General features: G+C 38.1%; 1 protein-coding gene and 2 long non-coding RNA genes across 3 annotated transcripts; 2 read left to right on the top strand and 1 right to left on the bottom strand.

Moving 5' to 3' along the window:
* Nucleotides 1-2,421: 2,421 nt before the first annotated feature.
* On the top strand, nt 2,422-6,098 carry LOC141605848 (uncharacterized). The gene is made up of 3 exons (XR_012526506.1): nt 2,422-3,023; nt 5,643-5,804; nt 5,920-6,098. It is a non-coding gene; the product is annotated as an uncharacterized LOC141605848 (long non-coding RNA).
* Nucleotides 6,099-22,351: 16,253 nt separating this feature from the next.
* LOC141605855 (uncharacterized) lies at nt 22,352-34,400 on the top strand. Its single transcript, XR_012526511.1, has 2 exons — nt 22,352-23,224; nt 34,145-34,400. It is a non-coding gene; the product is annotated as an uncharacterized LOC141605855 (long non-coding RNA).
* Nucleotides 34,401-35,295: 895 nt separating this feature from the next.
* On the bottom strand, nt 35,296-41,062 carry LOC141605861 (uncharacterized). Its single transcript, XM_074424777.1, has 6 exons — nt 40,612-41,062; nt 38,516-39,001; nt 37,319-37,807; nt 36,795-36,927; nt 36,280-36,349; nt 35,296-35,717 (listed from the first exon to the last, which is right to left on the bottom strand). The coding sequence occupies exons 1-6, from the start codon at nt 40,880-40,882 to the stop codon at nt 35,580-35,582; spliced, it is 1,587 nt and encodes a 528-aa protein (XP_074280878.1). The 5' UTR covers nt 40,883-41,062; the 3' UTR covers nt 35,296-35,579.
* Nucleotides 41,063-72,089: the final 31,027 nt, after the last annotated feature.

The following is a 72,089-nucleotide window of genomic DNA, read 5'->3' on the forward strand; positions in this document are numbered from 1 at the left end:
TGAATCATAATACAATCATAAATTCAATTCAATTAACAGTAGACTGAGTAGGGAGACCTGTGAGATCCCTGAAAAAAATCTCCTTTTTGAAAAATAGGTAAATAATATGGAGTCGCCAGTAGGTTTTATAAAAAACATACAAAAATAAAGTTAACGGAAAAGGCCCCTTTTGATCCCTGGTATGGGGACTGATCCGTCACTCCGGTCTGAACCAAAGATTGCGGATTCGGGGGTAAAGGTACGATCAGGGAAGGTGTTAGGCACCCGGATCGCCCATCAAACTGACGGCCTCTACTATTTATTTATAATATTATATATTTGACGAAATTAGACAGAGAAAAGAAAGTTAGTAGCAAACTTTATACAATTATTTACAAGACAAATTAATAGGCTAGTTAAGACAATAAAATAGAGAAAATAAATAAAAGGACAATAAAAGAATTAGATAAAAAGAAAGAGTAAAGAAAAACTTCTTTGATGTCGGTACCTCAGGCCTATCTGGATGTTTGACTATTAATGAATTTCGACTTTGTCGTTAATTATTGGCTCTTATGCGCTTATATGGAACTGGGACAATTTATGTGAATGGTTTGATTTGAAACTGGGAATATATATTTGAGACGGATAATTTGTATGGGAATATGGAATTTGTGGGACTGATCTTGTATTAAATCACTCGGTATTATGTGAACCTCGTCTCTTCCGTGGAATTGTTTGTTCCGTCCCCCCCTGTCTTGAATGGACTAGGATGGTATTTATACTAATGGGATGTCGTGGTTTACTTAGATCAGGAATAAGAAAAGATAGACTTGTGGGACAAGTTACTCGTGCATATAGTCGATGAACGAATTTAGTTCTAATTGCTCCACCAATTTCTATCTCTTCATTCGTGGTGGACCTGTGATGGATCCTATATGAACTTGGGTAAAGTAGTATTACACGCATACATAAGGTCTCGCCGACAATAAAATAATCCCGGCTCCGTTGTACTACGTACGACATAACTTTTTGGGCTTTTACAAATTTGGTATAAGGTGGATCGTTGATCTAATCAACCCAATTAGTAACTAATTAAGAAATTTCTTAACCCATTGACGAATTCGAAATAAAAGGTTATAAGGTGATTCATGTAATTTTAAGTGGTTTTTCGAAAAATAAGCGTAAAGAAATTCTTTAATTTTAACATCGTCAATCTTCATTTAGTCATTAAATTTTAGCGCTCATCATCGCAGACTGCCGTAAAAGTAGTAGACAACTTTGAGATGTCTGACGAAGCCCCCACTTTGACCGAGTCCAATAAGACGAAGGTCAAAGTAATCCCGACTCGGAGACAGATAAAGGATAAGAAACATACCCGGCCTCTTATTTTACCTGTCTGACGTAGAATTGGATCTGGATATAGAGGATCATAAAACTTTGTTTTATGACCGGACTCGAAGTTCGGCATGACAAAACTTTGTTTCACGGCCCTAATCAGATCTCTGTGCAATTTAAACTTTGTTTAGCTTAAAGATGAGATCGTGAAATCGATTTCCCGAACTCGGTTGCGTATCGGGCCCGCCACCAAGGGATGTTTCTTAGTTTTGCGGGTGAACAAAACGTGAAATTGTTTAGCTTCGCAGTGAACGGTCGATCCGTTAGTTTCGCAGTGAACGAAATCGGATTGCTTTGCGGTGAACAAAGTGGATTATTCCGCAGTGAACGGAATGAGATTGCTTAGCTTCGCAGTGAACGAAATCGATTGCTTTGCGGGTGAACAAAGCCGGATTATTCCGCAGTGAACGGAATGAGATTGCTTAGCTTCGCAGTGAACGAAACCGGATTTGCTTAACTTCGCAGTGAACGAAGGCTCGATTAGAACACAAAATTTGATTTTATGAACTAGGACGCGTGTCAGAGCCCGCCGACCAAGGTATTTCAAAATTTTATTTTGAAAAAGGATTGCGTGTTAGAGCCCGCCGACTGAAGGAATTTCAAATTTTATTTGAAAAAGGATTGGAATGTAAAATTTTATTTTACAAACTAGGATGCGTGTTAGAGCCCGCCGACCGATAGATTTGAAAATTGCAAAATTTTATTTCGCAAAAAGGGCAAGTTCAAAAAATTTTATTTTAAGAACATAAAATGTATTAGGCTTAAAACCAAATGATTTGAAAATTGCAAAATTTTATTTCGCAAAAAGACAAGTTCAGAAAATTTGATTTTAAGAACTCAGATGCATGTTAGGGCCTGCCGACCAATAAGTTTGAAAATTTTGTTGTAAAAATTTATTTTATGAAATGGGCTGAAAAATTTGCAAAAGTTTTATTTCTCAAATATAGAAAAGCGTAGAGAAAATGTATAACCGTCAGTAGGCACAAGTTAGACAGGCCTAATTAAAAGACGGGTGGAAAGAAGCCAACAAATCTGCTGCTCCACATTAAAGTGGACCATTTTCTGACACTTATCATCACGTGTCTCAACTCTCAAGTGCCCTTCATTGATTTTTTTCTTCATTTCCTCCATTACTGCTCAATGAAATTCCAAATTGTCGAACCCGCGTTTCCGAATCGACCTGATGGTGTTGCTCAGAAAATAAAACCACAATCAATCACTGAGAATTAAAACCCCAATCAGTTATATTCCGAGATCCGCGCAAGCCACCGTAGCATCGTTACAGCTCCGGATTTGGGATGAGATCAGCGGTTTTGTGCCGCCATTTGAGCCCCGATTAGCAACCGGATGACCGATCAGCGGTTTTGTGCCGCCATTTGTCGATTGATTTTCAATTAATGCTCTTTAAATGATTATCTTCACATTTTCCATTAATTTCAAGCATACCGTCCTGATATGGGACATAATTGACAGTTGATGTGCCGTCATAGCCATCGTCTGAGCCCCCGGTTCGCGCCGAGTTGACTGATAAAGAGCATCGTCGAATCCTTTGAGCCGTCCTAGCCATCATTAACTGAGCATCAACAAACCTGCAGGTCGTGATTTTTGACCTGATTTCGCATTCTTGGTACAAAGCTCCACTTCAAATCGTAAGTTTTTCCGTCTTTTTATGAGACATTTACCTCAGATTCGTGCTCTTTTTCACGTGATTCTTACTTTTGATATCATCAATCAATCAAGTTGTGTGCTTGATAATATGATTGAACTGATAATTTTACTGGTCTTGCGAATCAAGTAGTGTGCTTGATAATAGGACTGAACTGATAGTGCGATTACGACATTAATACAAATAACTTGTGATGTATGACGCAAGTAGTATATGCTGATAATGCAAATAGGATGCTTATGAATTATGATGCTAATGATGCAAGACGCTAATGTACTTACGACAATGGAGACAAACATTAGCTAATTGACAATGCATTCCTTTCCTTAAACAGACCGTAGACACATGACACCCATTACTAGTCCTGTTAATTTTTTCAAAACGTGCTATTGAGCATGATCTGGACAAGGGACATAGTACTCGAGTTCAGATAGGAATTCAATATTTGTCCCTGCTCTTTTTTTCCTTAGAAATTCAGCTTATCGATTTCAGAACTATTGAAACTGGGTAACTATTCTATAACTCTCATGGATAAGAATTCATAGCTGGTAACTCCACCTTTGATATGGAAAAGTATTTCTATCAGCTCCTGATTTTCTGTAGGTCCTTCCATCATTTCGTATTTGGCCGTCTTCTAAATGCAGTCAAACCTATGTGCAATGAGTGTTCACTTATGCCCCTGGTCTTAGCTGACACTCTTCACTCTTTGTTTTGTGGTAGCCCCCCTGTTCAGGTATTTTCCTGTGTCAGTCACATAGCTAGCACACTTATTTTCCTCTCCTTTTTTCTTTTTTTTTTCTGACCTAGTATGGGTCATGATTGTGCCAATTTTTTTTTCTTATTTTTTGTTTTTTTTGCCTTGGATTTTGAGATTCACGTTGTAAAATGAGTTTTGCCCTCTTTACAGTAACAAGCTCGGCTAATTACCCAAAACTAATACTATAGAAATAAAATACTTTTGTGACCATATAAGTGTAGTGTACATCCACCGAATTCTTAGATGCTAAACGAGGGTGATAAATGGAATGGAGTAGAAGGGTCTATGGTGTTAGAAGACACTGGAGATCTGTGTGCCTCTCTCACTCACCTAAATGAATGAAAGGATCGTCCCAAGAGGTAAGGAGACAAAGTAACTGTGGATTGACTCGTCTGAGAGATTGCAAAGTGACTACTCTGCAATTTGATTGCAAATTTGACTGGAATTGTTTTATTTTTCTGGAACTTTTTTTTTTTTGTCTTTTTTTTGGTCTTTTTGACTGGAACTTCTTTTTTTTTTTTTTGTCTTTTGAATTTTTACTCTTTTTGACTGAAACTTTTTTTTGTCTTTTGAATTTTTGAGATTTTTGATACGGAAAAAAGAAATTGCAACTTTGGCTGGATTTCTTTTTGTTTTGTGAATTTTTGAGACTTTTGACATTGGAGTTGATTGTGAACTTGACTGGAATTTTTGTTTACTTGTGAATTTTTGAGTCTTTTGAGACGGTAGTTGTATCTATTTGAGATCATAATTTTTCTCTTTGAATATTTGAGAGTCTTGAAACTGGATTTGGATCTGTTTGAACTCATGTCGGTACTTAGACTCATGTCGTAAGTTCATTATAAGGGACTTGTGGTCACCTATCTCGTTTTAATGGCATGGAGTGTGCGCTCCCGTATTTCATTTGGTAAGTTTGGGCACAAGTGTATGAGTTTGTGCTCATCTGAGATATGAGAAATTGACAAATTTGGTAAATAGAGAGTTGTGCTCATTTAAGCTAGTAGTCGCATGAAGTATGGGAAATTAACGAATCAAGTAGAAAGATGGAATCTCCAAACCTATAGGTCACCTAGTTAGAGACACGGCGATCAAGGAATTATCACACCACAGAGATGGAAAAGATGGTCAAATGCACGCCCTCGTTTAGGCTGACTCTAAGAGGTCGACTGATCTACACTAAAAAGATACGATCTAAAGTATTTCAAGTCTATTCTACTAGTTAAGGGTAAAAAGTAGAACAAGTGACTAATAAAAATGACATATGCTCGTATTTATTTAATGTAACTCAAAAAGGACTAGGATGGTCCTAATTTAATCAAATTTTGATGGAAACTACATGTGAGTTTTGGTATTGTCTAGTCTTCCTGTACCCTTCTTTTGTTCCCAAGCTAGAGTGGCTATTAAAATTAGGGTCTCGTTTACTCCTCCCTATCCCAGATCATGACATCTTAGCTTTTAGAAAACGATTTTATTTCCTTTATAGGAGACAGGACTAGTATGGAGTACTATATTGAATGCTCATGAAAATTTTATTTGCCTAATGCTGAACGAGGTCTGACTGTAAGTAACGAGCAAAGCTTTTATTTTTACCGTGTCATTCTTTGTCATCAACTATTATATGCAAATGCTAAATGCTGAATGCGTGTCCACTGGCCTAGATATGAGACATAAGGTAATGCATGCTCTACATGAGACTTCGCCTAAGAATGAAACTTACTATGTTGAATGCATATGTCTAACTACCTAGGATGCAGATTCTATCTAATGGACTATACATGCTAGTATTATTTTTTACGCGAATCGATCGATGTGATCAACTATGATTTTTTTTTTCTTTTTCTTTAGTGTAGGACCGACGAGACGGATTGACAAACCGACGAACCGTGAAATCGACGGACCGACGCGCACGACGTCTTGAATGGCTAAATGCAAACAGATCTTAATGGATTTTAGTGCTATATGAGCCTGAATGCAAGGACCTATTTTTTTTGTTACATGAATGCAAAGGTCGAGCTAAATTAGGTGCTGGTATTACTCTTGACGCGTGACTGACTGAAGAACTAAACTAATATAATTTTTTTTTTTTTTTTTTTTTTTTTTTTTTTTTTTTTTGAGTGTGCAGGACCGACGAACAGAATGACGGATAGAAAGACGGACTGACCTGTGAACTAGCTAAATGCAAAACCTATGTAATGTCCTATGATGGTATAAGTTAAGGCTAATTAATGTACAAGTTAGTATCTAGATGCAGATGCTTGTTTGAATGACACTGATGAAGTACCATTTTTTTGACGCAACAAACAGACAGAGTGAGTTATATTAACTATACGACGCAATTATGACTCATGCAACGGCACGAAAGTTACAAGATTACAAACATGATCCTAATCAAAGGTTCTACGGGCTCTATGGTTAGGTTAATGGGTTAGAAATTGGGTACTCACAACATTAAAATACCCGAGGGTATCTCTCGCTTTTGTGCTCCCCCAGTCATATGGACCAGACGAGTTGCCAAAACGCGACGTCATGAGGTGGAAAATATGTGTAAGGCCTAGTGGGTCGAATGGACCTTCTAAGTATACAACATACTTTACCGAGGGTGAAATAGGGTAGCTTAAATGGCGTAATATTGGCTAACGGGGAGCCTACACCTCTTTTTTTTTTGCATTAGAAAATCAGAGAACGACATGATAACAAGAAAATGAAACAAAAAAACAGAGGAAAAGGGTTAGAACACATGCGTAAATAATAAATAATACAAGTATATATCAGAACTCAATAGCCAGGTTGTAATTTCATGCAACAATTTGATAATGCGAATTCCAAAGAGATCGGATTGCTTACGTTGAATTAAGTACCAGCCACGCACCTGCTTTTGTTTTCTGTTTTTTCTTAATCTTGAATTGCATCATTCATTACTTGGTTAGCGTACTACATACTATTAATTACTTAGCTAGAAAGCAACTTATATCATTCAGTTCAAAGTACGACTTATAGGGCGAGCAAGTTCGGCTTTCAACGAAAAGAAACTAAAAATTTCGTCAAATATATAATACTATAAATAAATTTCAAGTCTTACCCTCTTAATAAGTCCCCAGTGAAGTCGCCACTGTGAGATCCCTGAAAAAAATCTCCTTTTTGAAAAATAGGTAAATAATATGGAGTCGCCAGTAGGTTTTATAAAAAACATACAAAAATAAAGTTAACGGAAAAGGCCCCTTTTGATCCCTGGTATGGGGACTGATCCGTCACTCCGGTCTGAACCAAAGATTGCGGATTCGGGGGTAAAGGTACGATCAGGGAAGGTGTTAGGCACCCGGATCGCCCATCAAACTGACGGCCTCTACTATTTATTTATAATATTATATATTTGACGAAATTAGACAGAGAAAAGAAAGTTAGTAGCAAACTTTATACAATTATTTACAAGACAAATTAATAGGCTAGTTAAGACAATAAAATAGAGAAAATAAATAAAAGGACAATAAAAGAATTAGATAAAAAGAAAGAGTAAAGAAAAACTTCTTTGATGTCGGTACCTCAGGCCTATCTGGATGTTTGACTATTAATGAATTTCGACTTTGTCGTTAATTATTGGCTCTTATGCGCTTATATGGAACTGGGACAATTTATGTGAATGGTTTGATTTGAAACTGGGAATATATATTTGAGACGGATAATTTGTATGGGAATATGGAATTTGTGGGACTGATCTTGTATTAAATCACTCGGTATTATGTGAACCTCGTCTCTTCCGTGGAATTGTTTGTTCCGTCCCCCCCTGTCTTGAATGGACTAGGATGGTATTTATACTAATGGGATGTCGTGGTTTACTTAGATCAGGAATAAGAAAAGATAGACTTGTGGGACAAGTTACTCGTGCATGTAGTCGATGAACGAATTTAGTTCTAATTGCTCCACCAATTTCTATCTCTTCATTCGTGGTGGACCTGTGATGGATCCTATATGAACTTGGGTAAAGTAGTATTACACGCATACATAAGGTCTCGCCGACAATAAAATAATCCCGGCTCCGTTGTACTACGTACGACATAACTTTTTGGGCTTTTACAAATTTGGTATAAGGTGGATCGTTGATCTAATCAACCCAATTAGTAACTAATTAAGAAATTTCTTAACCCATTGACGAATTCGAAATAAAAGGTTATAAGGTGATTCATGTAATTTTAAGTGGTTTTTCGGAAAATAAGCGTAAAGAGCCTTTAATTTTAACATCGTCAATCTTCATTTAGTCATTAAATTTTAGCCTCATCATCGGGTACCCGTAAGGCTAGTAGACAACTTTGAGATGTCTACAAGACCCTACCTCATCGCACAACATGAAAGAGTTCCAACTACAGCCGCGTACGACTCCAATAAGCACCCTAACAATAATAACCATGTCCTATTACACGACTATACTCAAAGAATCAATCAAAAGGACACAAGGCAGCAACTTACCTAACCTTGCACATCGGCGACGACATAAACAACCACCACCTACGTCATCCTTGCTCCGCGAATCCCGACATTCCCATGGTAGGGGTTTAGGCTAACTTCTTTAGGGTATGAAACTATGGAGTGATAGAGGAGGGAGATGGTCTAGGGTTAGAGAAAGAGAAACTGTCGAGGAAATGAGAAAAATAGAAATGAATCTCGCGAACACGCATTTAATAATAACGCGTCGACAGCAGCCATACTCGGTCGAGTATAGGAATACTCGGCCGAGTAGACTCCACTCGGTCGAGTATTGGTGATACTCGGCCGAGTGGCCTCCGCTAGGTCGAGTGACTAACTTATACGCCCCCTATTACCAGTCTGATCCCTCCCCCAATCATCCCTAAGTCTGCTTGGTCAACAAGATCGGTCAACAGCGTTCCTACAATTCCCGAGTATTACAATCTTCCCCCCTTAAAAGAACTTCGTCCCCGAAGTTCAGCCCGTACAACACCAAGGTACCATGGCCTTAACCCCCTACCCAAAGTTATATAACTTCACACAGTCCGTCAATTATCATCAGTCATCTTACTCAACAACACGCCATCCTATTCAACAACAATCGCTCACCACCACTACCTTCCCAAACAATGCTACTCCTCACTTACGCATATACATACGGAGATTATTCAAAACGGCATTCAACTCTATACTTACACAAGTATGCAATTGAAACGCTTTACCAAAGTAAGAAAACCATACACCCTTGTAACTACTACGTTCCATACGTTTATATTAATTATACAATTGCAAAGTGACACACCATCGTAAAGTACAGAAGTACACAATCACCACATTCCGAACACGAATACCAATTATCATCAATTGAATTGACTCTTTATATTACTTGATACCCTTGCGCCCTAAAATTTTCATATTACTTGAATCCAATATAGATGTAGCATAAAGAAAACATAATTGCAATTCAGTAATCCCCGAATGTGAGCGTACCTAACATACATATGATTCCCAATGTCCCATAAAATTAAATACTTACCCATGAAGAAGATACATTTTTCATAAATACAATACTTGTCATCAAATATTTTTCATAAATACAATACTTGTCATCAAATTTAGTTGCGACATCATAGTATAACCTTTATATTACCCGAATACAACATAGCTATCGCTTCAAGAACATGAACATAAATTCCGAATGTTAACTACATACATGAAATTCCAAAATTATAGGTATAACTAAACACATATCGGTATAACTAAACACATATCAAAAGCATAGGTATAACTAAACACATATTTTTACATAATTAAATACTTAATTCCGCGACATTACTCTTCCCCTCTTAAAGGAACTTCGTCCCCGAAGTTCACCAGTAATCACTTTCCCAAACCCAACGCTAAAACGTACCACATAACGGTGACATTACTTATAAACTCATGTAGCTAAACTTGTTTTACAACATTACACTCTGTGACTTATAAAAACCATATACATATAGAATAATTGGAAAAGAATAGGTCTACACATAACCTCATTGAAACAATTATCATCGTATCCAAACATATACATACGTATAACACTTCTTACCATGAGCATGTGATATGAGTAAAGTATTCCCTTCCTATAATTAAATGTCTAAGGTATTTCCCCCCTTAAAATTTCATAACAAATTTCATAACAAATCTCATAACAAATTATGAAAATCTCATAACAATTTCCCAATATCCCTCTGAAATCACAATAATCGGCCGAGTATGAAAGACTACTCGGTCGAGTACGCTCTACTCGGTCGAGTATAGGAACACTCGGCCGAGTGAGCTCTACTCGGTCGAGTAGTAATCTATACTCGGTCGAGTGATGCCGACAGGGAGTGTTTTGTCGATATCACTTGGCTATCACTACAACCTGCAACAAATCTGCAACAATACTTCACAGGGGTTTAACACATGAATAATTCCTACCTGGAGTGACATGAAACGCGTCTCCATACGTTCACCAAGTAACGGCCTTATGGCCTAGTACAATCATCTAACGGAAAACACCAAATACTGAAAGCAACGTCTAAAGAAGAGGCAATAAATCCGACACGACAAACAAGTCCATCACCACTAAATAAGTCTAACATCTAAGGAATCAACTAAACAACATCCAAGATCAGCAATGAGGACCCTCCTCCATGTCATCACCACCACCAGCGCCAGAAGTACCTGCACCTGAACTCCCTGCACCTGGAAAACCTGCTGCTGCTGAGTAGTCCCCTCCCGGTGATCGCCGGAGTTGGCTCCCCACGGTCCCGCGAGGTAGCCAAACTCGGTCTCCTCTGGAGGTCTCCAGAAACTCGGGTCCACCCCATAACTGTGAAACACTCCCGTATCCACTCCCGGTCCTCTTCACCATACAGGCTGTGCCAAATCAGTCCCAATGCCCTGATTAAGGGTCATCTCATGAAGGTTGCGGAGCATCGAAGTAGAAGAGATCCGCTCAGCCAGTTCATGAGGCTGCATCCTAGGGTCATGCACTGTAGGGTACGGCGAGAACTGGTAGGGGTGGTAAGGGTAAGAGTCGGGGGCAGAGTAAGAGGGCTCAGACACGACCGGGTCTACCCTAGGCTGCCTAACTCCACGACGCTCCCTAGGTGGGGGAGGTGCCTCGCTTGTCCCTCATGTACGGTGACGGGCTCAGGTAAATCCAGGAGGATCCGTGGATCGATCGTGGGGACTGGGGGCTCAGGTCTAGGGATGCCACAAGGCTCCCACTCGGCCAAATGATCAACAACAGGGAGACGAGCTGGGTCCGGAAGCACCATCCACATAGTTCCCCTCACTCTCCAAGCATATGACCCATCATCCATCTTCCTCAACCATCGGTTCTGACGCCAGTACTGGGCGTCCATGGTGGGTACAACCTCAACATACTCATTCCCCTCAGGAGGTGGGGCCTCAAAGTCGGTCAGTCGCTGAGCTAGGCGGGTCACTAAGGCCCCGCAAGCAATAAATCGGGTCTCAGACTGAGCCATGCGCTCTAGACTAGAGCACACTATACCAGGAGCACTGTAGTAAAACGGTTTCCGACGGTGGAGGTTAAGGTAGGACACCAGAAGCATGACTTCGTGAGAGTTGAGTTTACTCACGTCCTCTCTCGAGTAAAGTAGACAGGTCAACATCCTTAGAAACATACGAAGGGAAATGTGCTGGATATCATTAATCAACATGGCACTGACGGTAAGGGCGGGTCTGCCAGTCAAATACGGAAGGTACTGAGGTGCGCCACTGTTCTTGGCCACGTCACTAAGGTAGTCATCATCCTCGGCCTCCAAACCCAAATGGTCAGCCAACTCATCCAGGGTAAGCTCATGATCCTCGTTCATGAGACGAAAAGAGATGGTCTTGCCCTTCCTATCATAAACAAAAGAGCTCAAAAATTCTAAGGTCAAGTGGGGGTATGATTTCTTTCTCAAGTGATACAACCCCTCCATGCCCAAAATCTTGAAAATGTGAACTATGTCCTCCTTAATTCCCAAAGTCTCAAGGATACTAGGGTTGACACATCGGGTGGGGCGAAAAGGACGGCGCATAAGAGCCACAAAAGCCTTACGGTGATCAAAGTTAGCAAAAATTACCGATGGATGTGCCTCCACCGGCGGTACAACTGGTCCACTGCTACCTTGCCCAACCTCGAGTTGGACATTCGCGCGGGGTCTCTTGTTGGGTAAACCTCTAGTTTTCACCATACTGCAAGAAAATTATCTTTAACAAAGGATCGACATTGGAAACTCTTAGCGCAAAAAACTAATTTGTTTCACTTGTGTACCGATTTAAGGACAATATTTTTAAAACAACTATCAAAAAATCACCAACTGATTACCATTCACAAAATTCCCAAGTTTTCAAACCGCTTCAAATCAGAAAATACTCATCCACAACAAGAAGAATTTCGTTTTTGCTAACCCTAAAATTTCAGAAATTGAACTTTACCTTACGAAATTAATCAACCAAATATACACAAATTCTATATGGGGTCAAATTCGAAAATTAATAAGTTTAAGACTGAATTTCAATTGTTTTTAACAGGAAATCGAAGTATGACATGCTAATACACAATGTCTTTGAAAACAATAAAGGAATTTGAGTTTAAATCTTACCTTAAACTGGTCTAGGGCAATTAAGAACAAGTGTGACACCAAGATTTCACCCAAGAGCTTGAGAAAGGATGAGTATGGAGTTTTAGAGAGAAGGAAAGGTGAAGATGGGAGGTGGAAATAAGAAAGAAATACACGAAATTAGGGTTTTTGTATAACCCGCAGACGGTCTGCTACAGCAACACTCGGTCGAGTGTTGGGAGTACTCGGCCGAGTGTTCACTACTCGGTCGAGTATTTAGGATATTCGGCCGAGTGAGCACTACTCGGTCGAGTACCTTTCTTACTCGGTCGAGTTCTAAAGACCAGAATCGATTATTATTCTGACAAAATGGGTACTCGGTTATGTAACTTGATACTCGGCCGAGTTTGGTCTACTCGGTCGAGTACTCGCATCTACTCGATTTAATTTTCGAAATAGAGAAGGAGTCGTAACGTTTCACTGTTCCTGCAAAACCAAATAATATCGTTCGGAGTTCCGGGATTCCGGCTCGTCACAGTTAAAACTGATTCCTATCACATAAACACATAACAACGCGTATATCTGTACATTCATCTCCAAACAATCGTCACTTCTACCTTCATTCCTCACTATGCCAAGAAACTATTTTACTGTACCCATATGGCACATGTCACAATCTAATTACGGTACCACCAGGTTTAGCTCTATATCTCAACATTTCTACTTCTGCTAATCACCAAAAGTACACATTATTCACATTTGTAACACAACAATTTCACACCTGACACATTAATCATAAAACAAATTGATTAATTTGTCACTGATCACATCTTGCAACTATTCCATATTCACTTCCCTTTTTCCACACATCTATCTAACACATACCACTCTAGTAATAGATACGCACACAATAGATGCACACAACACACAACACTTAGCAATCCACGACTCACACTAGCTACCCTTTTCCCGTGTCTGGCTTAAGTCCGATGGGGCCATGATTTTGAAATGAGGGCGCCTACTCACCCAAAATCTAGCATCGGCTGGGGCTCCCAACGTACATACACCAGGTTCATTTTAATTAACACCCTATGTTCATTAATTTCATTAGTTTAGGTTCCAAAATCGTCGGCTCTGATACCACTTTGTAACACCCCCGTACACCAGAACGCCCTACCAAGGACCATTCCAGTATATGACGGTGTCACCATCTCGGTTTCCCGAGGAGGTAGATCAAATTAGACAATACAAGAACACTATTATATCATTGGAATATCTATTACAATATCATGGTATACTAGTCTCCAAAATAAAGCTCAATTACAACGCTTGTGATTCTACAACTCTAGACCTGTAGCGTGATGACTCGATCCCTCCAATCCCAGCAGCAGTAATCAACAATACCTGCTAAACCAACTGCTCACCATCCCCGAATGGATCACCGCAGATACCACAAAACAACACGGGGTCAGTACTGACTAACCAAACATAAAACAAAACAATAAAGTAAATAGCTGATCATCACTATCCCGCACTCATCACCTCGGACCAACACTGACTACACACGAAGTGTGTAGCCCTGCCAGATTACCCATCGCAACAGGTAATCCTCGCCGCCAGTGGGTGGCCGCAACCCATCCCCACCTAGTCCAGCTCCTCAACGAGCGACTAACAGTCCCTGTCCCTTAATGTGCACATCCCCTCCCGTGGCGGGTTCCACGGAGGGCGAACTAGGGTGTGGAGCCACTCCCGCAAGTGACTCCACCACAAACTCAATCACAACATCGCAGCTGTCACATGACAACGTCATCATTACCACAACCACTATACTCCGATGATCAGCGGATAGCCATGAATCATAATACAATCATAAATTCAATTCAATTAACAATGAGACGAGTAGGAGACCCTACCTCATCGCACAAAGCATGAAAGAGTTCCAACTACAAACGCGTACGACTCCAATAAGCACCCTAACAATAATAACCATGTCCTATTACACGACTATACTCAAAGAATCAATCAAAAGGACACAAGGCAGCAACTTACCTAACCTTGCACATCGGCGACGACATAAACAACCACCACCCACGTCATCCTTGCTCCGCGAATCCCGACATTCCCATAGTAGGGGTTTAGGCTAACTTCTTTAGGGTATGAAACTATGGAGTGATAGAGGAGGGAGATGGTCTAGGGTTAGAGAAAGAGAAACTGTCGAGGAAATGAGAAAAATAGAAATGAATCTCGCGAACACGCATTTAATAATAACGCGTCGACAGCAGCCATACTCGGTCGAGTATAGGAATACTCGGCCGAGTAGACTCCACTCGGTCGAGTATTGGTGATACTCGGCCGAGTGGCCTCCGCTAGGTCGAGTGACTAACTTATACGCCCCCTATTACCAGTCTGATCCCTCCCCCAATCATCCCTAAGTCTGCTTGGTCAACAAGATCGGTCAACAGCGTTCCTACAATTCCCGAGTATTACAGGTCCTGGTAAGGCACTTGGAGTATGGGGGTGTTACACCATCCTCATATCAAATTGATTTGTTTTTTATGTTTTATTCTGGCAATCTTTACTTGCTTTTGAGCCTATTGTTAGGAGTTGATCTCAAGTTCTTTTTTTTGTTTTTAGAATTTTTTAAATTTGATTAATAGAATAAATAGCTATTGGTTCAGAAAAAATATTAACAATTAGACATTGCAACCCAAAGTACGTCGTATATATTGTCCATCATCACGTGGAATAGAATAATAAGTAACTGGTTCAAAATAAATTAGCTAAGAATAAAAATAGATAACTTTACCATAAGAAAAAGAAAATCTGATAAAAAAGAAATCTATCACAAGTGTCCAATTATATCGCATTTGTTTTCGATTAAGCGAATATAAATAAAGTTTTAGGCTCAAACTGAATTTTAAATCATGTCAGCCATGAGATTTAAACATGGGTACAAATAATATCGGAATTATTTAAGAAAACTATAGAATAAACGAGTATATAACATTTAAATGGAACAGAACTATTTTAAGATCACCACAAGTTGAGGCGGTTATGGTTTTGAAAACCTTTCCCGCGACAACTAGGGGCATGTAATTTTTCTACTAAACACGGGTATGAGAAGGTCTACATCCGTCCTGTCCCCTCCTCCGTATGACATCTTTGCTTTTAGGAGTCATTTTTTTTTTTGGTATGTGAGACTTGAGAGAGTATTTTAGTCGGATTATATTTTGGGAGCAAAATTCATTACTTTTAGGAATTGACTAAATGTACTTAATCCTCTTCGCAATGATCGTTTGTATTGCTTTTACACGGTCATCAATGGGGTAGTTTGACCATGATTTTAGACATATTAATGGTCAAAGTTATTAAAGTTTGACCCCTAAGAAGCAAGGTGGAAGATGTTTAAGAAAGGAAGGGAGTATCCAAGATAATTTTTTTTTTTAATATAACTCATAATGATTTGTTTAAGAAGCAAGGTGAGTCTTTGAACAAGTGTGGTATGCCGATTATGTTGTTGAGAATTGAGGAACATTAACTATGTAAGAGGATTATATAACGGGATCTGTCTTATTATCAATCGTCTTGGAATATTCGTAGTAGAAAGGAAGATAATTACAAGTTTCAAAGTCGGCAAAATGTACTTAACCCGAATATAGTAATGACTTTTTCAGATGCAAAGATTCCTTTTATTCTTAAGCGGGGATAATACACATTGAGCTGTTCTACGCCATGACAATAAACAAGAGTCTTGGATAGTCACTTAATCATGTTGGAATTTAAGTGCCGAAACCGGCATTTAGTAATGGTCAGCTTTACATAGAAGCGTTAAAAACAACGTCATCCGAGGGATTTAGGTTCTCATTGATGATAGAGACCAAATGTATTAAGGCTACACGAAGAACATTGTTTACAAAGAAGTTTTCACAAATTTAGAAAATTAGGTGTCGTATTAAATATTTTACATTAAACTTCAAAGGATAAGTAGTCTTAAGTATACATAGTCAAAGACTATTTCGGTAAAAAAATGATGGTGCGTAAAACAATAAGAATGATAACTCTATAGTTCAACTATATCTCTGAATGTTATACAAGTGATGTAGTTAATACCAAATGCTACAACGTTTTTGTTGCGTTTTTGTTATTGTAACTGATGATTAATCGATCCTCGTCTAAATCAACCGCCGAAATTTTGTTTGCTCCCATTTCCAGCATGATTTGACTTTTTGTTAAATTTAAAATTTTTCTTTTACTAGACCATGGTAACTTAAACCAACGCTTTCTACGTTGCCATAAAATACTAACTTGGTGACCCAACGATTTTAGTGATGTCATAAGCTACTAAACGATGTTGTCAAAGACAGGGGCGGCTATGGGCCGGTTCAGGCTGAGCCCAGGAACAGGGCCTCCAAAATTTGGGCCCAAAAAAGAAATTTTCTCGGTCAGTTAAAAAAAAAAAAAAAAAAAGGAAACTTAAATCTTCTCCAAATCTCCGTATAACTGACATCATAATAGCGTTTAAGTTATCAATTAGCAATCAATCAGGCGTAAACTTCTCCTTCCCCAGATTCTCATAATCCCATTAATCTCATATACCCAAAATAATTAAACATTCTGATTATATCTCTCTCAAATAGTCAAATTCACAATAATCACTTGTATTCTCCAAACTTTTCATTCAATCGGATTACCCATCTAACAAAAGTTCTAGCTATAATTTTTTTTTTTGAAACAAATTCATCAATTTCTAGTAAAAGAGTATAGAAGGACAAATCCCAGGTAAAAATTTCATTTTATTTTTTTCTAAAGGCTATTCAATCAGTCCCGCCATCATTACCACCACAGCCAACTCCATCATCTAAAGGCCATAATTTGTAATTGAGTATTGAATATATGTTTGGCCGTTTGTGACTCTGTGACAATCTGACCAAGTGAACCATGTCAATTGTCAAGTTGTTAATTTGTTATAGTTATACATAATTAAATTTCATTTAATTATTCTAAATTATGTATATAGTATTTTGTTCAAGTTTGGTTGATCAAATTTGTTGAAAAAGGTTGATTATGGAAGTTTGATTGAAATATTTGCCTCAAGAAAAGCTTGGAGGAAGGTACTTTTCAAGTAAAAATGAGCATATAACTAACAAGGACGAGAGAAACAATTGAAATTGATGTTTTTTTTGAATAAATGGATGATGTTATCAAATTATACTTCTATGCCTTTGTTTTTTTAGCAAATGAATAATCGACACTGTGTTTAATTATTGGCTATATAAAATTTCAAAAAAAAAAAATTTGAGGCCTCATTTTATTGCGGAGCACCGGGCCACTCTTATTATTAAGACGCCCCTGGTCAAAGATGAAACTACTAAGTGCCCTTTGGCCCTTGCATCCTATTTAATAGAATCACAAATATTTTTGATTGTTGTTTAGAGACTACGAATTCTGTTGAAGTTCATTTTGGATTTGATTTTGCGAAAAATATATAGGGAGAAAATACTCTTAATTATAAATAGTCAAGGTAAAATTAAATGTTATGTTGTAAGAGTTTTAACATTTTCTCTAAACATACTACATACATATAATCTTGACATCTGTTGTTTTACATGACATTGATATCATTTTTTTTAATTAAAAACAAGTTGTGTCTGTAACAATGAAGAAACTAACAATATACTATAACTATGTCACTTGATATTATACAATTGAATGACAACTTTTATGCTAAAAACACTAATAATTCATCGGTATTCAACTAAACCAACCACGATTTTTTTTTTCATCAATGATTCAACATAGTTGAACTTTTTTTTTTTATCAACTTTAGTATATGTTTTTACATATAATCCTATTGAGAGCTCCGTGCATCGCACGGGCTTTCCAACTAGTTTCACAATAAAATAGAATATGTACATATAGTACATCGTTCATGTCTAAGATTTTATGTATGCCGCATGACCAACAAATAAATCCCAATAACATAATATTTACATAAGAATAAAAGAGTGTTTGATTAATAAAATACATTTTTTTAGGAAAATAAAACCAATATGAAGTTTATATATATGATACTTTGGACTGATAGTTTTTAGAATTTGTTCATTAATACATGTTTGTTTTTCAATTGGTCAAGGAAAACAATAATATCTACTCTGCATAATCAACTCAATGATGTAACAACTCTCCTTCTTTCGAATAACAATCATAATTTAATCATTGCTGGATCAAATTGTAATTATGTAAAACATTTAGAGGTAGTTAAAATGTTATATTTCCTTGACCCCCACTTTCTCATTTGAAACAAAATCTTTCACGCAGACCCCTATTTTTCTTCCCTATTCATACACATGATCTAAAACAATCTCATCCCTTGAAAGATCGATCCTTGTCTCCGAAACTTATCTCAAATTTATCCAACCAAGTGAAAAACTAAACCCCTACTTCTAGAAAAATCCACCATCCAATGGAAACTAACCCTTGCCCTCGACAATGTTGTTTTTTTTAGGAAAATAAAATCAATATGAAGTTTATATATATGATACTTTGGACTGGGAGTTTTTAGATTTTATTCATTAATACTTGTTTGTTTTTCAATTGGTCAAGTAAAACAATAATATCTACTTTGCATAATCAACTCAATGATGCAACAAATCTCCTTCTTTAGAATAACAACCATAATTTAATCATTGTTGGGTCAAATGGTAGTTACGTAAAAACATTTACAGGTAGTTAAATATTATATCTCCCGGTCAAACTATGGACGTACCTTTGAATGTGAACCAAATTCCAACGCAATACTACATGGCTGGGGCTGCTTATGACACCTCCTATAACAATAGTCTTGCCCCCATCTTCTCATTTGAATCAAAATCCTTCACGCAGACCCCTATTTTTCTTCCCTATTCACACATATGATCTAAAACAATCTCATCCCTTGAAAGATCGATCCTTGTCTTCGAAACTTCTCTCAAATTTATCCAACCAAGTGAAAAACTAAACCCTTACTTCTAGAAAAATCCACAATCCAATGGAAACTAACCCTTGCTCTCGACAATATTGTTAGAAATAAGATTTTACTTTAATTTGAATTGATGAGGTCAAGATTAAGTTTATCAGTATGATCTTTTGAGCTTTCTTGTTATTGTTCATGTTACCTCTATGTTTTAATGCAAGCGATATTTTGCTGATAAATAACCTTATTGATTATCATTAACCTCGTTAAACTCATCACCCTCCACAAATGTACCCTCCCTCCACCCCACTAATTTACCCGCAAAATAAAATATCAGCCACTGCGATTAGTTCTTACTACTTGAAACAACCTTCAATCCATTACCGCTATCACTACCTTTCTACCACGTTTTACTTCTAAGAAGTCATAAATCACATTCACCTCCATGAAACACCAATCTTTACTCCAGATGATATGGATCCTCGTCTCCCTTATCGAAGACAATTTATTTCTCCTTCAACAAAGAAAAGTTTAAGAGGCAATCTTCCCTCTTATCTCTCTCCCTTTCCCTTCCTAGTCTTTTTCTCGTCCCCTCCCCTACCTCAATTCCAGATACTCAAACAAAGTGTTTGGGTACTATCAAAGTGTTTGGGTACTATGTTTGTAAACTGAATAAGTTTGAATATTATGTATATATATATACACGAACTTTGCTATTTATTTCATTTTGCATAAATAAATCTTACTACCTCCATCTCATTTTTATTGTCCTTTTTTCTTCAAATTTTATTATCTCATAATTATCATCCCCTTTCTAGATCTAGTAAGAAAAAACTTTAGTCAATCAACTCGTCGCAATCAACATCATTCCCACTCGAAACAACCTTTAGCCCACTACTTAATCCCTTTGGTTCACACATGAAACGGTCTAAAATGCAAAGCTTTCATCTCTCTCTTGAAAGTCCATCTAACTAACAGAAAACTAACCGCTCCTTTCTGAACTTCATCATTTTTACATCTCGTAAAGATTAAGTTGAACATGACAAAAAAAATGCAGAAACTTAGGTTTTGTTTGATAACGACAGATTGAACATTTTTTTTTTAGCATTTTGAGAGTTCTTACACTATTTAAATAACAAATGTGCTATTTTGAGTGTTGATCGTCGGCATATTGAAATATTAGATTGTGGTGTAATTTGTTGTTTTACATTATGACCTTTAATTAGTATATTATAAGAAAATAAAAATTGAGTTTTTTTTTTATCTCTGAGAAAATTAAAGATCAAACTTTATCTTTATCATATTTATAATTAATATTCTTCACTTAAAATATATAAATTTAAGCAAGTTCAAATAAGTTAGCTAAAAGTTATAAATCACAAATTGTACGAAGCAGAGATAATCATTATATATGACACATTAATAACCAATTTATATATATTTTCTATTTTAGTGCAGAGATAATCATTATATATGACACATTAATAACCAATTTATATATATTTAGCACCCATTTTATTTTTTAATTATGATTTTGTCTTAAATAAAGTTATTTTACTATCGATTATCTTAAAATAAACATTATACCCGATTGCCGAAAAAAAAAACATTATAATATCACTAATATAGTAATATATAATCGCTTTTATAAATATCTACGTGATTAATATTTGTATGGTATTGTTGTAACTAAGGTTTGCCGTTAATACAAACTCTTATAAGAACTTTCTAAGATAATATTTAAGCGATTCAAAAGATTTTGGGTTGATAACCCTAAGTTTCAAATATGACTCCTATTTATAATCATGTGATACCTCACCTCATGATAATCTTCTAATGTGGGACAATTCAACTATTTATATGTAGTATATTTACCACACCTACATTATTTTTCAATGTGGGACAAACAATATACTTAGAAATACACCATCTTTTTCGCACCTAATTCGACATCTAACCCAGTTTAATAATAATAATAAGCAAAACTATACTATTTATTAATATTCGTATAGTACATTTTTTTAACTTCTTATCATAATTAAAATATGTGCAAATAATATGATACTATATTCTAATGTTAGCATTTATTTGCCACGAATCTAATTATAGAATTTTTCAAAAAAAAAATTATGTTACTTTTTTGCTAAATGAGATGTATAAGTTTTTATATAAAAATTATAAATATCACTTGGACATAATATAAAAAATATATATATCATACCGTGGAGATAATGATATAAACTCTTAAGAGCTCTCCAAGAGAATGCTTAAGAGACTCAGAAGGTTTCGGGTTGGTATTTAGGTTCTAAGGATGCTTTCTATTTATAATCATATGATCACCCACCTTATGCTAAACTTTCGATGTGGGACAATTCTATAATTTATACGTATTATAAACACCACACTAACATTGTTTTTCAATGTGGGACATATAACATATTAAGAAGTACATCATCTTTAATATGTGCAAATCATATGAATTCTATACTCTAATGAAAGCATTTTTTTACCGCGAATCTAATTATATTATTTTCATAATTTTTATAACGGTATTTTTTTGCCAAATCAAATGTCAAAGTTTTTATATGAAAATTAGAAACTTCTCTTGAATATAAAATAGGAAATATAAATATTATAATAATTAAAAGATTCTTCACTTTATTTTTTATGTGGAAAATATTATTTATGAAACTTTCCTAATTTAATTTTTGATGATGTGGACGCTCTAGAATCGCTCGAAAAAACTCTCTTTTTTATATATACTAGGTTTAATGCCCGTGCGATGCACGGGCCTAGTGTTTGGTGCTTTTGTAGGAACGAAAAGACGCGATCCAAGCATATACTATCATGAACTTTCTGTTAAAGTAGCTACACGTCTCTTTGTCTTTGCATATGGCAGTTTGAGGGATTGTTTTTGTTACGTTGTTTCACATTCTCATTATTTAAATAGCCCGTTTATTGCTGAATTTGAAACATGTAACAATTTCACGTTTAATTTCATTAGACCTACTTAATTAAGATTTTTCGTATCAACTAAATGAGAGCGTTTACCTTATGTAAGTGACAAATAACTTGGCTCCTTCCGAAGAATATTTCAAACTACATTTTGTCCCAAACTTATCCGAATCTCACAAAAATGTCGGTGAGACGATCATTCGATAGCATTAAATTTTTTTAAAACCGACTTAATTACGATCTCGCACATAATGGGAGTAGGATGTTATTTGTTTTCTTTTCTCTTTGTTATGACTCAAACTAATTTGGCGAAAGACGGTCCCTCATAATAACCGGTATCCTGAGCATAAGGTTAATTTTCTTCAATTTTGACGTAATAGAACAAACTTTTAGTATTTTCCTAATCATTTCAATCCATCTTAAACAAACTTTATGTAATTGTTTCGTTTCTTAGAGTTAATTTGTTTGGTTGAATAAGTGTCATACCCCTCACCCACACAAACAATACACCACCGCACATCAACCTCAATCTAACACCACACCTGGTAAATCAACCACCATCAATCGCCTTCCCAACCTCAGATCCGCTTACTTTCTTCACCCTTATCACCCACTTTCAATCTGTAAATATTTAATCCCCATCTTACTACTGTTTTTGGAATCCAATTAATTCCTCATCTATATGTTACCCAATCCATGACTCATCTTTATGACTGATTTAATTTCACCTGTTAGCTCTTTTTATTTGCTTATCTGATTAACGGTATGACATGCAACTCCGGGAGGAGAAAAAGGAGAGGCTGCGGAGAGGGAGTAGTCCAGCGACGGTGGAACTGGCTGGTTAGTAGCGGGTGGAAATCCAAATATGTCGATAATACCGGGAGTCCGTCCGAGGAATTCGCTGATATCGGTGGGTAAGGCTATTGTTGAGGTTGCTTCCCTCGCACAACTCTACCGAGGTAAGGTCTTCCTCTTTCTAGGTATCTTATTTTCCGTTATAATTTTCTAATTTTGAATTGATTGTTCTATGATATGGTATAGTTTGTGAAGATTGTTTTTCCATGTTCTATAATAATGAATATAAAGTAGAGGGCTAGCCTTTTGTGTTTCTTTCCTGATGCTTTATCATAAACCCCATACAACTTTTATTCCTCCTTGAATGCAACAAATATATATCATCAATTAACTAAGCTGATCGAATTTAAAGGTTTTTCTTCCGTTTTTTTCGAGTATTTGTTAGTTATATGCGTTGATATAATGGAAGATATGCAAATACTTTGAACAGCTTCGCTGTAAATGCAAAGTGGGAAGATTATGCCTTATCTTTATTATTGTAATTGCACATAAAAATTCCTAAATAAATGAAAAACTTACCATTTTAGATATAAAAGGTAAATATCGTTAAGATTACTGTCTATAAAATTTACGTCAGTGGTAGTGGTGTTTAGAATCTGTAAACTTGAAGCTCTAATTATTACTTAGATGGTCAGATGTCTACACGACCGCACAAATAATAGATCTGCATAGCATTGATTATTCACGATAGTGATTGTAGATTGTTAAATACTTCTTTATAGGCGATGTTCCTCGTGTGACCTTTGAACTCTTGGGCTGAATCTGTTGGGGTTGGTGTCCTTAACAGTTAGTGCAAGGACTTATAAACCTCTAAAAGGATCAAAGGGTATACTTTGTATCATAATCAGTTGATCCACGTTTATCAATAACGGTTGGCTTGCTAGATAAGTTTGACGTTATTGTCATACGGATAAGCGGTGATCAACCTGGTCCCTAAAAGTCACACCTATAGGATACGTTTTGAGTGATGTGACGGTATGAAAATACAAATCGTAGATGCTAAAATTTGACTAACCGGTTAGTTAGTCGTTATTTGACTAATAATTAGTCAAAATGTGATGTTGAGATATTATATTTAATACGGATTAAATATCATGGGCTAAAGGCGAATTAACCAGTTAATTCGTAAAATTGAATATAAGCGTTTTATATTTAATTAAATGTGTATTGAATATAATTATACAATACTGTTTTGTCGGACATGTATTAATAATTCAACTAACCCGTATGATTAGTTGATGCCTTAATTTCCGATAACCGATAACAGTTTATATTGAAACCACGTCATATACACTTAGCGAATTATGGACCGGACCGCGAGTTTAAGTGAAGAGAAAATGAAAAGCCCATTTGGGCTCCTCTCACTCGGTTTGGCCGAGGCTCTCAATAGACAAAAGGGGAGTCTTCTCCTTTGGTCTAACCTAATTCATTTGCTAAAAATTATTAGGGTTTTTGGGAATTGTGCCTCCTGAATTCCGGATCTCTCATCCAACACAAACTCACAAAACCATCCCCTCGATATTGCAAGGCAATTAGGGGATTCTCTCTAGCACAAGGGCATTACTCGGACATCTTGGGTGCAACGATTAGGAGGGGATCTAACTTGATCTCTCATTGCCTTTTGCACTAGGACCGAAGGTTATTTCAATACCTTTATCGTTTTTTATGTTTTTCGTTTTATGACTATAAACTACATATAAATTTTACGTTATAATCCTTAATTCGAAGGGTAGTATACGGATATTAACCCACAAGTGGTATCAGAGCGAGGCCACGTAATTTTTTATATGTGTTTTTCATCAAACGATTGTTGAAACGATGAATTTTGGTTAAAATTTTGTCTCGGCACAAACTGTTTTTTTGGCTCGGCAAAAATTTTTTTTTGCTGCGTTTTTTTTGTTGGTTTTGTGCCTTGGGATCCGTGTCTTGTATACATGGATCGATAATTTTTTTTTGAAGCAATTCCACACGGCTGGAATTTTTTTCTTCACGGTTTTTCATTTTTTTTTGCACGGCTGTTCTGTTTTTCGTGCCATGTTTCGTTATTGTTATCGATTTTATCTTTGCATATTATTTTGTAATCGATATTCAATATAATGTGTTAAAGATCTATCAATTGCTATTTCATTTCTATACGGATTAGGTGATATCGCAATTGGTTTTGATCAAATCGATAATTGTTTGTATAAAATTTTGATAAAACCGTGTGGCATATTGGTCTCGACATTTCTACATGTCACGGCCTGTTTTGTGCATTGGGAACCGTGTCCAGTTTACACGGTTGTTTTGTGACGATTTTCTGTTTTGTTTTCGATTCGTTCTTTGCGAATTGTTGTTTTAAACGATAATTACAACAATATGTGAAGAACATGTCTATTGTAATTTTGTTTTAATCCGGATTAGAATAAATTGCAATTATGTTTTATCAAACCGTTTTGTTTTGATCTTTAGTTGCTCACGATAATGAGCCGTGTAAATTTTTTTTTGGGTTTTTTTGATGCTCTCGGTATTTTAAAGCATTTAAAAAAAAAAAAAAAAAAAAATTTTTTTGGGCACTGTCACTGTTCACGTTCAGCAGTACAGTAAAAGAAAAAAAAAAAAAAATTCTGTTTTTTTTCTTTTTCCTTTCGGCCCCTTTAATGCATAAATTTTTTTTATGCTCTCGCTTGATTAGTGAAACGGTTCACCCACGTAAAATAAAGTTACTTTAAAACGATTTATTGTAACGGATTATCTCGGATTAAAATTAACTTGACTAAAGCGGTTTTGTCATGTAATTTTAATCATCTTTGGTGGTTTGGATAAAAAAAATTAAACATAATTACGGAATTATGTCACGAATAATTTTAATTTAGTTGATGCATTTTATTTATCGTCTATTTTGAATGTTTTTGAATGCCTTTTAATTACGTATTTAATTATTTTGCAAACGGTTGTAACTTAGTGTGGCCTTAGTAGAACGTGTTACCGTAATGATGGAACACGGTCTTGGTTGTATTTTGAGATCTCGTATCTCCATTTTATTTCTTTTAATTACAGTTTTTATTTAGAATGTAAATAGGTTTATATTTGTAAATTTTAAATTGTAATTTTTGAGAAGACTAAAGTTGGAGACCGGATGCTCACTCCCGCTACATGGATCAAGATGGAACATCAAGACAAGCTTCACGGGTCCATCGGTGGATTCCAAAGTTGTTTTATGTTTTACTTTACTAGGATAGGCCACACTAGGAATTTTTATTTACGTATCGCATTCATTTTTTTATTTTTCGTAACGATAATATGCATCATATTCCGCCTAAAAACCAAACCACCTAATTATTGCATGAAAACTGACACATATAGAGGTCACGAGTTAGTTTTCATTGACATTCTCATGTCACACGATTTTAAGCCATCACCTAAATTGATTCATTCACGCAGACGCTAGTTATTCGTTCACTTAAAATGAATTATAATTAAGTTGATGGGATCTTCCTCGTATAAACAAAAATTGAGAACGGTCTTTATAGGTCAAACTCCAATGAGTCCCTTCTTCGTCGGTAGGCATACTATGACCCCTTCTACGTCGGGTAAATTGGAACTGATTGACCTATTTTATCTCAACACTATGGTCACTCGTACGATCCTGTGACTATGGTGGACTATAGATAGGATTTACGGAAATCTATCGACCAAGAGTTCTTCCGGAAGAATTAGCTAAACAGTTGGCTTATCAATTTACAGAAATTGAGTCTTGGGATCACTTGTATCATTCTTGAGGAAGATCAATTATGCAAGTGCATTGAGTCTACATGTTAAAATGTATTTTAATAGACTTAAATCACCTCGATGAGTTGCTTATTTCGTTTTGTTTTTCTTTTTCAGTGTAGATCACGATTTTTTAAACTGCTATAACGAAATGGCTGGTCCAACTAACGACCCAATGCCAAGTGCCACATTGGACCGTGAGTCCGGCTTCGGATCTTCATGAATCGGATGAATCGGTCTACTCGATCAAGAATGATGGATCCAACCGGAGACGGGAGGCGGCATTACGGAATGCTGCCGCTGCCGATGGGAAGCTCAAATATTTATTAGAGCCCCTCCCGGCAAACCCAGTCCCACTGGCCAGAGTCTTTGAAATCACCAAGTTTAATGATTTCCGTATGGAAGCGGGTGCGATTAAAAACGTACTCATTTTTGCAATGGAATCCAATTTGCAGAAACGCTTCATAGCCCATGGTGCGAACAAGATTTTCACCACGCTCACTAAGGAATTCTCGAAAGCACCGAGAATCGTGACCTATGAGCATACCACTCGCTTCTTTGATGCGAGACTCGAAAGGGCCAACCTGGTTAGCCCACATTCTCGGCATGATTGAGAATGTCGAGAAGTTGGAGACCTTTGATTGTAACATCAGCGAGAACATTGTTATCGACCGCATGATTCATTCACTCCACGATGGTTTTTCGCAATTTAGAGCGAATTACTATATGAATGATTTGAAGAAGACTCCCCATGAATCGCACTCCCTTCTCGTACGGCACCAGAGAAGGACATGAAGTTCAGTGGGAGCTTGAAACAAGATGTTCTCGTTGTGTCCAACAAAGGGAAAGGTAAGGGCAAAGCTCGAGCAAACCTAGCGATGAGGTAAACCGAAGTTCAAAAAGTCGGGTTCAGGTAAGAGTGGTCCTGGTGAGTCGAGCAACTCATCAGGCGCGACAAAGAGCAAGGATGGTAACATGGAGTGTCACCATTGCCACAAGACCGGGCATTGGAGGCGTACATGTCCCTTATACCATGAGGACTTAAAGGCGGTCGTGTTAAACCCGTTGGTATGTCTTCTTCCTCTTCTACTTTTATTCATATGATTGAGATTAACCACGCAAGTTACGGAACTTGGGTACTTGATAATCTTGGTTGTGGTTCTCATCCGTGTAATCATGTGCGGGGGCTCAAAACATCGAACCCCTCGTAAAGGGTGAGGTGGACCTGCGTGTTGGGAATGGAGCAAGAGTAGCCGCCATCTCAAAGGGGACATATGTGATCCGACTTCCCGGTGGATTTGAGTTGTCATTATATGATCTGCTATTATGTTCTAGTCTTTCCAAAAACATTATTTCGGTTTACGCACTTGACAAACTTGGTTTTTCATTTGTAATAGAAAATAATGCTTGCATTTTCTCTTTACACGATATGATTTATGGCAAGGCAGTTTCCATGAACGGAATTTATGTTTTAGATCAGACCACGGAAATATTACACGTAATGAATAAAAAGTTAAAGGTTGGTGACAAAGATCAAACATATCTATGGCACTGCCGTATGGGACACATTAATGAAAAACGCGTAAAACACTCATCAAAATGGAGCTATCTCGCCTTTGATTTTCAATCATTTGGCACGTGTGAATCATGTCTCATCGGTAAGATGACTCGTATTTCCTTCAAAGGTGTTGGAATGCGCGGCTGGCGACCTATTAGGACTCATACACACGGATGTATGTGGACCTATGTCAATCACCGCACGAGAAGGCTATAGGTATTTCATCACTTTCACGGACGATTTAAGTAGATATGGCTATGTCTACTTAATGAAGCACAAAAGTGAATCCTTTGAGAAATTCAAGGAATACCAGAATAGGGTACATAACCTATTAGGTAGAAAGATTAAAACACTACGTTCGGATCGTGGTGGCGAGTATCTTTCTCACGAGTTTGATCATCACCTCAAAGACGTGGGATTGCCCTACGCTTAACTCCACCGGAACACCTCGATTGAATGGAGTGTCCGAACGGAGAAATCGAACCCTACTTGATATGGTTCGATCCATGATGAGTCACACGGTTTTACGATTCATTATGGGGTTATGCTCTTATGTCGCCGCTCTAATACTAAACCGAAGTCCGTCTAAAGTCACGACAAGACTCCATATGAACTATGGAAGGGAACGGTCCCTAACTTGTCCTTTATACGGGTTTGGGGCCGCGAGGCTTATGTCAAGTGGAGACACGAGGATAAGCTCGGCCCACGATCGGTCAAGACATTCTTTATAGGTTATCCTAAAGGAACCCTTGGTCATTACTTCTATTCGCCAACCGAACAACGTGTTTTTGTTGCGGCTAGTGCGACATTCTTAGAGAAGGAATTTCTCGAGAATGCAAAGAGTGATAGAACCTTCGACACATCGGAGATTCCCGAGAACCAAGTCCGAGCAACTATTGGAGGAACCCATTCCATCAATCCCGGGCTTGCGGTTAACATTCCCGAGGAACCTGGGAGGTCGGGAAGAGTCTCTATTCCTCCCAGGACGGATACATTGGTGCAGTCGAGGAACATGACATAGATGACATTCTACTCTTAACGAGTAGTGAACCCGCAACCTATAAAGGTGCCATGACCGATTCGACTCAAAGCTATGGCTTGAGGCCATGCAATCCGAGATGGACTCCATGTATGAGAACAACGTGTGGGATCTTGTTGACTTAACTGCTAAGGTTCGTCCCCTTCAATGCAAATGGCTTTACAAGATAAAGCATTCAGGAAGGCCAACAAGATATCTACAAAGCACGACTAGTTGCTAAAGGTTTCACCCAGTGTCGGTTTGCACTACGATGAGATTTTTGCACCCGTAGTCATCTGCGTTCCCATTCGGATTATCTTAGCGATTACCGCTTTTCATGACTATGAAATTTGGCAAATGGACGTGAAAACCGCCTTCTTAAACGGCTTTTTGGAGGAAGAGTTGTACATGGTACAACCCGAAGGTTTCATCGATCCAGTACATCCTAAGAAAGTGTGCAAGCTTAAGCGTTCCATTTATGGACTTAAGCAAGCATCAAGGAGTTGGAATCATCGCTTCGACCAAGTGATAAAAGAAAATGGATTTACTCGATCGGTCGAGGAACCATGTCTATATATCAAGTCGAGTGGGAGCAAGATTGTCTTTCTAATATTGTATGTTGACGACATACTCCTGATTGGGAATGACATACCTCTCTTAACTTCGGTGAAAGTATGGTTGAAAAACCATTTCCAGATGAAAGATCTGGGTGAGGCACAAAGAATTCTAGGCATCCGTATCTATCGAGATAGATCACGACGGATGCTATCTCTCGATCGGAGTCTTACATAGACAAAGTCCTAGAGAGATTCGGATGACTAACTCCAAAAGGGGTTTCTTCCTATGGCTCCGGGGTTTTGAGCAAGTCTCGGGCACCGGAGACACGGAAGAGAAAGAGCGCATGGCACATATCCCTTATGCTTCGGCTATAGGATCAATCATGTATGCCATGATATGCACACGTCCGACGTGGCATATGCATTAGTATGACAAGTCGATTCCAACAAAGATCCAAGTGAATCACATTGGGTCATTGTCAAGAACATTCTTAAGTACCTCCGGAGGACTAAAGATTGGGCATTGACTTATGGAGGCTCTCAAAAGCTATGCGCAACCGATTCTGTGAGATGCTAGCTTCCAAACGGATCGAGATGACTCGAAATCTCGATCTGGATTCGTTTTTACTCTTAATGGCGCTATGATCACCGGAAGAGTTCCAAGCAAACGATTCTGATTTCTACGATCGAGTCCGAGTACTATGCCGCGTCTGAAGCTACAAAGGAAGCGATATGGATGCGTCAATTCTTACATGGACTATCCGTAGTGCCTAGTTCGAATGACCCGATCACCATCTATTGCGACAATAGTGGTGCCATCTTCCAGGCTAAGGAGCCAAAGTCTAGCAACAAGTCTAGACATGTACAACGGAAAGCTCATCTAATCCGAGATTACGTGGAGCAAAAAGAAGTAGTGATAGAAAAGATTGCTACGGATAATAACATAGCAGATCCTCTCACTAAAGCATTACGACAAGACAAGCATGAAGGGCATGTTAATTCCATGGGAATTAAATGTGTTCCTAAGTTGTAGTACTCTTTTATGGATTAGATTCATTCGCTTTTGTACTCTATACAACATCATCGTTTTGATATTTATATATTTTGTTTTTCATGTGGATTTGTACGACAAATTTTGAACACCACAAAGTGAACGGACGAACATTATATTTTTTTCGGTCCTTAATTGCCCTCGTGAGTGATAACTCGAGCAATTATTTTGTGACGTTGGTTGATGGTGGGTTCAACGAGCCATAAGTCAACCGGTTGACTGACCAATCACAGAGGCGATATATACGGATATTTCGTAGGACACAATTGTGACATCGACGTGGAGTCCTAAATGTTTTATAACATTCGTTGCCCGGTCGTGGATAGGACTTCCATGGTGATCCTAAGAGTCGATTCTTTTGACTATAGACTGTCTCTTGAGACTAAGGCAGATTTTGGGTGACTTTGGTTTCTTTCTCACGGTCATCCGTAAAGGGGGCCAAGTAGATTTTTTCTTGGTCATTTCATGTTGTGCTTAGATCGGAAGGAGTCGAGTTGAAGGAAATATTCACCTTTATCAGTACTAGATATTTCTCGGGGCCACTCGAGGAGTCAGAATCAAATGCATGGCCATGCTCGGATACGGATTCGTTTTATCGGTTAAGTTACTCTCTAGTCGGGGAAACCACTCTAGATACGGATCGATTGTAAAATACGACCTTTGTGGATCCGGATCTGCAAATTGTTTTACATTGAGTGGGAGAAATTTTTAAATGAATATGAGAATCGGTTATCGCACATACACTTGTACGGACAAGTGGGAGTTTGTTGGAGCTTGTGTCCTCCAGTTAGTGCGGATAACGTCATTGCACATATACTTGTACGGACAAGTGGGAGCTTGTTGGGGTTGGTGTCCTTAACGCTTAGTGCGAGGACTTATAAACCTCTAAAAGGATCAAAGGGTATACTTTGTATCATAATCAATTGATCCACGTTTATCAATAACGGTTGGCTTGCTAGATAAGTTTGACGTTATTGTCATACGGATGGCGGTGATCAATTGGTCCCTAAAAGTCACACCTATAGGATACGTTTTGAGTGATGTGACGGTATGAAAATACGATTATGTAGATGCCAAATTTGACTAACCAGTTAGTTAAAGAGTTATTTGACTAATAATTAGTCAAAATGTGATGTTGAGATATTATATTTAATACGGATTAAATATCATGGGCTAAAGGCGAATTAACCTGTTAATTCGTAAAATTGAATATAAGCGTTTTATATTTAATTAAATGTGTATTGAATATAATTATACAATACTGTTTTGTCGGACATGTATTAATAATTCAACTAACCCGTATGATTAGTTGATGCCTTAATTTCCGATAACCGATAACAGTTTATATTGAAACCACGTCATATACACTTAGCGAATTATGGACCGGACCGCGAGTTTAAGTGAAGAGAAAATGAAAAGCCCATTTGGGCTCCTCTCACTCGGTTTGGCCGAGGCTCTCAATAGACAAAAGGGGAGTCTTCTCCTTTGGTCTAACCTAATTCATTTGCTAAAAATTATTAGGGTTTTTGGGAATTGTGCCTCCTGAATTCCGGATCTCTCATCCAACACAAACTCACAAAACCATCCCCTCGATATTGCAAGGCAATTAGGGGATTCTCTCTAGCACAAGGGCATTACTCGGACATCTTGGGTGCAACGATTAGGAGGGGATCTAACTTGATCTCTCATTGCCTTTTGCACTAGGACCGAAGGTTATTTCAATACCTTTATCGTTTTTTATGTTTTTCGTTTTATGACTATAAACTACATATAAATTTTACGTTATAATCCTTAATTCGAAGGGTAGTATACGGATATTAACCCACAGAATCGTCGATGAAGAATTTTATACCTTGGTACAATCCTCATGTCCTGATTGTAACTGGTGTACCTGTTCTGGATGGGAGTCAAATAATGTGTTTGCATCTTGACCAACCATCCTTTTAGCTTCGTCGTTGAACATAGTAAGAATAGTTGCTCCAGATGCGTCTTCAACTAATAAACACGAATTCAGTGAATTAGTTAAAGTTTTAGATCTGTGTTATGGTTGGGCTGAATGTGAGAAATGCATACTTACACCGTCAATGGTTTTTCTACAGATTTGGTGCAGTACTCGCAGAAGAAGCCTTTACTCACTGTCTTTCTATTACAATCAGGACATGAAGGATTGTACCAAGGTAATTCACCCATAACTTCCTTTACTGTGGCTTGGCAGTAGCAAATTTCATTCTGCATATATAATGGTTGATTATTTTTCTGTCGTAAATCATGATAATTAGGAAAAAGAATACGGTTAACTGATAGGATACCTTCTCATATGGTAATTTGCAGTGATTGATAATTGTTGAGATATCTTTCTTGAGAATGTTACTGTTTTGAAAAAATGCTAGGTTTGAGTCGGCGTTCTTCTAAAGTGTTGAATGATACAAAGTCAAACCCGTGTCTTGGAATTATGGAACTTCCGGATGCAATTTTTTTAAATGCAAGTGCTAAACTGAAACTTTAACATAATCTTGCTCTCACTGACAACACGATATGGTGATTTGTTGATTCAATAGCGAAGTGGTTCATCACATAAACATCTCCCTCAGTGAGTCTTGAACGGAACCTTTCAATTAGAGAATTGCCATATATGGTTGCATGAACGTAGCCGCCCTGTGTACGTATACAATTATGTTTATTTAGTAGTTAAGGTGAAGTAACAGTAGATCATTAATAAAGCACAAAGTAATATTACGTTCTGAGTTTCTTCAACATACCTCTTCGTCTATAAGGACCATGTCTATGCAGAACTTCCCAAAGTCTAGAAACACGGGCCTTGATTTTTCCACTTGTCTTGCTTTCGTTCAGTTCGTTGATAGTTGAGTACACACTTAAACAGAGAAAATAAATACAATTAATAGCAATAATTTAATATCAATGTGATGATGAATATTAGAAAAGCAAGATATACCTCGATTTGGATGGTGCCATTGTTGGAGGTGATTATGAGATATGGGATAGTTGGTGTGTGGAATTTGACATACAAAAAGACTTGTATATATAGTGTGTATAATTCTCCTAATATGAAACAAATTTTATGTTCTGCAGGAAACTGATTGGACTTGGAAATAAGCTTGAGAATGAAGTTATGATAGGAATAGAAGTGCAATGGCTATAGGAAAATATTTTTAACAGTCTTATTATGGGAATAGAAGTGCAATGGTGCACTGGTTGTATAACACTGTACGTTACTTTTGGGTTTCTTTAATTTTTTTTTCTTTGTTTCCAATTAAGATTTAATTTGAATAATTTATGCACTGTGCACTATACGTTTGTTAATGACAGAAAAGATTTTTTTTGCCAGCCTTTTTTTTCCATTTAGATTTAATTAGCATTATCTATTAAATTTAGGTAGTTCGACAATGTTGGAGTCTCTAGAATCGCTCGGAAAAAGCTTCCTTTATTACTATAGATAGATAGATAGATAGATAGATATATAGATTGATGATTCCATTTCAATGTTTTCTAATATTTTGTTTGTACTTCTCTAATTTGAAATAATTTCCAATACATAATATAAAATATAGTCACGAGTGATTTTGTTTAATTCGCCTTAATGAGTAATTAAGAATATTAAAATTTTATAATTTTATACTTACGCAAGTAAAGATATTTACGAAAGAAATGAGCATCGACAAATATATAAAAGGCAAATGATAACAATTGACTAAAACAGAGGGAGTAGTTAACACAAAAAACACAAATGATAATGAACGGCTCAAGCTAACCATTAATCAAGTTGTACCTATCCATTAACTTTTACTTGTAAAAGGAGGGTGAAGAACGTTTTTAAAAGCCAACGAATTCCTGAGGAGAGTTCCTCTTTGTGCCCTTTTTTCTATGGTTCTTGTGGTGAATGAAAATCCTTTTAATTTCGTTTTATCTTTTTTATTCTTGTGGATGGTATAGATTGATTTAATCAACCTAGTTTCCTTACCTTATCTCAACAAAAAAAAAAAAAAAAAAAAAAAGCCAACAAATTCCAGCCAACATTTGAGCTAGGATTTCAAGTTTGGATAGACAAAATATAAATTCCAAAATAATGCAATTAAGCAATTTACGAAACAAATGGAGAATTTTAACTAAAAATCTTCAAAAAATTCTAACTAATATATACAGAGTACGGTCTTTTACTTAAACTTGTAGATATCATAGCACCATCGATAATCCGAGTTTCCTAATCAGATGTATTGGCTTAAAGTTCAACAGAAACCTCATCAAATCAATCAAAAGCAGCTCCACAAGGAAGCGTCCTGGCATTTGGCAACTTGTAAGCAGCAATTACAACGCTTGGCAAACTTATATATACAGGAGTACATACTTGGGTTATGGTATATACAACCATCATATCTTGTCATTTACACAAACCACGTTGCGATGTTTGTTCTCTGTCATGACCATATCAGGAGTTGGCTAATTGGCTAGTTATATGGGTCTATACAACAAGTGGAACAGTTTGCGCTGAGACCTACCGCTTCTGCTATTACTCTAATTCACTCTCTGATGCAACCTCCTCCGGAAGCTCAAATGCATCAATATCTGCAAAATATGCTTTAAGCTTAGCTACCTCATCCTGTGGCATCGCATGAATAGGTTCAGTGTTCTTGTTTCGTGGCCGCTTCTGCAAAAGCATACATCAAAAGGCTGAGGAATCAGTACAGCAAGGCTGGAGTCATATGTTGTTGACAGGAACATGTCAGCAATTTGCCTGTCTACTCACACTACAACCTTCTACCAAAGAGTTACTTTCGCTAATGCATGAACTTCTCATGAAAAAGCACAAAAATGTGGAATCACATGCCATAATGCCAACGCATGGACTTGTGAGCAAGTGCATCAACAAATTTACTGGTACGTTTTGCATAAAAATGAAGGATTTTGCCCATGTGGATGGGAGAGACCGAAAGACAATATACACAACCTTCTCAATTGTACACCCATAGAGACTATTTCTGGATCGTCACTTAGCAAGAATTGACTCGAGCAAGTTTAAGATACTATAGGCAGCCATCAATGGTATTGAAGTCTCAAGAAGAATAAAAACTTGATATGAAACACTTTCAAGAAAGATAATCAAAAAAATGATCTACAATAAGTTGTGGGGTAGAAGGTGGTGCCGTGGGGGGGTTGGTGCAAAGAGAATGTTGTGTAACAATTGCTTTTGGAATAATACTGAAGCTAACCTTCTTACGTAACGGAAGAGGGTCTGTGTTTGATCCTGAGTGGCCATCAGCACCTCCATCAAGTTTGACTCTGTAAAATACACATGCACTTAGTACATGAATAGAAGTAATTGTCCACGGAGATATCACACTTGTTCGAACTAAATTTGAACAGTTATCACATCTATCTGTAGTCTGTAGAAGCAGATGTAACTTTCTTGACACAGGAATAGGGAACATACACAATTTCACCATAGAGATAATGACGTAAGCTAGCGTTCGAAGAAGGATGTCACAACTATAGGTGCAAGAAGCAAGAAGAGCCTCTCATCAGAACCGTTATATTAGCTACCGATAATTAATATAAATTCCATTTTGTTTCTGGGTGATAAGTGTGTACAATGATATCACTGAGGAACACACTATATATCAATTAGAAGACTTACTAATTAACCATATACAAAACCTTAATATTCTTTTAAGTAAAAAAGGACGGGGGTGGGGAATTCATTGAGAAAGGGAGAAAATTGAAGTACCCATTCTTTTTGGTCCTTTTGCCAGCGGGACAACTAAAAGGCAAACTGATACTTCCAACACCGTACTTTTTTCTTTCCGAGGCTCTGCTTTGATTGTAGACTATTAACCCCATTTTCTCTTTATTATTAGTACCTACAAATAACAAAGAAATCGGTTAACCAAAACAGATCCCAGCACAACACAACACGAAGAGGAACAATATGATTTGGCTGAACAATAACATTTAACAAAATACATCATGAGAAAAAGCTCTCAGTAATAATATTCAAATTATAGTCACGGCCACCGCAAATTCAGATCTTTCTAATTATTAACATATTCAACCCACATACACCTAGAAGTTTGTAGTAGACTGAAGTTCATTAATTAGATCACAGTAATCAATATGAAATGGTAACATCAGTAATATGTACACCCTCCGTCTCATTCATTTTTAATCAAAGGTAAACAAATCATTGGGACGGAGGCAATACCTTAAAAGGAAGGGGGTCAAAGCTCTTGATCTAGAAAGATAGAAAATTACCAGATGCATCAGAAGATGATATAGTCAGGGGATGTGGTGTCATGGGACCAAATCCCTCAAAGTTCGGCGTCTCTTGACCAAACTTAATGTTATCCTTCTGCGCCTGTGTATCCTGCTTCTGACTATGAACAGCAGAAGGTCCAGCAAGATACGAGTTACCAGAAGCCACTGATGATGATGATGTCTGCATCGCGTGAGATGTCAATGGGGTTGATAACTGAATCATAGGTGTCTCTACAACCATCTTTCCCTTATCCTTTCTTGTCTGTTCATCCAGTTCAGGATTCTGAACTGTAGGAGGCCTACTAGCATAACCACCAAACCTAGAAATGGTCGACGATGATCTCTGTACAAACCGGGATGTCAAATACGTAGATGGCTGAACAGTAGGAGTAACTTCAATTGACTTTCCCTTGTCTTTCTTAGTTTCTTCATTCTGCCATTGAGTCTGAGTTGCAGAAAGCCTAGATGCCCTACCAACTACCTCATCTTGTACAAGAGAAAAAAAAAAAAAATCTCAGCAAGCATATTCTACCATAGAGGGTAAGTGCACTGACTCAATTCTATTTAGAAACAGAAAATGATTTTTATCTATGTATCAGGGTTCATGTCAATATTTCGAAATAATAATTTCTGAAACCTCAGTGAGAAAAGTGGGAACAAAGTGCAAACTGCAAAGTAATACTACAACAGCTGACGACCAATTACTGACAACGAAAGCAACAAATTTCTCATGAAATGAAAATTTGAAAATTTTACTAGTGTAAGTTCTTGTAATCCGTTCCGAAGGGGTCTACAACTCGCTATTTTTTCTATGCGCTTGCGCTTCTTATATGTAGACCTACAGTGGGTGAAAAAGATTTTTGATGCAATTTTCATTATAGTCACCCAAGAACAACCAAACAATTGAAGGGAAAGGCTGCATATAAATGTATAAACACAGCCATAAGCAAAACTCGGAAGCCTTTGCGGGCTGGGCCATGGAGTAATGTTCTTGTGTTATTGTTATCTTGTTGAAAATATGTTACTGTTACTACAGTAAGGGGGAAAACTGAACAACGTTTTGACATCACAAAATTCAAAAATATCCAGCTGGCGTTCCATGTCAGAAAAAAGTTTAAACACACCCTTCAAAGCTCAGAAGCTTTTTATAGACTATAGTACATGGCACCACATCCAAAACAGAGAGAAAATTACCAGATACATCAGAAGATGGTATAATCAGGGGACGTGGTGTTGTGGGACCGAATCCCTCAATAGGCATCTCTTGACCAGTTTTAGTGTTACTCTCCTTTGCTGGTGCATCCTGCTTACGACTATGGTCTACAGAAGGTCCAGGGAGATAACAATTACCAGAAGCAGCTGACGATGATGTTTGCTGCGTGTGAGATGTCAATGGGGTAGATATATGGATGATGGGTGTTTCTACAACCATCTTTCCCTTATCTTTTCTTTTTTGTTCATCCACTTCACGATTCTGAACTGCAGGAGGCCTACTAATATGACCATCATACCCAGAAACGACAGACAGTGATCTCAGTGTGGGACGGGATGTCAAATAAGCAGATACCTGAGCAGTAGGAGTAAGTTCAACTGACTCTCCCTTATCTTTCCTAGTTTGTTCATTCTGCCTTTGAGTCTGAGTTGCAGAAAGCCTAGTTGCCCTACGAACAACTATGTCACCTTGTAAAAGAAAAAAATAATACTAAACTGCATCAGGGATCTTGTCGATATTTCGTAATAATAATTCCAGCACATTAAGTGGAGAAAACAGAACAAAGCACAAATCAATACTAAAACAGTGGACAACCAATTGCTAACAACAAAAACAACCACTGCTCCCATGACATCCAAACTTAAGATTTTTACTCGATGCAACTTCTATAAATTATGTCCATTCCCCGAGAAGTTGAACACTCGCTATTCTTTGACTTTGAAAAATGGATTTAAGCAAAAAATTCTTACGAGCTAAAGTGGGTCAAAGCAAATTTGATGCAATTTTCATTATATGTCCCCCAAAACAGCCAAACATATAACCTCTTTAACATACCATAAGCAGAATCTAAACGTCTTCAAGGCCTGGAGTAATATTCTCCTTGTCATTGTAGCTTCTTAAATATATGCTACTAGTACCACAGGAAAAGGGGAAAAAACTGAAGGATTTTTTTAGAGTAATAAATGTGAGCACAGTCAACTGGCATTCCTGTTAAATAAAAGTTTGACATAACCTAAGCAGCTACACAGCTCAAAAGCTTTCTATTACTAACAGAAATCTTAAACCTACTACCCTTGAACTTCTGTAGTTATCGTATAACATCCAAACACGCCAACCTCGCAATACATAGACACAGAAACTAATGAAGACATGGCTTGTTGTATATATAAGAGGCAATCAGTGCGCTGTGCATCAGGTCTCTGTCGGATGCATTTCAGCCATTCGGATACAGTTTGGCACCAAACAAGCCACATCTAAATAGATGTGTGAACACAACGACCATACACACATGTAACAAGTACTTCCAACCCGGCAGGTAATAGTCTATGCATTGTGATTTTTTGTAGTAAAATTCAGCTACTCGCCTCCTCAGCACTTCAAAATCCATTTCTACCTAATTAGACTCTGAAAAGGGCAGCCCAGTGCACATGCGTCCCTGCAAAGCAAGGGTCCGGGGCAGAGTCCCACTGCAAGGGTGTAACAAAGGCAGCCTTCTCTTGCGATTATGGCAAGAGGTTGCTCCTAGATTCTATAACAACAAAAATTTACACACAGACTATCAAGCTATTGACCGAACCAAACACAGGTAATTGTTTTAATTGAGCTCAAGAAACCCATATTTGAGTTTAGTATAGATTGAATCTAAACTATACCAAGCATTCCCATCTGTATACAAGCACAAGCGACCCAAAGTATTATACTAAGGTCAAGCTACAAGAATTCATACGAAGTAGTTCTTCTGTTCCATTAGATTGTATATGCTCGCTTAAAAGCACCCTCACATAATTTGAAAAACGTACAACTAAATGAAGCAAGGGAAGTGACAATTAATCCCCAATTGACGACAATCGTTCCCGGTTCTACACATATATCAAAACCACATCCAGAAACAGCTGAAATTACCAAATCAAACCAGATAAACTTCAAAGTCACTCCAATAAACAAACCTAAATCACGAAATCCAGCTCAATTAACTAAATCAAACAATACGCAAATTAGGGTTTCAACAACAACAACAACAACCTACAAAATCTAACTAACCGAAATGAGGAAACTAAAAGATGATAAGAAGAATTACCGGCGCGAGAAAGAGGGGTAGCTGGAAGAGATTGAACAGTATCGGAGTTGGGCGAATTGTTGGAACCACAGCTGAGCACAGCGTTATCAATGGAATTGAAATTAGGGTTTTGAAGTTTCGAATTGGTAATTGGGGTAACAACAATTGAGGATTTCTTAATAGGTTTAATTAGGGTTTGTGAGGTTAATTTGGAGGAACGGAGATTATGGCATGTATTGGTGCAATCAGAAAGGGGTTTTCGCTTCAACGACGATATTTTATGTGATTCCATTGTGGTTGGTAAATTAGGGTTCGTGAATCATGGAATGAATTGAATTGAATTGAATTGAATTGAAACTTATGTGGGTTCTGGGGAGAGGAAATGTGGAGAAGTGTATTGAAGAAGGTAAAGTTTCAAAGTGGCGGGAAAATTCGACGACTTAGACAGTTTTCCAGAAGGCCCAATGTGTCCTCGTCATAGAAAGGTTGGGTTTTAACAACCTACCTGCTAAAGATCGTCTGACACATTATTAATGGGTTATGCTTTTTTATGGACATGATTTACTTAATCATGGACATAAATGACCATTATACCCTTGTCATTTCTACACCTCAATCTTTCATTTTGTTACCTAATTAATTAATCCTCTCAAATTAATCAATCCACACTTCCCAACAAACCACCAGTCGTCCGCCACCGCCACCTCCCGTGTACAACAGACTATCGGACCAGCCACTGGTGTCAATTGACGTCGTTATTATTGCGTCTGTAGATTGTTTCCAAAATTGTATTTTTTTCAACTATGAGTATAAGCCGACATAATTGATTTGAATGTTGGATGTTGTATTATAAAATTGAATTCATATGATTATGCAGTATTTCGCATTGTTTGATGTCAAATAAGTTCATATCAGGTTTTTTTTGCATGAAATTTCCTCAGTTTTGGTGGTTATGCAGCCAAAGTGATTAGTGCCCCTTAATGTCAAATCAATCCACGACCAAATCAAGAAAATTGGAGACACGAGTTGATTAGAGTCTACTATACTCCAGGAATCACAGTAGATGATAATGGGTTTTAATTTATTGCACATAACACGCACATTACTTACCGAAATATCCCTTAATTTGATAATAGTAATTTCTACAAACCCTAATTTTATTAAACGATCTCCCCAATTTGACAAAGTATAGTTAATAAAGATAATAAATTAGAATTATACTTAATTGTCATAAGAACAAATGTTTATAATTGAGTAATTTGAATGGATGGATTTGATTAATTGTGTGAGGAAGAAAACTTGGGAGAGTTTGGAAGAAGGGCAAGGTATGGAAAAGTAATGGCAAAAAGTCCATGAATGAGTAATCCTTGTCCATGAATGAGCAACTACGTTACTAATTATCGTCGACAATTTATAATGACTTTCCTAATTTACCCCTCACTCTTAAAGCTCCCATATATTTACATTTTGTTTCAAGTACGACATTTTCGTCACCACCGCTTCAATTCCGTTAGCAAACTCAAGAAATCGACGACAAGTAATCTAAACTAGTTTAATTTTTAAAAAATTTGTAACTAGTTAGTAGATTTAGATAGTTTACAATCGTTATTGTTAGAACGGATTAGCGATTATCGATTACCGCACCAAAAATTAATCTAAGTCAGAAAATGTTTTTTTTTTCAAAATTTTTTTTTTTTTTCCGGACGAAAAACATTTTCGTCCAGACCAAGGTCTGGACAAAGAAATTTTTCGTCCACACCGAGGTCCAGACAAAAATATTTTTCGTCCAGACCCAGGTCCAGACGGAAAATATTTTCGTCCGGAAAAAAAAAGATTTTTTTTTTTTAAAAATATTTTTTTAAAAAAAAAAAATTCCGGACTCATATTTTTAAAAAAAAATTGTTCATATATGGAAGCTGAGTGACTTCTTTTAATGTTTTGTTTTATTGGTAGCAACTTGTACTCATATTTTTAAATCCTTTGAAAACAGGGGACGACAATGAAGCGCAAATTCATGTTCCATAAGACCACAAGTACTCGAAAGTTCAATTTCACGGACTGTGTCCTCGCTTCAAAACAACCAAGCTATTCACATTTTGGTTTGCCTATCATCCCGAATCAAAAATTTGGAGTGTATTAAACTTTTGTTTTAAAATACCGCTCCCTCAGCCGTGTTCATTTATTTACCTTTTTTTTTTAATTATTTGTGAGTGGTTTTTTAATTAAAATTAAACAAATGATTGAGAGAGTGGGACTACTCCATATAAGTTATTCATAAAGTAAACACTTAAACACACATTAACGACCCCGTGATTTTCACGGGCTCCAAAACTAGTTCAATATTATTTACAATCGCACAATTTATTTTTTTAAATATAATAATTGTCATGAATGGTATGTGCCTATGTGGGACTGCTCATTGCATTATTATGTCCATTTAAACCCGTCAAAGCTTGACCTGACCCGTAAACCCGACCCCACCCCGTATTTAATGGTCAAGCCCGTTAAGGACCCGTAAATTTTGACCCGCGACCCGAAATAAGCCGTTATTTTAAGGTCAAAATCGGATCAGACCCGTTTGATGGGTCAAAGATAAATCAATAATATTATTAAAATATTGACATTTTTATATTTTATTTGAAATAATAAAAAAAATCTTTTTAATATTTTAAATAAAAAAACAAATTTTAAAATTAATTTTATATAACTTTTATACTCCATCATTTAATAATAAAATAATTTTATTTTTATAATCATTTAATATAGTTACGACATGTAATTAATATAATTAGGAGTATATTATTAATATTAAATATGTTTAATTTTAAAAAGTACGTTTTTCGGCTAAAAAATGGTAAAATAAAAGACGTCATTAACTTATTTTTGCCTTTATTCTGACCCTAATCCAACCCGAGATCCGAGACGTATTTGACCCGACCCGTATGACCCAGCCCGTTTGACAGGTCTATCGGCTATGGTGGATGTCACATAGGTGGTTTTTTAAGCCATGGATCTGGTGAGGGTGTTTTTTTGGGCCATTCTTCTGCTTAAATATTAGTTCCGTACGATTTGCTTGGTAGTGTGTAGAAATGTATTGTGTATTGGCATGTATTTATATGTTTTTCTAGTGATTTTTTAACCATAATATAATAATGATAATAATAATAATAATAATAATAATAATAATAATAATAATAATAATAATAATAATAATAATAATAATAATAATAATAATAATAATAATAATAATAGGAAGGAATACAAATGTAAAATTGTACATTTTTATTTTATAAATGGTAGAGATAATACATGAATAATATAAATGCAAGATTGTGGTCAATGCATTTAGTACGGGTCTATGGGAGAATCTTGAATGCAATATATGGAGATGGAGTATATACTTGCCATGTAATCATTGCTTCACCTATAAGATGCCATATCAGCGGCTATGTTAGAAGATTAATATATATAAATATAAATATAGATATAGATTAGGGTCGAAAGATTGGTTTTTAATTTCCCTAATATATGAGTGTCTTACACTATCCTAAACAAATTTCTGATCACACTCCGGTCGAGTTGGATCTATGCCTCACGGACAATAAGGTTAAAGAACCTTATAAGTTGGATTCTTGGACTTTGGAGAATAAGGAATGCAAGACTCTTATTCAGGATAGTTGGAGTTTTAGGGTTATTGATTAACCAGCTTTTCGTGTGCTCTTGATAAAAAGAGGGAGTGACAACGAAAATCGGAGGATTTTTTTTTGAAAGAAAAGATCAATTCATTAATAAAATGCAAAACGGTACTTATAAAAGATAGGTATAATTGAAAACAATTCTAATATAAACCAGAGGACAAATTTCTCCTGTAAAACTACGAATCTTAAAATATGATATGACAATTCGGCCCGTCCTTGTATCGCTCTCTTCATGTAGCTTTTAAGGGAATCCTTCGTTTGATTCATTGATGGAGAAATTTTACCTTCTACTGGCACCATAGATCGCTGACGAATAACGCATATCCATTGTAGAGTCGTATGATGAATCATCAACAAACCGCTCTTATCTATAATTCAAATAATAATACTAAATCCTAGAAAGACAAGAACTGAAAAAAACTCCGAAAATAGAGACGAAAAAACGGATCTCACCAAAATGGAGACTTTTATTGATTAATTCATAATAATTCATACTAGTAATTGATAAATGAAACTATTTGAGGGGCTTACCATCGATCAATGGTCGATGGAAGCCTAGATTTAATTGATGGAGGCTAGGGTTTTTTTAGAAAGGAGGAGGAGGAGGATAAAATTCGAAAACTTTTATTACTCTGGTTCCTAAACGTGAAAACCCGGAAGGTGTTAAGAATTTCGGCCCTATTAGTTTGTGTAATGTCATCATGAAAATTATTACAAAATGTATTACTAATAAGTTGTAGCGAGTGAAGGGATATCTTGTTGGGGATTGTCAGAATGCCTTTGTGTCTAAACAGTTTAATAGTGATAATATACTACTTGCTCAAGAAGCCATTCAAAATATTACTTCTCATAGAACGAGATCTAACGGGAGATTTGCTTTCAAGGCTGATATGAGTAAAGCTTATGATAGAGTAAAATGGCCTTTCTTGTCTGCTACTCTAAGAGGTTTTGGTTTAATTTCCTGTTAATCTTGTTAAGTGGATTATGAACTATGTAACTATTGTTTCGTATGAAGTTATGTTCAATGATTCTTCCCTCCAACAATTTCAACCAAAGTGTGGGCTTCGTCAAGGTGATCTGTTATCAGCATATTTATTCAATTTATGTATGAAGGTCGTCTTGTAATGTTGCGAGAGCTCAACATGATAGAATTATTAAAGGTATCAAGCTTAGTAAAAATTCTCCTCTGACTCATTTGTTCTTCGCGGATGATTCTATCTTTTTCCTTCATGCCAAAAATGATACGGAAAATCATCTTCGTTCTATTTTACACCGGTTTTGTCTTACTTTTGGTCGGTTTATGAATGAAAACAAATCGGGTATTATCTTTAGTCCTAGTACGAAGTTAGTTCATGAAATAAAGTGCCTTAGAACTCTTAATATTAAGCATAATCAAGGAATTGGCAAGTACCTTGGAATCGATACGAAATTTCAATCTTCGAAAAAGACGATTTTTAGAGATCTTGTGGATAGGATAACCAGGCGTGTATCTTCTTGGAATGAGATTTTTTTTTGTCTTCAGCGGGACGACTTACTTTGATTTCTTCCGTCTTATCAAATCTTTCTAATTTCTATCTATTGTTATTCAAAATATTGGTAAGTGTGGTTGTAACACCCCCATTTACCGAGAAGCCTTTAGCAAGACCTTCCCAAGCAAATAAGAGGGTTACTATCTCGGTTATCTGAGGTAGTACATATCATAAGACAATAAAAGAACAGTTTAATAATTTTATTAAAGGTCAATTGAGAAAATACCGATTACAACAAATCCAATTCCAAAATTGTCTCGCAGCGGAAGTAAAGAACAATCCAACTAAATGTCATAAATAACTAAATGAGACTCAGTGGTGACACGCGTCCTCCAACATCCCCGAAAGTAGTCCATAGCAATCACATGCTCACCTATCAAGACTCACTGCTCGCCATTTGCCGACAATGTTAAATGGATCACCGCAGACAAGTCAAAGAAACAAACCAAAGAAAATGCCACACAAGCCATTTACTAGTCTAAGTAATCAACTCATAAACCGAGTACAACAACATACACAACATTACTACCACCACCTCACCAACCACTCTAAACTCGATGTCTAGCAGCACCCGTTACAAATCACATGCAACAACCTTAAATCATCCAGTCACGACGCCCGTTACAAATCACGGGTAGCAATAGTATGCCACTGCGCCTGCTTTGAATCACAGGTAGCAATCGCGAATCTCAAACCATTAATGTGTACATCTTGGACAACCACAGAAAGCGATCCTGGGTGGCACTAATCTCCCAATTGACTCCTTAACACCAAACTTCATCAACAACACCAACAATGATAGAATTACATCACAATCATCATGATTACAATGAAATAGCACAACACATACTAATAACTGAGTAGGAAAACCCTACATTAATAGCAATTGGCATAAGCCTTAGAAATGACTAAAATTCCTCCTCCACGAACTCGTTACCTATACAAACAATCAAACGGTTAACAAGATATGATTAAAAATGACGCGTAGTCTCGGACAAATTGATTAATCTCCTTGCTAGATGATTAGAGAGTAATTGGGGAGAGTTTAAGAATGCTTAGGGTTGAAAATGACGTTCAGAAACTGCTAACATGAAATATAAACCACTCTCTTAATCACGAAATCAAACCGCAAAAAATAAACCTCAGACCGGCACACTCGGTCGAGTACCTCGGCGTACTCGACTGAGTGGCTCCCGCTCGATCGAGTGCCCTGCATACTCGATCAAGTGACATGAAGTCATAGCTTGACCTCACTCAATGTAACACCTCCTCTTACCCGGCTAACGTAATCAGGAGTGTCACCATCTCGGTTTTCCGAGGTAGTGAATCGGAACTTCAATTATAGAACATTTTATTAAAGTGTATATTTAATGAATTACATAAATGAATAATACAATATACAAGTTTTAGATTACTACAACCTTTCTAATGAAATCTAAGTCGACTAACATGTGACAACTCGAATAAACACAAATGCTCGTGGCTCGGCCCATATCCCGCTCATCACCAAGGCTAAACCTGTACTCCAAACTGCTCCCTATATGATCAGAAATATCTTATAGATCATCATAGGACACCCCAATTAAAGAAGGTGACAGTTTACATATAGGCAACACACGTCAATTTCAATAATACAAACACTCACGGAATGACATGTGAATATGAACATGCAATGCAATAGTGAAGTACACAAGTCATAAATCTCCATCCACTCCACCTCCACATCCACATATAACCCGATGGCGATATCACAACACTGCCACCAAACAGTCAGACCGCAGCCTGTAAAACAGGTACGCGAGACGCACCCGTGGTACTGAGCCCATGAGCTAACCGGACCCCTGCCATACGTCGTGACACCACACGAGTCCCTCCATCCTCAAGCCATAAACAAGCACGTCCTCCTTAAAGTGAGAAACTCGAAGGAGCGACCCGAGCGTAAGGCGGTCCCGAACCACCTTACGTCTCCTCAACAACCATACAACACAAGCACAACTCCACCAACATTCATATGGAATCAATGTACATCATAATATGCCAGGTAAGACACTTTCACAACAACATGAACCTCATTATACCATGAATGCATGCATCAACAATTACTCCACCTCTTTAAGGCACAATTCCTCATTATCATGTTACAATGCAATTCTAGCAACAATATGAGACCAACGACAATTATCCATCCTCATTTTATAATTCAACTTAAATAATAACATGAGCCCAACACCAACTACCCAATATCATGTTATAATGCAATTCCCACCATAATATGAGATTAATAACAATTACTCAATATCATGTGATTATGCAATTCCAACAACAATACAAGACATGTAAACATCCATATTATTGAAACCGAGTAGGGAAAACCCTACCTTTTAGCAATCATCCAAATAGCACAAGCAAGCATAAGAATCATCCTCTAAAACGTTACATCCTACAATTAATCAAGAAATCCCTATCATAATCATGCCCTACAACAATATAATACATGTAATTACTTAAAAATATCTAATTACTCAAAACCCCAATTAATATACCCAAATGACAAAAACCCCAAATACCCCCAATATCTACGGTTAGAAAAATAACAAAAGAGATAAAAGGATATATTTTGACTCACAAAATGAAAAAGGTAAAGAAAAGATGAAAGATGATGTTGAATCTTCAAATACCAAGCCAAATCCTCTTGAAAGATGGTTGGAGATGTTTAGATAGAGTTTGAGGGAGTTAGAGAGTGTTTTAATGTTTGTAAAAATGAAGAAGAACACTGAATCAAGGTATATATAGTAAGGCTCAAAACACGGACCCAATTCTCGCGTTTCTGGGTCTGAGCCGAGTCACTCGGTCTAGTGCAGTGCACTCGGTTGAGTGCACCAGCCACCAGCCACTCGACCGAGTGCCACCTACTCAGGCTCTGGGTTAAACCCAGACGTACTCGGTCCACTATACTCGGTCGAGTACTCTGCAGTACTTGGCCGAGTGCACAGCTAGAAAATCAGGGGTATTACACCCAAACACCTACTCAGTTAGCCACACTCGCCCAAGTACCATCCACTCGGTCGAGTTCCTCCCAGCTTACTCGATTGAGTGCCTTAACATATAAATACGGAGTATTACAGTCTTCCCTCCTTAAAACGAACTTCGTCCTTAAAGTTCACTCCTATACCATCATAACCCGAACATCCTAATGCCATCCCCAATACCAATGCCACACGATAACACGAATAGTCAATTGACCACTACCCAACTATTTGCATTGATAAAATATGTATACTCAAAACAACTACAAGCAAGTATGACATCCTACCCTCCTAAAAATAAGGTTACGACCTCGTAGCTTAAGCATACCTGGTCGAAAAGATGTGGGTAACGCTCTTTTATCGTATCCTCTGCTTCCCACGTGACCTCTTCCACGTTATGGTTGGTCCATAGCACTTTCACCAACATAGTATCTCCATTCCTTGTCTTTTGCACCTTTCGATCCAAAATATCCTTAGGTACCTCCACGTAGGTCAACGCATTATCTAGTTCAATCGTCTTTGGTTCAAGCACGTGTGTCGGATCACTTATATACTTTTGTAGTTGTGATACATGAAACACGTTGTGAACTCTATCAAGTGAAGTGGAAGTGCTAGGCGGTAAGCCACTTCCCCGATCGTATTCAAAATTTCATAAGGTCCTATGAACTTCTTACTCAATTTCCCTCGTTTCCCAAACCTCATTACTCTGCGCATTGGTGACACTTTGAATAGAACTTTGTCACCGACCTTAAACTCGATGTCTCTATGATGCAAATCCGCATAACTCTTTTGCCGATCTTCCGCCGCTTTCATCTTCGATAAAATTAAATGAACCCGCTCTATCATATCCTGGATTATATGTGGTCCTAGAACCACAGCTTCCACACTATCATCCAAACACACAGGGCTCCGACAATATCATCCAAACACACAGGGCTCTGACACTTCCTCCCATACAATGCCTCGAATGGTGTCATCCCATTACGCGCATGGTAGTTGTTGTTGTACGAGAATTCGATCAAGCGCAGACGATCCTCCCAAGTACCCTGAAACTCCATAACACACACTCTCAACATGTATTTCAGGGTCTGAATACCCCTCTCTGTTTTCCCATCGGTTGCTGGGTGAAATACGCTACTCATTTTTAGCTTAGTCCCTAGAGAATCCTGCAACTCTTGCCAAAACCTGAATAAGAACCTCTCATCCCGTTCTGACACAATATCTTTTAGTACTCCATGCAATATTATCATATGCTTCATATACCCATTTGCTAATTCAATCTTGCTCCACGTATCCTTCATTGGAATAAAATGTGCTGATTTGGTAAGTCGGTCAACGATTACCCATATCATGTTGTTACCCTTCCGTGTCCTAGGTAACCCCCACAATTAAGTCCATAGAGATCGAATCCCACTTCCACTCAGGTACCTCCAATAATAACACCTTACTCTGCGGTCTCCTATGCTCTCCTTTGACTATCTGGCATGTTAAACATCTAGTAACGAACTCCGCTACCTCCTTTTTCATACATGGCCACCAGATCATCGTCTCTAGGTCTTTGTACAATTTACCACTACCTGGATGCACGGAATAAGGTGTGCAATGGGACTCAGTCATAATCTTACTCTTAAGCTCTTCATCCTTATTCACACAACACCTCTCTTCGAATCGGATTCTCCAATCGAATTGAATCATAAACGTTAATGTCTCACCCTTCTCGATAGTCTGTTTCCGTCCCATAATTTTAGAGTCCAATAACTGCTTCTCTCTAATCTCATTATACAGCTCAGGCTCGATGGTCAAGTCACCTATGGTATCCCATTTTCTAATCACGTGAATTTCCTTCCTCCTTACTTCTTCTTTCAGTCTGATCATCGACAGAGCGGTACACAAAGAGTGTACAGTCTTCCGGCTCAGCACATCCGTTACCGCATTAGCTTTCCCTTCGTGATATATTATTTCCATGTCATAAACTCTGATTAGCTTGATCCACCTTCTCTGTATCATGTTCAGCTCTTTTTGTGTATAAATGTAATTTATGCTCTTGTGATCTAAAATTACTTTAAATGTTATTCCATAGAGATAATGCCTCCAGATCTCCAAAGCAAACACAACAACTCCCAACTCTAAGTCATGGGTTGGAATTTTTAATATTGAGTATGGTTCTACTATGAGCTTATAATTAGTAATTATGATTGAATCAACTTATGAGTTGAGGCATCTTGCTAATTAGGGTTTCTAGTTTCTACATACTCTAAAAAACCCGAAACCTAATTTATCTTACCTAGGGTTTTCGTGAAAGAGGATTGGGCTTATGTGTCGTTTCTTTCTCATACACGGTTACTCTTTGTACAAGTTAGGGTTTTATGTAAATCTTTATAATATTTGATTAGAGATTTAATATCTCTTTTATATTATTTTGATTCATTCTTTCCTAACTTATAAGATATTATTTTTGCAAAGATAGAAGGAAAAGATTGAGTAAATCTTTAAAATAATATTTGATTAGAGATTTGTTATCTTTTTATTATTTGATTTATTCCTTTCTATCTTATAAAAATATTAGGGATAAATAGTGCCGCGTGAACAGTGCTGTGAATAGTAAAACGTGAATAGTAATTTCCTTCTTGCACAATAAGCCTTTGCTTGGATAAGGGTTAAGGTTTTAGGATAATATTTGATAGAGATTTTTTATCTCCTTATATTATCTTTCCTAATCTCCAAGATATTGATGAGTTGTTAAGATAGGAAGATATTATTTATTAAGGCAAGTCTTGGAGAAGAATTAAGGAAGATTTAACCTAATTCCTTCTTGCTTTACAAGACTTCCACACGGCACTTAGGGTTTTTAAAAAACCGAAACTCTTGCTCCTTTTTTACTATAAATACTCCATACTTTACATCATTAAAAGTTAAGACCTTTGAGCATAACTTTCATATATTTTCAAAAAGCAAAAACCGTGTTTTAGAGCAAAAACCGTTTTGATATTTTTCGAAAAAGGTCGTGTGATATATAAACTTGTGCATTCATTCTTATTGTTATCGTTATAAGATAATAGTGCTTAATTGATTTCTTACTCGTTCATTAACGTGAACTTTTAGTAGAATCATTAGTGCTTTCTTATTAGCGTAAGTTAGTCACTCGAGTAACGGTACTCACTTGAGTTACAACTAGGGTTAGTTGTACGAGTTGGGTTAGTAAATTTGTAATCCGTAGAAAGGTACTAAATTTATTAATCGAGAATAGTGGACGTAGGTTTCGATTTGTGAAACTGAACCACTTCAAAAACCGTGTGTCTCTCTCTTTTGGTTGTTTGTTTATTTCGTTCTTATTCATTAATTAGTTAATTAGTTAAAGTTTAATCAATAAACTTTAAATAACTAATTATACATATACAATCGAAAAAGTAGGTAAAAGTTTTAATCCTCAATTCACCCCCCTCTTGAGTATTTCGGATCGATAGACTCTTCAATTGGTATAAGAGCCTCGTGCTATTGATTGCCTAACCGCAAAGAGGCTGATCTGTCTATCTTTTATTTATCTTATCGTTTTATATTCCGCTGCCTATCAGGTGATAAATGGATTCCAAATATCTCAAGTGTCCCGTCTTTGATGGGAAGAATTATGGGTTACGGAAAAACATGATGACTCACTATGTGAAAGGTCATGATTGGGAGTGTTGGAAGATTATCCAAAATGGACCAGTTAAAATCTTGGTTGCTTCCACTGAAGGCACTACTTACGAGAAAAAGGAAGAGGACTATATCGAGGCCGACTACAAGAAGGCCGAAAAGAATTCTAAGGCTATAAGCTTATTACAGAATGGCATGACTACTAAAGAATTCTATCGGTTCTCTTCGTGTACAACGGCCAAGGAGATATGGGACGGCCTTGAATTAGCATATGAAGGTACTTCCATTGTTAGGAAGCACCACATAGATCTGTTAATACAGAAATATGACCTATTCAGTATGGAGGCAAATGAGTCTTTAGACAGCATGTCCGTACGTTTTTCAAGTATCATAAATGAATTGAAAAACCTAGGAAGAAAGTTCAACGAGGACATTGCTAGGAAGGTTCTTAGGAGCCTGACTAAAAAGTGGCGTACCAAGGTCACAGCAATGGAGGAATTGCGAGATCTTGAAAACCTATCCTATCAAGAACTCATTGGTGCTCTTATGGCACATGAAATTACTCTGAATGCCGATGACGCTGAACCAAGCAGAGGTAAAAGTATGGCCTTAAAAAGCGAAGATGTTAACTCTGATATAGAAGATGAAACCGTCTTGTTTGCACGCCGTTTCAAAAATAGAATCTTTCGAAACAAACAAGCAAAATCATCTTATAACAATAATAAGTCGTTCAATAAAAAGGTAACTGAATCTAGGTCATCCTTTGCTAATAGAGGTTGCTTCAAGTGTGGAGAATCCGATCACATGATCAAGGATTGTCCGACATGGGAGAAAATCAAGGACAAGGCAAAACACGAGAAGACAAAGAAGGAGTTCCAACAAGTAATGATGGCTTCGTGTTGGGGTGATCTTGACTCAGAAGATGATGAAGGATCCGAAGATGACGAAGTAGCCAACCTTTGTCTCAGCAACATCAGTCTTGACCTAATCTCCGACAGCTACGATAAAAGCACGAATTCTCAATCAAACTATTGCTTTCTAGGAGAATCAGATGAAGATGACGATAATGAGGTAATAGTGAAAGAAAACAATCAATGCTATCTTGACAGTGGATGCTCAAGACACATGACTGGAGACAAGAATTTGTTTCTTTCACTCAAACCTTTCAACGGAGGAAATGTGACGTTTGGGGACAATAAAAAGGGAAAAGTGATTGGTGTTGGCAAAATCGGAATTTCTAAGTCACATGCAATCAGCGATGTCTATCTAGTGGATGGTCTCAAGCATAATCTACTTAGCATATCTCAACTATGCGACAAAGGTAACAAAGTTGTTTTTCATACTGATGGTTGTCGCATTATCATTGAAGGAACTAGTAATGTTATCCTTGAGGGCCATAGGAAAAGGAACGTATATATGGTAGATTTAAATGTTGTGCCTACTGACTCTTTTATGTGCATGAAAGTTACTCTTGATGATCCATGTTTGTGGCACAAACGGTTCGGACACATTAGCTCACTAACTTTAAACAAACTCAAGAAGTGGGACTTGGTTGAAGGGTTACCTAAGATCAAGTTCGACCAAGAAAAAAATGTGTGACACGTGTGCTAGGTGCAAAGAAGTGAGGTCATCGTTCAAACCTAAAAGAGTAGTAAGCACAAATCAAGCCTTGGAACTAGTACACATGGATCTTTGTGGTCCTATGAAGGTAAGAAGTTGAGGAGGATCCAGGTATGTCTTTGTCCTCGTAGATGACTACTCAAGGTATGTATGGCCTATCTTCCTTCATTCAAAAGATGAGACCTTTGATGAATTTAATTGTCTTATGAAACTTGTTCAAAATAAATATAAGACTAACCTTGTGTCTATTCGTACGGATCATGGCACTGAATTTGATAATCAAGCCTTCATAGAATATTGTAGAGTTAATGGTGTAGGACATAACTTTTCTGCACCAAGAACTCCACAACAAAACGGTGTCGTTGAACGTATGAATAGAACACTAGAAGATATGGCTCATACAATGCTTTTATGTAGTGGTCTACCTCATAAATTTTGGGCTGAAGCTATTAGTACTTCTTGTTATATCCATAATCGTGCTTTGATAAGACCTATCCTTAAGAAAACTCCCTACGAACTTCTAAGAGTTCGCAAACCTAATATCTCCCATCTTCATTGCTTTGGGAGTAAGTGCTTTGTTCATAACAATGGTAAAAATAGGTTAAGTAAGTTCGACCATAGAAGTGATAAGGCTATTTTTATAGGGTATTCTGATCATAGCAAGGCTTACAAGGTCTTTAATAAAAGAACACTCTGTATTGAGGAAAGTATTCACGTTATTTTTGATGAAGATAACGTGTTTGATAAGCCCTTACAGGATGAGGAAGAAGACTTGAACGAACCTGACTTTCGTCTTTCAAGAGATGATCCCCCAGAACTGGAAACGGAGGATAATGAGATTGAAGGAATTAATGATGAACTTGATCATTCTTCTAAAGATAAAAAGAAGAAATCTAAAGTTATTGTTGATGATACTATAACATTAGCTCAAAATAAGGATTCCCAATCTAATGTTATAGGTGATGTTACTATAACATTGAATCCAAATCAAGGTAATGAGTTCGAAGTTATAATAGGCTCTACTACAACACCAGGATTGAATTCAGGGGGAACTTCCTCAAATTCTGAGCCAAATATAGATGGATCAAGTTTAAACAATGATGATGAACCAAGTACCTCAAATAAATGGAAATATATGAGTTCACATCCTATGGATAATGTTCTTGGTAATATTAAAAAGGGAGTTCAAATAAGACGATCTTTAAACAACTTTTGTTCGTTCTATTCATTCCTATGTATGATCGAACCAACAAATATTAAAGAAGCTCTCACAGAATCAGATTGGGTAATAGCTATGCAAGAAGAGCTTCAACAGTTTGAACGGAATAAAGTTTGGCACTTAGTTCCTAGACCCAAGGATCGATCTGTTATTGGAACAAGATGGGTATTTAGAAATAAACTAGATGATACCAGAATCATTGATCGAAATAAAGCAAGATTGGTGGTCCAAGGTTATAATCAACAAGAAGGAATAGATTATGACGAGACCTTCGCACCTGTTGCTCGTCTTGAAGCTATCAGACTTCTAATAGCGTTTGCAGCTCATAAAGGAATGAAGCTCTACCAAATGGATGTCAAGACAACATTTCTAAACGGGTACTTACAGGAAGAAGTTTTTGTAGAACAACCCCCTAGATTTAAGGATAGAAAATTTGAAAACCATGTCTTTAAATTAGACAAAGCCCTGTACAGATTGAAGCAAGCACCAAGGGCGTGGTATGACAGATTATCTAAATTTCTACTTGACATTGGATTTAATAGAAGATCTGTTGATAAAACCCTATTCCTAAAATCCGAGGATACTGACCTCCTGGTTGTTCAAATCTACGTTGATGATATCATCTTTGGATCGACCAACCGCAGTTTGTGTAAATATTTTTCGGAGTTGATGACTTCTGAATTTGAGATGAGCATGATGGGAGAATTGAAATTCTTTCTAGGTCTGCAAATTCAATAAACTGAAGATGACATTAAAATTCATCAACAGAAGTATATCAAGGAATTAATTCGAAAATTCGAAATGAAAAATTCTCATGCTATGTCTACTCCAATGGTCGAAAACAAGAAGCTAACCCTAGATGAAGACGATAAGTCAGTTGATGAAACAACTTACCGAGGTATGATTGGGTCATTGTTATATTTGACTGCAAGTAGACCTGATATTATGTTCAACGTATCCGTTTGTGCGAGATATCAATCGTCTCCCAAAGAGTCGCATATGACAGCCGTAAAAAGAATTCTACGATATCTTATTGGCACGACTAAGCTCTATTTATGGTATCCTATGGAGTGCAATTTCGTTCTGGTCGGATATTCTGATGCCGACTACGCAGGATGCTCATTTGACAGGAAAAGTACGTCAGGTGTTGCCACATTCGTTGGACCTTGCATTATCACATGGGGTTCAAAGAAGCAGAATTCAGTTGCCCTTTCAACAGCAGAAGTCGAATACATTACATCAGGACTGGTATGTACTCAATTACTATGGCTTAAGCAACAATTACATGATTATGGTATTGACGTAGGATGTATTCCTATTTTATGTGACAATACGAGTGCTATAATAATTTCCAAAAACCCCGCGCAACACTCGCATACTAAACACATTGAAATTAGACATCATTTTATACGTGACCATGTTGAAAAAGGGAATATAAAACTCGAATTTTGTAGTACTGAAAAACAATGGGCTGACATTTTTACCAAAGCATTGGCTAGAGAACGTTTTGAGATTTTACGGTTGGAAATTGGTTTAATTGGTTGCAACTAAACTTGTTATAAATATTTTATTTCCCGTATGACTGACTGACGAGATTGTATGACTGTGTTCGTATTTTCCGTTACAAGTATATTCATGTATAGTATTTTATTATCTTATGAGAATATTCCATTTGCTAGTCTATTATATTTTGTGTTGTATACAAACCATATTTTTCGTTATTCACATATACATTCTAAGGTTTAGAGCTTCATAAACCAATGACATTCATGATTGGTTTTATTTAGGAAGTGAGTAGTACTCCTTACATGGCATGTAACATCAAATTGCATAAGCATAAAATTTGTCTCTTATTGCCTGTATACACTCGGGTTTGTGGCGGCGACACATGTGGAGAGGCGACCCTTCCTTTATGTTTTACCTAACAACTTCACATAAGCCAAATTTTGCTTTGTTTTGACCTATTTATTTAACTACATTCCTATATAGCCTACCCTAGTCAAGCTAGTCTTGTTGGGAAGTTTGGAAGTTTTGTTGCGGTCAATTTTGTTGCTTTTGTGGTGGATATTGGAAGGAAGGTGAATAATAAACATAAAGAGATGAATGGATTGAAAAAGAATATATAAAAAAAAGGGGAGAAAAATGATATTGAAAAAAATGGAAAGTCGAAATCTCTTATTACTCCAATCCTTATCATTTCCATATTACTTGAGGACTAGTACTTGTTGATGTGAGTAAGTTTGTGCCATACTTGGCATTGTGCATTATTATGAAAGTTGGGTTTAATAGTGGAATTTGGTTACTTTTGGTTGTGTTCGGTGCTAGCTTGGCTTTTACCTCCACATATCCAAATTATTTTGCCCCTTCTTACCCAATTACCTCACCTCACATTCATATGTAAAGTCCTCGGCATGTGTTTTGGACCTCGATTGGTTGGAGTGTATATGTACGGTAGCTAGAGATATCTATCATGTTAGATTGCATGCATGCTTTTGTAGGTCGTAGTTACGTGAGTGACTATTTTCCTTCTCTCTTACAAAATCTATACTCATCTTGGTTTGTATTACACACTTTATATTTAGAGCTTGCTTATGTTGAAATCGTTCTTATACTATAATATGTGCTTTGATTAATATTTCTTGCCTCGGTTGATATCATTCTAGTCGTTTTATGTCTGTTCTCGTCTTTTCGATGATGTCAAGAGGGGGAAGAAATGACCATGATTTCGTATTTGCCTAAGCTTACTCCTTGTCAGAACCTTTAATCTCTTAAGGTTCTTAAGGTCCTTAGATGCTATACTTTGTATATAACTGTTTGATCTTGCGTTGATCTTTATCTATAAAGATGACGGTATTACATTGAGGGGGAACTACATACTTAGTCACAATTTTAGGAGACTTGCCATCATCAAAAAGGGGGAATTTGTTGAACCATATAGATATATATGTTTATGTTTTGATGATGTCAAGAGTGCTTTATATTCTATATACTCGTTGCACGTAATTGTTTGTTTAGTCTTTTAGATTGGACTTACTAATCGCAAGCATTAAAGAATTGTGATGGAAGTATACAAGAACATATTGTGATCAACCCTCAATCACGGATCAAGATATTACAAGATAGTGAAAGAGTTATTCAAGCGTCATGAGAAGATAAAGCTCATCTAAAGATTGATCAAGCTTGAATAATGAAGTAGCCTACACTCGAAGATCTTCTAACGAAGATTAGAATAGCGTAGGTGATTATCTCGTAATGGTAACGTAAGAATGGACTTCTTACATTGGTAAAGTTATGGCCTCACAGCTATAACATTACTTATATAAGAGCTCAATGTTATAGCTCTTCTACTATAACATTGAGATGTGAAGTTTATAAAATACACGACAAAATAGTTTTTTAAATTGTTTTTGGAAAACCGTTTTAAATGTTTTAGTAAAAGTATTTGTTTTACAAGGGAGCTTATTTTAATATTGAGTATGGTTCTACTATGAGCTTATAATTAGTAATTATGATTGAATCAACTTATGAGTTGAGGCATCTTGCTAATTAGGGTTTCTAGTTTCTACATACTCTAAAAAACCCTAAACCTAATTTATCTTACCTAGGGTTTTCGTGAAAGAGGATTGGGCTTATGAGTCGTTTCTTTCTCATACACGGTTACTCTTTGTACAAGTTAGGGTTTTATGTAAATCTTTATAATATTTGATTAGAGATTTAATATCTCTTTTATATTATTTTGATTCATTCTTTCCTAACTTATAAGATATTATTTTTGCAAAGATAGAAGGAAAAGATTGAGTGAATCTTTAAAATAATATTTGATTAGAGATTTGTTATCTCTTTATTATTTGATTTATTCCTTTATATCTTATAAAAATATTAGGGATGAATAGTACCGCGTGAACAGTACTGTGAATAGTAAAACGTGAATAGTAATTTCCTTTTTGTACAATAAGACTTTGCTTGGATAAGGGTTAAGGTTTTAGGATAATATTTGATAAAGATTTTTTATCTCCTTATATTATCTTTCCTAATCTCCAAGATATTGGTGAGTTGTTAAGATAGGAAGATATTATTTATTAAGGCAAGTCTTGGAGAAGAATTAAGGAAGATTTAACCTAATTCCTTCTTGCTTTACAAGACTTCCACACAGCACTTAGGGTTTTTAAAAAACCGAAACTCTTGCTCCTCTTTTACTATAAATACTCCATACTTTACATCATTAAAAGTTAAGACCTTTGAGCATAACTTTCATATATTTTCAAAAAGCAAAAACCGTGTTTTAGAGCAAAAACCGTTTTGATATTTTTCGAATAAGGTCGTATGATTTATAAACTTGTGCATTCATTCTTATTGTTATCGTTATAAGATAATAGTGCTTAATTGATTTCTTACTCGTTCATTAACGTGAACTTTTAGTAGAATCATTAGTGCTTTCTTATTAGCGTAAGTTAGTCACTGTGGACGCGGGCCCACGAGGGCGCTTGGGAAAGAACAAGCGTTTGCATTTGTAGAGTCGTCACCAATTTATTGTGGAAAATTGGAAACCGTTCGAATACCTCGTGTCATGTCAAGACACAAAGTAGTGACATGAACACCAAGAACTCGTTACCCTTAGCATTCTATGTCTAGAATGACTCTCGTGGATGCCAATGAACACGGATGTTCACAGAGATCTGGAGTAAGGGGTGAGGGTACGTATTAGGAAGCTCTTTTGATCGAACACCTAATCCCGCCCGCCTCGATAGCGGCCTCTACTAATGATAAGGGAAAATCGTCTATGCTTGATATATTGTCGATTATATTCATGCAATGCAACATTCATTAGATTAATCCTAGCATGTGAGAATTAACTAAGTCGGTGAACAAGTAATTTAACATGCAATTAGGGTCGAAGTGAATGTTAGATTGATTACATGTGAAAGACAAGCAATACAATAAAGAAATGCAATAAACAAAATACAATAAAGAAAATTACAATAATTACATCGGATTTAGATGATCTATGTCGAAAATATATTTAAAACGGATGATTTGAGAAAGAATAAACAAATGAATTAACGAACAGGAATTAGGGCGACAACACAATTAATAGTTAATTAAACACGTAATTAATAACTAGGTCAAGGCAAAACGGGAGTTCAGAGACAGAAATCAACCAGGAATAGGCGCAGCAGAGCTGCGTCCTTTGGAAGAGGCGCAGCAGTCGCTGCGTCTGTTCCTTGGCTCAGTTCTGGCTGTGAAGCCGGAATTGCAAGTCGTTAATGCTCGTTGGTGAATTTAAGACTTGATTATATTATTTGACTCAGATGAAAGTGATTAGCAGGTTATTTACATATGATTAATGGTCATAAGAGCGATAAACATGGATGAAACCGATTAGAACGAATTATACAAGATTAATAAGGATTAATTAATTACAAACTAATAAACTAAATAAACTAATTAGACTAAACAGATTATTAATGATGAGTTAATGATGGTGACGATGAACAAAAGGTGAAAAATATATCAATGACGAATTCCAGAGAATCAATATTGATGAATCGAACCTCTAAGAACCGAATTTGATTTTAATGACGAAAACCCGCAAATATGAATTACTTGGGATTTAAGTCGGGATATTAATGACAAATTAATTAAAAAAGTATGATGAATAATATGTTAAATTACTATGTGAGTGAAATAAGAACAAATAATGGCGAAGGAAAACTAACAGACGAAACCAACAGAGGACGAAGGAAGAAGAAGAGAAGCAGGAACTGCGGCAGCCTCAGGAAGAGGCGCAGCAGTTGCTGCGTCCCTTCTCGACGTCTGTCTCCTGTTAATCCGTAAAAAGGGATTAAAGCATGGTTTTAGAAATCGATTTTAAGAATACTTTCGACATAAACCTTATAATATTGATACAATAAATAAAGAACAATAAGTAAAATAGGGATTATACACCCTCAGACTTACATGTTTGATGAAACGAGATGAACTAAGTTAACGTTTAGTGATGCTCGACTCGAATGTAGACGAAAGTGCCCTCGTAAGAGGAAAACGAACAAGATTGATTAATGTTGATTATGGTGGAGTTGGTCAAATTGGTAGGTCATGCAAAACGAGGCTGGTACTCAGAAGGATCCGAGCTTACGTGGTCGAAAGTTCAAGCACGTAGACGCCAAAAAGTAAGAACGTGGTCTAAAATGCAAAGGGAGAAGAGAAGGGCGGACACTCGCGTGAGAAATATGAGGACCGAAGGTCTCTATTTATACTAATCACACGGAGGAAGTAGGGTTTTCGGAGAAACTTTGGAAGTGAATCTCGAAAAGATATGAAAAGATACGAAAAAATACGCAGAAAAGGACTTGGGAAGAGGCGCAGCAGGCACGGCGTCTCTTGGAAGAGGCGCGGCACCTGCTGCGTCCTTTCCCAAGTGGTTTCCTCCTGCGGAAGAAAGATTTCCGTGTTTTGGTTATGGAATAACGGATTAATCTTGTTTTTCTTAATATTTTGTGTGAATATTACGGGAAATTATTTGCCAAAGATTAAAAGATTGTAAAATAAGAAATAGAAATATCCGGAACATTCCAGAACATTCTGACTCGGTTTTAGAAAATGAAGACGGTTTTTTGACCCGGACTCCAAATGTACTCTAATTACTGCCAAAACGACCGTATCGGCACGTAGATGACAACTAAGAGGTAGACACAAGTGTTTGAGCGATCACTTGACGATAAACTTACGAACTATCACAAATCGTTCCGCGTACCAAACATGCGGCCCAATCATCACCGGGTGGTTTGCGGGAGGTGCAGAAATGAGGTATCTACGGAGCTGCCACTTTGACTGAGGCTTGAACAAGGCGAAAGTCAAAGTATAGCCATCAGGTCAATCGAAGATTACAACCTGACGACTATGGCGACGCGAGGCGGCTCAAGGGGTCTGAGCCAAGGACCTGTCGTCGGGAACATTTTAGAGTCTGTCGACTATCGGGGAGGGTCGTTAAAAGTCCATTAGACTACGTAAGGAAGCTCGCCAGCCATAAGAAGAGACCATACCTGAAATTCCTTGAAACTCCAGGGAAAACAAAACGCGATATTGGGAGAAGACAGCAGGACACAGTCTGGAGCTGCTGGGAGAAATCTGCTTGTGGTCGGCTTCAAACAAACTTCGGAAGGGTTTGGGGTCGATGTTGATCTCCATGTCTCGAGAGGGAATGTCTATCCGTGAACTCTCGCTGGGGAAACATAATCGGGAAATGATCTCCATGTCTCGAGAGGGAATGTCTATCCGTGTACTCTCACTGGGGGAACAGAATCGGGAACTGATCTCCATGTCTCGAGAGGGAATGTCTATTCGTGTACTCTCTCTGGGGGAACAAAATAAAGGTGCGTCGAAACACCTGTCAAAGAAGGAATGCTCGTTCTGACAAGCTAGGTCTTGGATAAATATAAGGCGATAATTTGCTGTTGGCTTGAAAGATGCGGGTCCGGGTGAAGAATATACGTCAAACGGATCAAATATGCGATATGGCATCAAGGAAGAGGCGCACCAAAGATGGGCCCACAAAATAACGAACTCATAACGAATTTTTGGAAACTCGTATGAAGGGAGGCTGAGGAAAAGGCGCAGCAAGAGCTGCGTCCCTTGGAAGAGGCGCAACACCTGCTGCGTCTATTCCTGGGCGCGTCTTTCCTGCGTAAAAACCCGATGAAACAGAGGGTTTATTTCATTATTTCGAAACACAAATTTCTCAATTTCTCTCTCAAATTCCAACCATTTCCGTCAAAATTTGATCCAAAAGCTTCCATTTGCCATGAATAATCGAGGTATGTATATAAATCTTGCATTTATCTTCCGTATTTGATCAAATGGGATCGACAAAATTAGGGTTTTCGACCCTAATTAGTCGAAAATTTGGGGCTTTTCCCCCAAATGATTTTGCCTTGTAAAATCGACTTTGTAAATGGCTAATTGGTAATATAAAAATCATAACCATGTATTTATTTCGAATTTTCATTGAGTTTTGAGCATTTGAGTGAAATTGAGACGGTTTCACACCTAAACCGTAAATCGCTTCGAAAATAGCCTTAGGACTGCCCATTTGTGACGAAAATTGATATTTGGAATCCTTGTGTGATGGGTAAACTTCCTACCATCTCGGAATTTTGGTTTGTGACGGCTTTTTCAGGACACTTTCTAGGGCATAATCGCCGTTATAACGAAATGCTGTCGAAATTCCGACTTGAACCCATGACTAGGCTTCAACTTAGGCTTGACTTGACCCAAATTACCACAGGAGCGGATGGGTTTGCGGGGAATTTGCCAAAGATGGCGAGAAAAGAGCGATTTCGGAGCTCCGAAACTCGAAAATCCCCTAATCAAGGCTTGTCGTCACTTGACGCGGCCTAAATTTACTTTTATTTTGCAGGCGACAAGGCTTCTACATCCGGGAGGGATCCCATGGATGTGGACACTGCTGTTGACCCTTCTCAGGTGCTTGAGGAGGCGTTGGAGGAGGCTTTCACCGCTGCGGTGACGGCTGCTGAGGACGAGGTCCTAGAGGAGGAGGTTGTTGAGGAGGAGGAGGCCCCGAGACGGGCCAACATTGGCCGGGGTGGTCGCCGGCTAAGGGGAGCACCCGTGTGGGCTGAGACCTGGGACAGTAGGCACCTGCTTTGGGTTGCGGAGGGTCACCTGTCCTACAGGACGGTGAAGAGCTTGGTAAATTGAATCCATCACTCGTCATTCATCTTTTTTTCATTTCTGTTTGTCATAGTTTTTCTTCTTCATTCAAAGCTAAAGATAGCTTTTGTTTCAAATCCAAAATAGGAGGCCGGGAACATCAGATCGTTCTCGGGCTACACGACGATGATGGGGTGCTACGAGAGGCTGTCGGCTGAGGAGCGAGCCATGATCGAGCGGGGAGCGTTCGGCGCCTTGGTGCAGGCTTGGAGGGATATTGCGAGGAGAAAACTTCGGGCTAACCTCAGTCTCGTCCGAGCTTTCTTGGACCGGTTTTGGGACCTGACCTCCACGTTTCACATGCCTTTTGGTGAGGTGGGGGTCACTTTGGAGGACTACGGCATGATTTCTGGTCTGCCGTGTGGGACTGAGGTGGTGGAGTGGCCGGAGACAGCCATGAGGGTTGACTCGGCGGAGGCTAGGAGGCTGACCGGCTGGAACTTGGCGCCGAAGGCGGCTGCGGTACCTGGCTTGGTGCCTAGTTCCTACGTTCGAGACTACTTCGCGGGGAAGACCCCGACGTCGGTGGTGATCGAGGGGAGGGAGACGGCTCCTCCTCCCTGCACTGCAGAGCAGAGAGTCCGCTTGTGGCTCTGGTGGTTCTTGTCTTCGATCTACCTCGGAGACAAGGGAGAGAGGCTTTCGACGAAGCTTCTTCCCTTTCTTTCTGATCTGAGCTCCCTAGGCCGTTGGGACTGGGTCACTGCTGGTTTTGCGGTCCTCATCCGCTTTATGAGGACCATGGTTCGTCCGGAGTTGATGGAGAAGGGGACTTCTCCTGCTGCTGTCGGCCCTGGACTACTGTTGGAGGTATGAACCTTCACTTCATTTCATGAAAGATCATTTTCTTTTCTTATCAAATCACGAAAGATCGTTGTTGATTATCTTGTTTACAAGCGTGGGTGTACTCCTACTTTCTGGGCCTGCCCAAGAGGACGGAGCCGGTGGAGAGGGCCTATCCCGTTGTGAGGGATTGAGTGATGTGTCGCACGAGGAGTCGGCGTTCCTTCCACGACGTTTGTCGGCGGGAGGTGAACGCTCTTCAGCGGGACGGCGTGAGTATCTCACCTTATATTTGTCTGTCTCTCTTCTTTACTTTAGAACTGATCATAAGAATGACCCTTCGTTTGCTTTTTCAGTGGGTGCCCAGGTCTTGGGAGGAGTACGCTGGTGCTCCTCTTTTCGTGGCTGAGGTCCTTCGACCTAGGAGCTCGAGCCGACTGCTGTTGAGGACGTCGATGGGTCCTGTGTGGTACTTGGGTGAGCGCTTGGCTCGTCAGTGCTCTCGGGACGTCTTGACGGTTCCCATCGATCCTCCTCGGACGATGTTTAGGGAGCCTTCGAGGCCGAGAGGAGGCCGACCTGGGCTGGCGTCGGTGGCGACGCCCTCCTTCTTCCTGGTGAGGACTACTCAGCGTTCCTCTACGGGAGGTTGGCGTACTGGCCGGTTGTGGTAAGTGCTTTATCCTCTTTTATTTTTGATTTTTTGAGAATACGATGAAAGATCATCGGTTAATGGAAATCATCTGACTTTGCAGGAGGTCGAGGCGGCGGGCATCGAGCCCCCAGAGTACCCCGAGACCCTTGAGTACACTGACACGATGGGGATGACGACGATCTCCGAGCTACGTAACTTTGACGTGGCGGTGATAGATGCTGGCTTAGATGAGTGGCAGCATCTGATTCGGAGGGTGAGTCTTCTAATTCGTATAGTTTTTTGTAAGAACACATTTGCTCGAGTTTGTCCAATCGCTAAGAATTTTCCTTTTGAAATGCAGGTTGCGCCATCCCGGTTCGTGGCTTTGTGGAGGGTAGCCAACCGGCTGCGGGCTACTGCCGTCGAGGCACTTGTTGGTGGCCGAGGACGTCAGGTATGAACCTTCCGTTTACTTCATTTTCGAATTTTCTAATCTTCCTTTACGTTTGAAATGATTGACATGAGCCGGTTTTGTTGTTTGCAGAGGGAGCGCGAGCTGGAGCGAGAGCTTGCCCAGTCCCGAGAGGAGACAACTCGCTTGCTGAGGGAGCTCGAGGTCCGCGACGCCGAGGTTGCTGCTCTCGAGGCGAGAGTTGCTGAGCTAGACGGCGACCAGCAGTAGCTTCCGTGTTGCTTCTTGTGTTTTGGTTGTATTTTGTATATTTGTACATTTTAGGACCCACTTTTGGACATTTGGAACTTGTTTTGGGGCTCGAGCCCCCAGTTTGGTGTACATATCCCTTTTTATTGTATATATGATGGTCTGCGTGCCTTTGCTGTTGGGTTGCTTTGTTTGTACCTGCAGGTTAGCTTTGAACAGGTTTGGTAGATGACGGTTTACGCCGTCATGCTGCCGAAATTTACACAGAAATCGCATAGAACATATATTTGTACATATGGCCTAAATTAGCGCAAAACGATGACTCGAAAATGCAAAAAAAAAATATGACCAGAAATGAAAATGCAAAAATTTGGTCGGAAATGACCGGACGGTAGGGAGGGTTACCCCCTAAAAAAGAAAAAAATAAAAACATATAAGTTTGAAATTTGACGTGGAAGGAGAGTGAAATGATTCTCCCAAAAAAAAGGAAAATTTAAAAAAAGAAATGCATAAACTTGAAAAAATGATATAATTAAATTAAATACAAAAGGTATAGATTTGAAAAAATGAATAAATTAAATTAAATTGGTGAAATGATTCCCCAAAAAAGAAAATAAAAAAAGAAATGCATAAGCGTGCTAAAATGACAAAAATGTCGATATTGTCTCGAAATGCGTGTCCGCGAAATTAGAAAACACGAAATATGGCAACCTGACGCATTTACCAAAATAATAACCCGTATGAATAGGAAATTATTCGTTGAGGAATTTAGGAAAGATTCAACGCCGAAAATCACAGAAAGAAGGTTGAGGAAGAGGCGCAGCAAGAGCTGCGTCCCTTCGAAGAGGTGCAGCACCTGCCGCGCCTGTTCCCCAGTGCATCCGTCCTGACGGATTTTAGGAAACAATTTTTAGTATAAATAGAGACGTCGAGGGAGGTTTTATTCACATAATTCTTCCGTCTTTCTCCGTCTTATTACATAAAGTTCTCAAAATAAGCACACATCATGAATACTCTTGAAGTTCGTCTAAGAGAATGGACAAACGAGTTCTCTAATGTGGAGAAGCACGATATGGGTGCTTATAATTTTGGATTGCTTTTGAGCTTGAAGTTGATCAAGGTAGTCAAACCGTTTCTAGATGCTTGTCTTGATTATTGGGACCCGAATTATCACGTATTTGCCTTCCCTGGAGGCGACATTTGCCCATTTCCCGAGGAAATTGCTGTGATTGGTGGTTGGGACCCGGAACATTTGCCTGCTATTCCCTCCACTTCTCAAGGGTATAAGAAAAAGTTTAGAGACTTGCTTGGATTGGCCAGAGTTGATGTTGACCATCTTGTGACTTCTAAAGAAGTGTGAATGTTGGATTTCATCGATCGATTCATCAATAGGGCTGATCCCACTATCTCTTATGTTGCGAGGCGAAGGGAATTCGGATTTTGCCTATTACATGTGTATGTCCTTCAAGGGCATGTTGATGAGGATTTGAGAGGCGACCCTCGTCTCTTGAGCTTGATTGAGCAAATGGAGCTGCGCAGGAGCCCAGCTTGCCTGTGCTTAGGAGAGATCCTATTGGGCTTAGACAACAGGAAAGCCAATCGCGACCTACCTTATTTGGGAAGTCCCATTATATTGCAGGTAAAAGAACTTTTTTTCTTTTTTTTTCTTTTTTTCTCGTTTTTTTTTGTGTGTTTTGATCGATTTTTTTGTTTTGTTTTTTTCGATTTTGTTTTGTTCTTTTTTCTAATACCCGTTTTTGGTAGGTCTGGCTTATGGAGCGTCTTCGATTGATCGAGCCCCCAGTTAATGTTCCTGCTTATCACGCTCGCTCAATTGCAATGAGGACTAGACTTTACATGGTGGACTTCACTCGAGTTTGCAATTATTGGGAAAATAAATTGAAGAGTGAGGATGGCCCCTTAATTAGATGGATCTTACCATGGTGGCATCTCAAATCTGTCACTGGAGTATCTTCTCTGGATCCTACCCGATCTGTTCGCATTCCCGGCTTGGAGTTGATGATATGCATCTTTCCGGAGAGGTTGATGAGGCAGGTTGGATTGAAGCAGATGATCCCAAAGCTTGACACTGTCCCGCAGACTGCGGTGACGCTTACTACTGAGAGTCGAAAAAAATGGGCCATCAAATGGGCTCAGAGGAACATTTGGTTCTTGTATTCTTCCGCCAATGCTCTATGGGTGTCAGATTCCTATCTGCGGTGGAGGAAAGCTGTTACTCCGGAGGAGCGCGAGAGATTAAGGAAGCGCGAGTCTATTGACTACAAGGTTCGCGAGGTGGAAAAAGAGAAAGAGAAGCATCTGACTGAGGGAGAGGAAGAAGCCGGGTTTCGAGTTGTTCATCCTTCGAAGAAACCGAAGACTTCTCCTGCCGTCGAGATGGTTGTTGGCAAGAATGGGAAAGCAAGACCACGAGAGAGACCATTGGTGATTAGGTCGGAAGTGGCGCAAGAGCGTCCGGCTCGAGGTCGGGACAAGAAGTACGATAGAAATGACAAAGGCAAAGGGAAAATGGAAGAGTAGCCTAAGTCTTTATTATTATTATTATTATTATTTATTATTATTATTATTGTAATAAGAAAGTGGGGTTTTTAGAATCCTAGCCTATTTATTTTATTATGATTTTATTATGTAACGTATTATCATTAGAAATGAAATAAGAAAGGTTAAATGGTTATGAAACCGTTATGATTTTCTTTTCATTATTCTTGTCGAATTTCAAATACATTCGCAAATGTCCTTCTATTTATATTTAGAACAATTAAATGGGTTGTATCCCGTGAAGGATTGCCTACATATTCATTTTAAAATGAAATCAAACCCTTGCGCGTAGTTCGAGTCAATGTAAAAGAATAATTGTTCTAAGCAAGAGCTTGTAATGAACTTAGAAAATAAGCATGAGCTTTACTTACTCCTAAAATGCAATTTAGTTTATTTGATGATATGAGAATGACCAATTGTCAAAAATCAAGAGCAAGATGACATTATCTTGATTCAGCTTGGCAAGGGGCCGTTTATTTCGTGCCACAAGAGCGACACGTGAGGTTACGCGAGGCGCGTTTTTGCTCCTATTCTATGCATAGTAACGTTTTAGTTGGTCAAGGTTTGTTTGGTTGGCAAATTCGTTCCCGTCTAGGTCTGTGATCCTAACCGCACCCCCTAGAAGTATGGACTTGACTAGGAATGGCCCGGCCCAATTGGGTTTGAATTTTCCTCGTGGATCGACAGGTAAAAGAGCTCTAATTTATTTGAGGACCAAGTCTCCTTCTTTGATGTTCCTTGGCCTAACCCTTTTGTTGAAGGCTCGTTTGATACGCGCCTGGTATGTTTGTACATTATGTAATGCACGTAACCTTCGTTCATCCAGAAGGATGAGTTCTTCATATCTATCCCTCTTCCACTCGGCTTCCGGGATCTTACTTTCGAGTAAAATACGCAAGGATGGTATTTCTAGCTCGACTGGTTGTACGGCTTCCATGCCATAGGTCAAATAGAAAGGAGTAGCCCCAGTGGGCGCCCTAACGGATGTACGGTATCCCCATAAAGCAAAGGGTATCTTGCTTGGCCAATCTCTATAGTTGTCAATCATTTTCTTGAGAATCGTGACAACATTTTTGTTTGCCGCTTCTACCGCGCCATTGGTTTGTGGTCTATATGGCGAGGAGTGGTGATGCTTGATTTTGTACTTGGTTAGCAATTGTTCAGCCTCAGCTTGGAAATGTGATCCGTTGTCGCTGATGATTTCATGTGGGCAACCATATCGACAGATAATATTGGTTTGTATGAACTTTGCCACGTTCTTGGCTGTAAGACTGGTGTAGGATGCCGCTTCTACCCATTTGGTGAAATAATCGATTGCTACTAGGATGAAACAGTGACCTCCTGTTCCGGCTGGAGTGATCTTGCCGATGATGTCAATTCCCCAAGCAGAAAATGGCCAGGGAGAGGTCATAGTGTAGAGCAATGAAGGAGGGACATGTTGCACATTCCCAAAGATTTGGCAATTATGGCAATGTCTTACATATTTGATGCAATCGGATTCCATTGTGGTCCAATAATACCCCAAACGTGTGATTTTCTTTGCCATCATGGGTCCACTCATGTGAGGGCCACATTCTCCATCATGGACTTCTTCCATCACTTTCTGTGCCTGTGAATGATCAAGGCAATGTAGGATTACACCAAGAGGTGTTCTTTTGTATAGCTCTCCTTGCATGAGAACGTATTGGGAAGCTAGCAAGCGGATAGCGCGTTGTCCCCTTTTGTCCATTTCTAGTGGATAGGTGCCATTGAGTTTGAAGTTTAGGATTGCTTGGAACCAAGGTTCCTCCGTAATTTCCTCTTCATTGGTGATTTAGTGCACATAAGCTGGCTCTGACCGTCGTTCGATGCATAAAGGCATTTCTACCATGCTATCCGGCATATTAATCAAAGATGCGAGTTTTGCAAGAGCATCCGCAAACTGATTTTCTTCTCGAGGTAGATGTAAGTAGGTTACTTGATCGAAGAATTGGGCTACTTGGTCTATTCGGGCTTGATAAGGTGCCAAGCTTTCACTTCGGATTTTCCAAGATCCCGTAATTTGATTGATGATCAAAGATGAATCTCCGTGTACTCGAAGGTTTTTGATGCCTAAACTTACTGCCGCTTGCAACCCAATGAGACAGGCTTCGTATTCTGCAGCGTTATTTTTCACCTCGAAGTCGAGTTTGACAGAGATTGGTGTATGCTCGCCTTCAGGAGAAATGAGCAACACTCCTATTCCAAATCCTCTTAAATTCGATGCCCCATAAAAATAGAGGTCCCAGGAGTCTACATCCGTTTGGAGTATATCCTCATCCGGAAACGACCAGGTGTCTATCGTTTGTGTATCATTGATGAGATTTATTGCGAAGAATTCGGCAATGGCGCGCCCCTTTATGACTTTTAAAGGCACATATTTGAGATCGAACTCTGAGAGCATTAAAATCCATCTTGCTAAACGTCCGTTGAGGACGGGTTTCTTGAAGAGGTATTTGACAGGATCCATTTTGGAGAATATTTTGACGGAGTAGCTAAGCATGTAATGGCGTAGCTTCTTCGTTGCCCACACAAGAGCGAGGCATGTCTTCTCGAGTGGCGTGTATTTGCACTCGTACTCCAAGAACTTCTTACTAAGGTAGTAGATGGCTCTTTCTTCTTTTCCTACAGTTTGAGCTAGCATGGCGCCCATGGCCGTTTCAGTTACCGTGAGATATAAACCAAGAGGTTGATCTCGTTGAGGTGGCATGAGCACTGGTGGTTTGGCTAGTATTTCCTTAATTCGGTCGAAAGCCTTTTGACAGTCATCATCCCACATGGTGTGATCTGTTTTCTTTAACTTCTTGAAGATGGGTTCGCAAATCATGGTGAGTTTCGATATGAATCGACTTATGTATTGTACCTTGCCTAGGAATCCTCTAACTTCTTTCTCTGTTTGAGGTTGCGGCATTTCGACTAGAGCTTTGATCTTTGAAGGGTCTATTTCTATACCTCGTTGGCTAACAACGTATCCTAGGAGTTTGCCAGATGTTACTCCGAATGCGCATTTCTGAGGGTTGAGCCTCATGTTGTACTTCCGTAGCCTTGAGAAGAATTTGCGAAGGTTCGCAATGTGTCCCTCTCTTTCCTTGGACTTGACAATCATGTCATCTACGTATACCTCAACTTCTTTATGCATCATGTCATGTAAGAGCGTAGTTGCTGTGCGTTGGTATGTAGCTCCGACGTTGATTAAACCAAACGACATAACCGTATAGAAATAGGTTCCCCATTAAGTGACAAAGGCGGTCTTATGCATGTCCTCTAAGACCATCTTGATCTGGTTATATCCTGCGTATCCATCCATGAAGGATAACAACGCGTGATCCGCCGTATTATCCACTAATATGTCGATATGTGGTAGAGGAAAGTCATCCTTAGGACTTGCT

The sequence above is a fragment of the Silene latifolia genome, chromosome 1, assembly GCF_048544455.1.
Source record: "Silene latifolia isolate original U9 population chromosome 1, ASM4854445v1, whole genome shotgun sequence".
In the NCBI taxonomy this organism is placed as follows: Eukaryota; Viridiplantae; Streptophyta; class Magnoliopsida; order Caryophyllales; family Caryophyllaceae; genus Silene; species Silene latifolia.

Excerpts from the sequence above, each read along its gene's own strand:
- LOC141605861 (XM_074424777.1), bottom strand. The coding sequence starts at position 40,882 with ATGGAATCACATAAAATATCGTCGTTGAAGCGAAAACCCCTTTCTGAT. Across the intron at positions 37,808-38,515 it reads ACCATCTTCTGATGTATCTG|ATGAGGTAGTTGGTAGGGCA; the intron begins GTAATTTTCTCT and ends CTCTTGTACAAG. Across the intron at positions 36,350-36,794 it reads AAAAGGACCAAAAAGAATGG|AGTCAAACTTGATGGAGGTG; the intron begins GTACTTCAATTT and ends TGTATTTTACAG.